Consider the following 67,657-nt stretch of genomic DNA (forward strand, 5'->3'; position numbering starts at 1 on the left):
ATTCCTCCTGTAGGATGCTCTAATCTTCGCCCACATGTTGACGTCCCGCTGGTTGTTCGCAACCAGCGGATCGTCGCAGACCGACAACCACGCCTTGGCCACGCCGGCGTACTCATCCTCTGTCCACTTCCTCCGCGTGGGAGTGTCGTGATCAGTCGTGATCAGCGGGTTGCGACGACTCGCCGACCACCTTGCCCTTCCCCTTGGCCTTCTTCTTCTTCGGCGCGGCCCGACCCGCTGGAACGGGAGTGTCTGACTCCCCGAGATAGATCCCCATCTCATGCAATGACAAAAGGTCATCGCCAGTGAGCTGCGTCTCCACTGGGGTCGACGTGTGAGACAAAGCCGTCAAAAAATTAAGAGAGGGACGATAGACCGTGTCCCCCCCGGTGGCCCCTGCATCCCGGGCTGCATCCCTCCCTGCCACATCATCCCCATCATCTGCTGCTGCATCTGGGGCACACCTCCCTGTTGGAACATATATACTAAAAAGCATTTTTCGAGTTTATTTTTGAATTTGATAAATTGCTTGTATATTGTAAACACTCTTCATTTAATGAGAATAATAAATGTTTTCTTCATACTGTGTATTTTACTTTAATGGGTTTTGACCACATTTAATTATATATTAAATTATATAATTAAAACGCCGGAAAGTAAAATCAGTCTAAGTCTTCTACATTGAAGGTTGGGTCGTGGAACAGGTCATCACAGTAGGTGGCCCAACCGGTACCTTGTAGAAGTAAAACTTTTTCACAACCTAGATAGGCTTTGGCTACCTATCGTGAAAGGTTGCAGTGTCCATCCGAAAGTCGTCTTTACCTTGAGAATGACTAGTGACACTGGTGTGGTATAGCATTGAATGGATCTAAAGTATAGACACGTCTTTGTTGCTATCTACTGTAAGACGGTGTCTTGGAGATTTAATATTTTCTAATCTTTGTAATAATATAGGACATACGTTATTTAATCATACGCTACTTTGACTTATCAATAGGTGCGGGTTTTTCGCAACCCAATATTTCTGATATCTTGGGTAGTAGTAATTAATAACTAGTATGGTGTCAGTTTTATTATTACATTGAATCGTGTGCCTGCGTGGTTTGACTATATCCCCAAGAGGTGTTCGAGAGAAGTTCTATTATTCGGAAACCCGGCCGGTTTGGATTTAATCCAAGAATAAATAGAAAAGGAAAAGTATATTTTGATATACATCTCGTACTAGACAAACTCTTGGAAATAAAAGATATTAATTAATTTTAAGACTATAGCAGACTACAAATTAATTAATGGATATAGAAAGTCTTAGACACGGGAAATAATATATTAAAGAGGTTAACGCGGATTGCTTGTGATCACGGATTGGATGAGCGGTCAATATTTCTTCTATAGTGGCACAAGAAATATTCCATTGGCCTTATATTAAATTATGGGTTATAATTTAATTAGTAAAGAAGGTCCAATGGGGGAGGCCCAATCCAAGCCCCATAGATCCCTAACCTAGCCCATCATAAATTCTATAAATAAGAATGTAAGGAGATGAGACAAATATGTTATCACAAACCCTAGCCTCCACACTTGGCTTTCTTGTCTTTTCCTTCAAGATTCTTATAATTTTTAAGAGATTCCTCCCACAAGGAATTTAGATCTATAGAGTTAAGGGTCATAGGTTAGAAGATCTTTGGTCTTGCATTCACAATCAAGTTTCAAGATCTACACGTGGAGAAGTAGCAAGCCACTTCGATTCTTTGGAGAATCATTGTTGTAAGTATTCAACAACATAATTTAAATTAAATTATGTGATTAATTGCGCAATTATATGTTTCTACATGTTCAAGCATGAAATTGAATCGACCCACATAATCACCTAAATAGATTCTTATGTGAATTTATTTGTTTTGCATTTTCCGCTGCGATTATCCCCAACACTCCCCACGCTGGCGATGACTGCCCGCCGCTCGCTTGCACCCCGCCCGGCATCCCCCACCGCATCCCCCCTGTTTCCCCCCCTGCATCCCCCCTGGCGCTCCAGTCATCATCCCCATCAACTGTTGCCAAGGGACTGGGCCCATTTGGCCCCATCCAGATCCCACGGGTACCGTGGGAGTATGAGAGCCGCTCGTCGCCGGACTGGAATCGTTGTTGTTGTCCATTCGCTCGATGTTGCTCTTGTTTTAAAAAAATTAAAAAAAAAATGAAAATTGGCGTTGGCCGATCGGCACGCCACAATGGCGACTAGCGCACGCAAATTGGCTAACCCACGCCGATTTTCTCGCCGATTCTCGACTGGCCGGTTGTAATGGTTCAGCTAGCCGACCGGCTAGCGACGCGAATCGGCTAGTCGGTCGGCTAGCCGCTATTGTGGATGCTCTGAGCAAGAACAGTGCCAAAAACTTAACAAGTAAACAAGATATGGAAAATAAATAAGGAGACAAACGCCTAACAGATATGACATATTCCATAAGTATTCACAATCTCAATCCCAAAACATCCTGCACATGAGGCGACATGCCAAAATGACCATAGGCACCATCCCATGCTAGTTTTTGTATTGCGTGAGTACTTTTGATATCGCTTAGTCTTGCACTCAAATTAGTTCAATTCAAAATCGAAGAATATTAAGAGTGCACATATGTGTATGAAAAATGCACCCACCAAAATTACTTTCACAAGTATATGAATTTATAAATAATAATTTATGAGAGCAAGAAAACAAAAATGAAAATATACTCCCTCCGTCCCCGATTAAGAGTCACACTTTTCCATTTTGGTTTGTCCTCAATTAAGAGTCACATTTCATTTTTTACCATAAATAGTAAGTAGGCCTCACATTCCACTAACTCAATTCACTCACATTTTATTATAAAACTAATATAAATAAATGGGTCTCACATTCCACTAACTCTTTCAATCAACTTTTCTTTATATTTCTTAAAATTCGTACCCGGTCAAAGTGTGACTCCTAATGAGGGACGGAGGGAGTACTACATTAGCACATCAACAGATCATTTTTCTGCCTATTATGAATCACATTTTAATTGTATATAATATTTCAACAATAAAGATGAAATACTATCTTGATCATTTATTGTTACTACTATAATTCTTTAGTAACAGTACACAATAAGACATTACATAGGTTATTTCAATGTAAAACAAAGCGGTTGAAAATAAGTGAAACTAAAGTTTTTTCCTTTTCTGTATAATAATGTCTCCAACACTCGATACTCATGCAATTAATGAGATGAACAAAACAAAATTCATTTCTTAATTACATTAATTAGCAGCAGACATAATAATAAACTACTCCCATTTATTTAATCGTACGGCTAATATTTGAAGTTGACGAAGAGAGACAGTTAACTGACATTTTCCTGATATAAAACTGAGCGCAAAAAGACAAAATTAATCTAAACAAAATTAATCTAACGCCCGTTAACCAGGGGACTAACGGCCGTCTCTTTGCACGGGCTCGGCGGCAGGCTTCCGTTACTCTTCCCCGACGCAACGAGGCGTTGCACGAACCCTCCGATCCTCCCGCCGTTAGTCACCGTTAGTAACTGCTTCCCGCCAAACGGCAGCGACTCCACCGCTCTCTCCGCCAGCACGTCCTCCGCCGTGATCGAGACGCCGTTAGCCTGCAAAAACATAACGCCGTTAGCACCGAAAACATAACGCCGTTACCGATTTAGGACTGAGATTTTTCACCTGAACTCTGACGTAATCGTTAGGGTTCCAGCAGAAGGCATTCCCCACCATCTGATCGACGGTTTCGGAAACGCCGTCGAGGACAATGCCGACGACGGCCGCGGTGGAGCAATCGCCGCTGCGGCTGAGCTTCACCGGAGAAGGACAGCTCAATTGGCCGTTGCCGATGGAGAGGACTAACAGATCGTCGACTCCGGTGACCGACGGGAAATCGCGCTTGTTGTGGAGGACGTGAGTGACGGCGGCGGCGGTAGGGTTGTTCATCACCAATCCGCCGTCGACCGCCAGGCAGGAGGTCCTTCCGTCGCGCGACGACAGCCTGTACGGCTTGAACATCGACGGCGTCGCCGACGTGGCGCGGATCACCTTCGCCAGCTCGAAATCGAAGCTCGGCGACTCCGAGGCGTCGGCGCGGGAGAAGACGAACGGCGCCGAGCTCTTCAGATCGAAGCACGGCACGAGGAGAGGCTTGCACGTGTCCTTCAGAGTCAGAACCTTACCGTCGGCGCGGCGGAACGCCGCCTCCAGCACGGTGTCCATGCTTCCACCGGAGAATCTCATCATCCGCCGGAATCCAGCCAGCTTCTTCGGTTTGAACAGCTTCGCCCGATTCGCGGTCAAAAACTTCACCGCGTCCCTCGCGGAGTAGATCGGACGGCCGGAACCGTCGTCGGCGACGAGCATCGCGGCGAGGAGAGCGCCGATTCCAGTGCCGACGACGATATCGAAGAAATCAGCGATCCGCGCGTTGAAATCGCCGGTTTTCTCGTGGATCTGGTCCTCGAGGTGGACGAGAGCGGCGCAGGCGACAATGCCGGTGGTTCCGCCGCCGTCGATGCTGAGCACACGCGTCTTCTTGGCCTCGCAGTGGTGCAGCCACTTCTGCTCCAGCTTGGAGAAGATCTCGAGCGTAACCTTGCTGAGCTCCATCACAGATTTGCAGAGCCGCTCCAATCAGAATGAAAAGCTGCGGCAGCAAATAATGAATGTCCTGGGTAAAATGGAGGCGATATGGATTGGTAGTGGTAGGAGTATATAGGGAGTAGAGTAGGGCAAAACTAGTGAGAGAAAATCCGTGAAAAAAGGAATAGATCACGCTTAACTACTGATCGCCATTAATGGAGGTGAGCTGAGCTAAGATGAGAAGTGTACTATTCCTCATAAATAATCGCACACACTCAGCGGGTTACTGCGCATTCCGATTTACTGTGAGGCTACTTGAGGGACTGATCGTGCTCGTGCCAATATAAATAGGGAGTACATACTCCTCCTTAATTTTATTGATAATATTATTAGTATTATTTTCTTATTATTGAAGAATGCGATGCTGGAGAGAGTAGTAGTACTACTCTACTTACGATGTGCTGCGCTGTATTTTATTTTTTGTTTTATTCAATTTATTGCACGCGTTTTCCCTTAATTTATTTAAACCTTTACTTAAATTTATTACTACTACTATATGATTACCATCAATTAATTACTCACACACATTAAACACCTATTTATCTCATTTGGAATTTGAATTGATACATGGTCATTGCATGAGTTTTAAAAAAATTCATTTATTGTATACTTTAAACTTGATCCCGTATCAAGTTAAAACATTGATGCATCATCGTTTCTTTAATACTCCCTCCGTATCACTTTAGGAGGTCCCGATTGAGTTCGACACGGATTTTAAGAAATGTAAAGGAAAGTTGGTGAAAAAAGATAGTGGAATGTAGGTGGAAAAATGTTACTGGAATGTGGGGCCCTAATACCATTAATAAAATATTCCAACCAAGACTCCTAAAATGAGACACCAAAAAATGGTAAATCGGAACTCCTAAAGTGGAACGGAGGAAGTATTATGCACTTCGACAATCCATACTACAAATCTGAAATCACATAACAATTTAATTTAATTTAATTTAATTTTTACATACATTTTTTTATTATCATCCAGTTTCATCGTTTAAAATACACTCTTTTAATATTTAATGAGAATATCTTTAAAAATCAATTCTTATAAAGAATTAAAAATAAAAATATTTTAAATTACGTTGTGAGCTAGCGTGCTGCAACACAAGGTCTGGATGCACCGGACCCTTGCCCAAGCATGGCCCGAGACATCACCCATTCACGGAATATCAGAGAGTTGAACTCGGTCAAAAAAAGTATTAGTAGTATTTTTTCTTTTATGGTGACCAAGAAATCATTGCCAATTAAGTCAATAATAAAAATAAAATTAATGTCACCTAAATGTCGGACTTCAATTTGCAATAATGTATATACTACAAATTTCAAATAGATTGAGATAAGAAAGAAGCTGAGAAAATTAGATGACCTATCCCAAAATGTTGCTTTATTTCAACATGTTTCCATTCGATTGCTTGTCGTTTATTTGATGCCTTTGCATCTCAAAGTTTGGTAGAAGTAAAGTCGAAAAACTTGAAAAAACAACAACCAAATTTGCCACCGAATGTAACCCCTCATGCAAAATTATGGTGAAATGCAATTGTAACACTTCGCAGTGTCTTCATACAAATAAGCGACAAAAATGTCAATCTTAATCGCCACTTTTATTTGCTGTTGTTTTTTATATGTCTTTCGGTTGCCATGTTTACTTGTGACGATAAAGCATATCTAACGATAAATATGTACTTCTGAATAAAATAGTTCATACGAATGATACACATATAAGATACTCACTGCTTAACATCTTAGTGAGACCGAACTAGTAAAATTAGGTGGCAATTCAAATAAAAAAGTATTCACATAATGCACAACTGCCACTAACCCTTTAAATATAACTACTCGACTATATATGACTACATAAAAGATCACATGAATAAGTGAATGTAACCACTCGTTCATAATGACTTCATTAGTGTGCTTGATGTACTATCCTTTTTAATTTTTTGCATATTTGATTATCAATCGTGCATTATTGTACCTATAAAAATCGACTACACCTTGTAAAATAAATTTAATCACATTCGCTCTTTAATTTTAATACAGGTTCACTTTAGTTGTTTTACAAATCAAATCGGATCAACTGATTTGGTCTTGATGAGGCATATTATTATGAAAATCACTTACCGTGAATCGAGGAAGGTTTGATCCATTTTCATAATAATGAAAGACTAGCATGGAATAAGGTTGCCCCACCTCGTGCCCAAATTTTGATTTGGTTTGTTTTACAAGGAAAACTCAACACCAAGGATAAACTTTTCAAATTTGGGGTTTCAAACGTTTTAGATGATCTGTGCATTTTTTGCAAGGAAGAGCGAGAGACTATCAATCACATCATGTTTGGGTGTAAGTACTCTAGCAGCCTATGGTATTTTTGCTGTAACCAATGGAATCTCGCCTTCAGCTTACCCAAAGACTTGATATTGTGCTTTCTCACTTGGATGGATGCATCTTTCTACAAGTTTGATAATAAGATGTGGTCCATTTTCTATGTGATTTCGTGGTTTATATAGTGGATTAGACACAAAGTGGTTTTCCAATATTTTGAACTAAATTGGAATGTTGAAAGAAGACTCATGTTGTGGAGAGGGCGGTGCCCGAACTAACCTTTCCTACTAGGAGAAATGTGTGACGAACTGGTCAAAGCTAGAAGATGGTCTAGAAGTTATAGAAGAATCAATACCACTTGCCAAATTTTACAAAGGTGAGCTCTTCATCTCACCTCTTTTGTCCTCTTTTGCTTACGGTTGGGATAGCTCTCGACTTTTGGCGGTGGTGTTGCTTTTGCCTCTTTGTTGCATTGTATGTTGGCAGGAGGTGTTTTGATCGAGGTTTTATCGTTCGTTTCTTTTGTGTTTCTGTTTTTTGGCTAGATGTTGGTTCTTGTTGTCCGTTTTTTGGCTGGATTGAAACTTTTATTGCTCACCGTCGTTGGTGGTTTGAGCCTTTTATTCAATAAATAAATAAAAACAATCTAGCAGCATTAACAATGACCTTAATTGCTTGAGTATTCCAGCTAGAACCTAAGAGTGAAGTAATTGATGATTCGATATATATTTTGAGTTCATATTTTTCAATTTGTTCATATGTTTAAACTATTAGATAATACTAGTATTTGTTTAAGATTCAAAGCTATACTTCTACAATGTATTTTTTTTGTTAATCATTCAATATTTTCTTTTACATAATATAAAATTAATTATATTACTGGTATTTCAGCTCTCGATTACTAAACTAATTTTTAAAACATAAGATATGTCATTTTTTTGGATTTGTAAGTAAAAGAATTGGCCCATTTTGTGGATGAGTGATACATGGTTCTTATCCACAAGTGTGAAAAAACAAATTACAAAGCTCCTAAAATAATCGGAAGCATTTCACTGAATCATTTCATCGAGCACTCTCATGGCGACGACGTTCTCGTCTGTATCTCACCTGCGCTCCGTCTTCTACGCCTCCATTGCGCCCAAAACTCGCCTCTCACTTCCAGGTCACGCTCCTCTTTCACTTCTTCCTCTTCGTTAACTTAACTCGCGGTGGTTAAGGTTGAATTTGGCTGCAGATTTTAAAAATGTGCGTTCATGGAGTGCCTCGGCGAATTACGTCGACGTTAAGCTTCACGCGGCGGCGAGGGCGGTTTCTGCGAAAGCGAAGAGGTAATAACTTGACTGCGTTTATTTTTTTCAGTTTTTTAATGGATGAAAATTTCATCAATGGTAGAATCGGAGTGAGGTGTGCAACTCTCGAGGAAATAGAAGAGGAGAAGTCATTGATTGAGGAAGATGCTGTAAGTTATTTTATGCAAGAGTTCGTGACCTAATTTTTTTAGTATCAAATCATTTTTGTTCGGCAATTAGCTAAGAATGCGGTTTCGTTATTTCTGTATCAGAGAGAAAGGATGGAGAAGGCTATTGATAATGTTAGGGCAAGTTTCAATTCGATTAGGACGGGAAGGGCAAATCCAGCTATACTGGACAAAGTTGAGGTAGAATTCGATGTGTTATTGATTGATACATAGCATGATATCCGCTATATGAAGCACATTTCGTGATTTCTTAGTTGATTTTTGTGCACAATCTAAAGTTTCTTGAGTACTTATTTGAAGATATAGCTGCTAGTTTTTGTCTTACTCAATATATCTAGTTCATGATAAGATCTAGCACTTTGGTGTGAATGTATATGTATATGTATATGTATATGTAATACTGCAATAACTTCATCAGAGTTTTGATAAGTGAGTGTTAAGAGATGATGCTTGATTTGAATGGTTGAATTATGTGTTGTGTTCTCGTTGAGTTGCCTTGCCTTGGAAATGACTGCATGTCATTTTTTCATTGCTTTTCCAGGTAGAGTATTATGGAACACCAGTTGTTTTGAAGAGCATAGCTCAGATAAGTACTCCAGATGCAAGTTCCATACTGGTGCAGCCCTATGACAAATCCAGGTACTTTCAGTTTAAAACAGAAATATGTAATTAGTCGTTTATGAATGATGTTTGAGGTGACTGGCTTAGGGACCGTGTTTAAATGCCAAGCAACATTTGAGCTTTTTTTAGTAGTACATTATTTGAATTTTTGAACAGTTTTGCTGTTGCTGGCGCAATAATGATGAATTCGAGTTTAGTTTTATAGTTTATGAAAATAATCTGATGTCAAGATATGAAGATTATCTTTGCCAAATTTGCTTGCTTTAACTGGCCGCATATGATACATCTCGTGCGTAATCTATGACATTTGGTTTGCCCTTCTGTTTTCAGCTTGAAATCTATAGAGAAAGCAATTGTCAATTCCGACCTTGGGATGACTCCAAACAATGACGGAGAAGTTATTAGGTTGTCTATGCCACAACTCACATCAGACAGGAGGAAGGTATTGTAATTGAGTTTTTGACCACTCGGAAAACTAAAGGGAGCTCGTTTCTGAACTTCCTTTTACTATGTGCTTACTTGTATGTTTTATCAGGTTGGTTTCTGGATCTGGAAGTGAATTTTCCTATCAAAGCCTCCTATGTCAATACAACTCATTTACGACCCTTTTCTCATTTAATATCTTTTCTGTTTTTGCAGGAGTTGTCAAAGGTTGTGGCTAAGCAAGCTGAAGAAGGCAAGGTATGCTATGGCGATATGCACAAATACCTTAACGCTAAGTCACTCCAATGGAAGCTGTCTATATAGTCACTTTAAGTCATCTTGGTTTGTAGGTTGCCATAAGGAATATCAGAAGAGATGCCATCAAATCTTATGAAAAGCTTGAGAAGGTCTTAAAAATCGTCTTGCATCTCTCTCTCTCATCCCTCCCTCCGTACCCTCATGATTTTGTAATCGGTAACATTCTTACAGGAGAAGAAGCTCTCAGAGGATAATGTGAAGGACCTATCTGCTGATTTGCAGGTACCTATTTAAGTTCATTTTTCGACTAATATTACTGTGAACTGCTAGAGACTCATCATTCATTGTCTTCACCCTGTTACATTGCTACACAACCCCGATTAAGCATTGTCGTATCTATAAAGAAACACAAATATTTGGGTATCTCTATCAACAAATTGTGCTGAAGAGAAGAGTTCTGATTATTGCTGCTCGCCTTTTATTTACCTTACAAATATTAAATTCCCCATTCTTATCTTTGCATCAAAGTATGTTATTGCAACCGGCTTCCTCAATTTCCGTTCACAACCTTTTTGACAATTTTCTGTATCCATTTGCAGAAAGTGACAGATGAGTACATGAAGAAGATCGAGTCCATTTTCAAACAGAAAGAGAAGGTATATGTCCTTGCATCATTTTTTTTTCAGTTCGTAAGTACGAAAATATGGAAATACAGATGAGTACTAGGAGGCCGGGAGCTGTCACCCGTTGCCACAGGGTAGAACGAAAATGCATTCTTATAATAACATCAATTCTCCCCTGTAAAATGAGGTTGCCATGCTCTTATAGACAGTCTAATACATGCTTTTACGCTATCAATTCGATCATTTCAACTCCATTACCGTTCTCGTCTTTTAGGAGCTGCTGCAAGTATGAGGGGCTCCCCGCAACGTGTAAATGAGATTCGCAGCTGTAACGAAATTTTGAGAAGCTCCTTTCACTTGGTTTTGGTAGCTAGAAAAATATGGTATATGCTGCCTGCCTCAATACTAGTTCCTATTAATAGAATTTCTTGAATTGTTTACATTTTTGTGTCAAGGCTTCTTATATTTAGTTGAGATATGTTCATTTTATTGATTTGTGTTGTGTGCTTATTTATCAAGTTTTTCAACTTGGTTGTGAAATACTCCCTCCGTCCCGGATAATTCGGGTCACTTTGACCGGGCACGGGTTTTAAGAATTGTAATGAAAAGTGGGTTGAAAAAGTTAGTGGATTGTGGGTCCTACCTTTATATATTAGTTTTATAATAAAATGTGTGTATGAATGAGTTAGTGGAATATGAGGTCCACTACCAAAAATGGTAAAAGTGAAATGAGACAAATTATGTGAGACGGACCGAAATAGAAAACTGAGACGAATTATCTGGGACGGAGGGAGTATGTGATTCCATTCCAGATTTGTATTGTTATCTTTTGATAGAGCTAAATTTGAATCTCGAAATCGGGTTCTAAATTTGGAAATTTTCAATAACTAATTTACCAAAACCAGACCACAAATTATTACCAGTAGTACTATACTATATAATAGGTATGTTGACCATGACGGCACAAATAAATATACTGATGGGGTGGGGTAGGTGAACACTCTTTTATTAAATTTGAAAATGAGATTTATGTATTTTACTTAATTTTTGGAGTAGAAAGATAGGACATATCAATAGATTTTGCAATGAAATCGATACCATAAACGGGAAACAGGTGGAACTAAATAATTCACACCTGTAGTCTTAAATATTGTGAACTTGAAAAATGTGAATTATACAACAATTTATATCTAAAAAAAGACAAAAAATAAAGACTTCTTTTTAATAGGGTAATTTTCTGATTTTATAACCAATCTATTAGTAGCTTATTTTTTATTCTGCAGCATGTTAAGGATTCAGTATTGAAAAGCTTTATCTTACTAATTGCCACGTTATCAAACGTCAACTAATATAACGTCACATTTTAAATATGATACACTAAATTGAATACTTTCATTTATTAAACTAAAGCTCATATTAAGAATGAATGAAATGAAAAAGAGAATTTTTTCTTTTTGAGAAATGAGCTAAAAGAGAGTATAAGAGCATCCTCATCCGTGCTCTTAGCTAAGAGCACGGAAGTGGATCTGGACCCATTTTTACTGCTTATCCTTAGCTAAGAGCACAACACCCATATCCGTACTCTTAGCTAAGAACAAGCTCAAGGGTCCCACCATTCTATTATTCAATTTAAATAAAAACATTTCAACAATATTAAAATGCATTAAAAATACCTGAAATACTATTACAAATTACAAAATAATTAAAAATTACATAATTAAAATCCTAAAAATTAAAAATTACATAATTAAAATCCTAAAAATTAAAAAGAGTTAAGGCCAAAATTGGTCCTAAACATATGACCATTTTACCTTTTTGGTCATAAACTTTATCTTTTGGATTTTTTGGTCCTGCACATATGAAAATTTGATCATTTTAGTCTTAAACTAACAGATCCGTCAAATATTTAACAGTCAACATGTTTAAGACTGATTTTGACCCATTTCAATTAGTTTAGAATTTTTTATTTTTTCTAAAATAATAAATTATTATTCTAAAAAGTAAATTAAAAAAAAAACTCTTTTTTTCTGATTCTTCTTCTTTCTCGTTCATCTTTGACCGAAGAACCCTAGTAGATCTGGGAGAAACGGGCTCCGGGAAGACGACGCGGATACCGCAATTTCTTAACGAGGCGGGACACACGCATGAAGAATGATCGGATGCACGCAGTTGCGGCGATTGGCGGCCATGAGCGTCGCCGCTCGAGTTGCTCGAGAGAAGGGGGTGAAGCTAGGGCACGAAGTCGGCTACTCGATTCGATTCGAAGACCGCACATTACTTGGTTGAAGCTTGGTGAAGGTTTGGCTTCTGGCGATGGCGAGTTATCAGACTTATGTCAAGTGCCAGATGAAGCAGCCGCAGCTGGACGCGCTCCGTCCCCTCTGGCGGGCTCGGGCTTATGTTTTTGAGTTAGGAAAAATTGATTGGATTGGAAATGTATATAATGTGCAGTGGAGTGGGGGTGATTCGAGGGTTGCATTCTCGGAGAATTCGTCACCGGTTTGGGAGAGGAAAGTGATGTTAATGAAGGAGGAAGGTGGAGAGGATGTTCTGACGTGTTGTCAGGAATGCAGATTGGAGTATGAGAAGCAGGCAATTCATCAGATATCGTTTTTGGATACAGAGCATTTGCCTTCTTGGCTCAAGCCACATGCTAATAAGGTGTGTTTGTTTTTTGTGATTTTGTGAGATGATGAATGTATTTATTGATTGAGGGATGTTTCTTGTTTTTTGTGTTGTATATAGGAGGATTTGGATCAGTTGAGGAGGAAGTACAATAGGCAGCGCCAGAATCTGCATCACAACCATCTTGTGGGAAGGAATAGCCATCACTAGCCATTACTTGGTTGTTGTTGTTACTACTGCTCCTCAAATTCATGCAACACAGGAGATTGAGGCGGCAAAGACGATTGTTAGAGAAAAGATTAGAAATTTAAGAGCAAAAGATTAGAGAGAGGCTCCGGATGTTATTTTTATTTCATTTTGTGTTTTAATATATTTGCGTTGTATTTTAAAATGATAATGTCTAATATAATAATTAAATATATAATTTGAGAGTTAATAATCATACTTAAAGATGGTAAATGGGTCAAAATTAGATTTAAACATGTTGACCGTTAAATATTTGACGGATCTGTTAGTTCATGACCAAAATGATCAAATTTTCATATGTGCAGGACCAAAAAATCCAAAAGATAAAGTTTAGGACCAAAAAGGTAAAATGGTCATATGTTTAGGACCAATTTTGGCCTTAAACTCAATTAAAAATTACACAATTAAAATCCTAAAAATTAAAAATTACACTACTCGTTGCCGAATTTCACCCAAATGTGATTGATTAGATCTTTTTGTAGCTCAGTGTGGGCTCTTGTATCGCGCATTGTGTGTCTTCTTTCCATCCTCTCGTTCACCGTCGTATGCACACCTCGGCGTGGGGGAGACCTCGCGGTTGAGCTTCCGGCTTCATCCTCGTCGTAAAAGTTAGCCGCCATCGGTCCTTCGTCAGCTATAATCATGTTGTGCAAGATAATACACGTGTACATGATGTCGGCGATATTCTTAACGTACCAAAGCCGAGAAGGGGACTTCACAATGTTGAATCGGCCTTGAAGGACACCAAAAGCTCTTTCGACGTCTTTCCGAGCAGACTCTTGACGCTGCGCAAAAAGAATCCGTCTTTGCTCTTGTGGATTGCTGAACGACTTCACAAAAGTCGACCACCTTGGGTAGATACCATCGGCGAGATAGTAACCCATGTGGTATGCATTTCCGTTGACGGTGAAGTCGATCGCCGGTGCTACACCATTCAAAACATCATCGAAGAGTGGTGAAAAATATAACACGTTCAAGTCATTGTTGGATCCGGCAACACCGAAATATGCATGCCAAATCCATAGGCGGTAGTCGGCGACCGCTTCAAGGATAAGCGTTGGGCCGCCACCTTTGTGGCCGCTTAAGTGTTGCCCCCTCCAAGCAGTCGGACAATTCTTCCACTTCCAATGCATGCAGTCAATGCTGCCTAGCATACCGGGAAAATCGTGGACTGTTTCGTGAAGACGAAGCAACCGTTGACAATCGTGGTGGTGGGTGCCCGAAGGAAATCCTCGCCGAAAGCAGAACGAACGCCGTCGCAAAAACTCTTGAGGCATAGGATTCCAGTTGACTCACCGACATGTAAATACTCGTCGAAGAGGTCAGCCGTTTGCCCAGTAGCAAGTTGTCGGATGGCACAAGTACACTTTTGCAACGCCGTGAGACTTTGCCAACCGGTTGCGTCTGCACCTTCTTGAAATATTCAACGCGGGTGGACAATGTGTTGACAATACGCATAAACAATCGTTTTGACATGCAAAAACGGCGCCGAAAGTAATCTTCTGGATACCGCGGCTGGTCGGAAAAATAGTCGGCAACGAGCCTTTCATGGGCTCCCTCTCGATCACGAGGGATGTAGCGACGTTTTGCTCTAGTTGGTTGAGGAGGAGGGACGGGGGTATTGGCGGCGACATAGGCTTCATAGGCGGCATGATATTGTTCATAAAATTCTTGTTCTTCGCGCTCCGCTTCCGCAATGAGATTGGTGAAATCCATTTTTGAATTTTTTAGAGAGAGTTTGGGTGAGAGAGGAAGATGTAGATGATTTAGTATGAAAAAGTATGAATGAGAGATAATTTGATGTGAAAAGTGGATGATGAATGTGTGTATTTATAGATGATTTTGGGATAAAAAAAAATAAAAATTCACAAAAATCCAAAAAAAACGTCTATAAACAATTCTATTTTTTTGGGAATCCAATTTTTTTTTTTTGGTATTATTTTGAATTATTTATGAAACTTTTTTTTAAAAAAATAAAAAACGAATTTGCCATATGGCTGCTCAGCAGCACGGACGGACGGACGCCAATTTCAAATTGCTGCAGATGCTCTAATAAATAAAATTATACATATGTTACCCTTTGATACTTATAATATGACCTTGTTTTAATCGACAAACAACAATATCACCTTAGTAAGTACATATCCGTCCGACTCAAGATGTGCACATATTTGAGTGACAGCAAAATTTTAGGAGAATATATTAGGTGGAGTAAGTAGAAAGAAAAATGTAATTGAATATTTTAATTAATAGAGAAAAGAAGAATTTATTTATAGATATAGAAAGTGAATCTCTTAAATAACATCAACTAAAAAGAAAATGTAAAAATAAAGTCATGTTAGCATCAAAATTGATATGATTGCAAAATTATTTATAATTTAATAACATAATAATTCGAAATTTAAAATTGATAGTAATATAAGAGGAATGTTAGCTGATGAAATACTAATAATAAATGAGCAACGTGGCAGTGTGAGGCTCGGGAGCAGCTTATTATTATAACCAGGGAAAGCGACAGTTGTGCCATGTTGGCACCGGCTGATCGTGGCCGTTAGATGAAGATTTGATCGGACGGCTATCCGATGTTAAGAGGGCAAGAGAGATATCGATGCCGTCCACACCGGCTCATGAGTAGGTTTCGCGTGAGTTAAAAATAACAACAAGAAGCTTCACATTAGAGAGAGAGAGGTTTTCAACGAATTCAGTTTCGTTTTTGTGTAAATCTCGGAGTGTGCTTGCAGTTTTCCGGAATTTCATTTCTTCTGATTCTGCTCATTCCGCCGGCGCCAATGGTGGAAATCCGGTGAATCGGAGGAGAGATTTTTGCAGTCAATGGAGAGGAACAGAGATACACGAAGAGCGACTGTCTCCGCAGCTAACGCTTTGCCGAGAAGACGGCAAAGGATCACTACTCTCAGAGATTCAATCGGTGAGAAAAAAAAATCTAAAAAATTCGATGATTATTTTTTGATTTTGGTTTTAATTTATGTGTTTTTGCCATCCTTGTTTTCCGAATTTTGCAGACAAGGATAGGCAGATGAAATCGCAGGAAACCGATCGAGAGGAGAAGGAGCTGGAACGAGAGTTTCGGAAGAGAAGAAGAATCGATAGGACTGCGGCGCAGCAGAGGAGCGAGAGTACGGACTCGAGTGAAGAGGAAGAGGAGATGAGGATTCATCAGCATAATCAAATCTCGTTGAATAATCGCCGAGGTCTCCGTGCACACCGCTCGTCGCCGGTTCTTATAGCTGCCGGAGACGCAATGTTGGGGGTTCCTGTTCCCCGGAGAGCTCGCTCTGGTAAATGTTTGGAATAAGTGGAATAATCATTGTCTTCTTCTTTTTTATGTTGTTGATTGTCTTTGTTAGTTTTAATTTTTATTTTGCATAGCTTCGGCGAAGAGATTGCAAGAGTTTTCCAATTCAGGCAGTGGCGGCTTTGGCGATGACTCTATGAAAAAGATGGTTAGTTTGGTTTTCGGATTTTTTTTCCTTCTTTTTTTTTAATATGCCTTTTGATGCGACGGCGAATTGACGTGGAAATTACTTCGCAGAAATATTCGGAGCGAAGAAATCCGATTTCGAATCCCAAGCAGAGTCAAGATGATATCGAGATTGAGGTTGCTGAAGCTCTGTTCGATCTGATGAAACAATCCCAATCCAAATCTTCGCAAAGGCAAGAAAGCGTTGATAGAGATAGATTAATTCCAGCTGGCGACGGTAAATTTTCTGTGATTTCTATTTAATTTATTCGAAAGTTTTGTTTCGTAACAGTAGAATTGGTGGAATACAGAGTTAAAGATATCAAAAGCTGATGGTGGCAAAGATGAGAATAACGCCTTTTCAGTTCGAAATGAGCCACCAATAAAAGCGAATGCTGGAGCAGATTTGGGTGACTCGTTGAAAGAGCTAAAGAGAGAAGGAAGGGCTGAGAAAGAGAGGTTTCCTGATGATGGTTTTGTGAATAAAGTTAAAGTGGGGTCTCCAAAAGAAAGCGAGTCGCCATCATCTGCTAAAGTAAATGCTTGTGAAATTCAGGATGCGACAGTTACAAAAGCGTGAGCATCCCTAATTTTTGCTTAATTATAGTGGACTAATACTTTATTTCAGCCGAGTTTCTCTCTCTCCTCCACCTCTTCTAACGGCATTTATGTTTCAGGCATTATGACGCAGTTATTGTGGAGACTAAGAAGGAAACTAAGCTGGAGATTGATTTGATGGTGAGTACCTTAATTGTAGTGGTCTCTGTTTTTTGGGCTTGTGATTCTCAAATTTTAATGGCATGTGTGGACTGAGCCTGCTGTTATGGATCAAGCTGTTCGAAAGGCAGTCTGATCTTTTTAACGTTTATAATCCGGGAAAGAACTTACTTTATGTGTATGTAAATTGACTGGAGTTTTGGTACTTGTAAATCCGATTTAGAAGAGTGAGGTTGCTGCAAAGGACGGTCGCTTGGCGGTTGCATCAGCAATGCAGGGAGAGAAGATTGAGATTGTTAATAGCGATCAACAATCAAATCTTGATGTTGAGAATCATACCCCTCAGCAGCAAGCTAGGAAGGAGAATAAAAATCAATGTAATTCATATTGAATTTGCAGTATTTAAGGTTTCAAGAATTTGAATGTGTAAAATTTACTTGTATATTACTATTGTTGCAGCACCAACTTCCTTGTTGCCTTTCCCTATTGGTATGAGTAGCTGGCCTGGTGTTCTTCCTCATCCAGGGTGTGTAACGTTGAATCTTGTTTCTTCCTTCTTTTTAATTGCTGCAGGCATTGCTGAATTGTTTTCATATGCAGATTTATGCTGCCTCTGCAAGCTATGCCTGTAAATGGAATCACGAAATCTTCATTGATAATGCAGGTACTTCACATGATGAATTTGAAAGCAGTGCTCATCTTGTTTACTTCAGTTTGATTATTTGACTGTCATAGTGGTTTTGAAAATGTGCAGCCCCCTCAATTTAAATTCTCCCAGTCTCGTCCAAAGAGATGCGCCATCCATCAATACCTTGCGCAAAGCATCCATTGCCACCAGGAGCTCGTCAAGAAGTCTCTATCAAATGGTCCCATAGCTTTGTGTGGAAGCAAGTCACCGAGCCTAAAATTTACATCACCAGCCCAACACTTCATCCCCGGAAGCCCATTTCTTGGAGAGTTTCAAGGAGGGCAGGATTTAGCAACTAGTTCTGTTGGAAATGGAAAAGATAAGAGCTCGGATGCTGCTGTAGCTTTAAATAGCACAAGCAGTAAGTCCTCACATCAAGCCTCCGCTTCTAGTTTCTTGGTAAAGCTTGTTCCCTGAATCCTTGTTTGTCATTTCGGGATCTTCATAACAATTAAAATGCTAAATTTAGTTTGTTTTCTTGATGATTGTAGCATGGCCACGGTTTTCTATTGCCGTTTGGTAACCATCAAACGACAATGATGGCACCAACTAATTCTTCTGGATCTCCTCAATCTGCAACCTCAGCTGCAAATACTACTATGCTGTCTAATTCAGCTGGGCGGCTTCCGGTCAACTTTCCCTTGCCTAATGCATCAACTTCTTCCCCATACATGGCCATACTACAGAACAATGGTTGCTCGATCCCTATTTCAACAAACATTTCAACGCCTCCCTTTAAAGGAGGATCCCATTCAATCCCCTTCTTTAACCCCTCTTTGTACCCTTCCCCGGCATTCAATCAGCAGCCTTTCACCACATCTCATCATGCTTCATCCCAATCAGCTTCTCAAAATTCAAACTTGTCATCACATAGACAACCCCAGTCCAGTGGTAAAACCAGTGAGAATAAACTCCCTACTTCTGTATCTGCAAATCTGCAGTCAGATAAGCCGGCCCAGCCCTCCTACTCGTCCATCATGTCTGATGCTACAATTAATTGGAAAAATGGTGCTTCGTTTGCTCCTAGCTTTGTATCTCACTCTGCAAAACCAAATAGTTCGCCACAACAGGGTTCCAAGAGTAGAGTTGCATATGATTTCTCTTTCGGTTCAAATGCTTCTGCAACCCCAGTGCCAGTGCTCAACTTCTCATCCACGGCGCAGAGCTCTGGTATGTTCCAGATGCCTCCTGACATGTCTCTGAGTGGTATGCAGATGTTACACCAGAAGAATTTCCAGACCTCCGAAGGGAAGTCCTTAGCCAGTGGTGGTCAGTCTCTTAACTCCTCAAGATCAGATCACTCAGAGATATCAGCCCTCTCCACCATGGGACCTCCCAAGTTTGATGCTCGAACTATGAATTTTCTTCCATCCTCCCTCGATGGCCGCCCACCATTTCCGACAACATCTGGTGTGCCTGTCCCAAATTTTCAGCAGCATCACAACATTCATGGATCTTTCCTTACTGGCGTACTCCCGAGCAGCAGTAGCCACGTGTCTCAAGGCCAAACTCACATAACTTTTGGTAATGGTTCATTTCAAGGACATCAGTTTGTGATGCCAAGAAATGCCTCTTCCGTGGCCTCACCACTACCATCCCAAGAGGCGGATGGCCAGAAGTCGGCGTCCCCTGCGTGCAGACGGAACGTTCCATCGATTCTAAGCACGTGTCCCAGCCAACTGCCGGAGCTCAAATACTGACAGTTTCTTCCACCCTGGTAAGATTCATTGCTTCAGCAATAATGTCATTATTAATCAGGAGGAGGAGGAAGAAGAGAGATTGGAATAAGTTTGGTTGAAAATTTTGGAGGGTTGCAACTTTGATAGTGTTTATTTATCAGTTGGCTCCCTACCCTACTAATCCAACACTGATGTGTTGTTTTTGTATAGACTAATATGTTATTACTACATATCATGAATGATAGCCATACATATAAAATTCAATTTTTTCAATGATTATTTTACTTGATTTTTGAATGGGAAAGTGTTGTCCAACTATAATTAGTGAAAAAAAGTGGTTTTGGTTCATTTTTTCCTTCTTGTAATATTAAACCCTAGACATTTTAGCTGTTGGTTAGTTAGTTAGTTGCTGTTTTGTTATTTGAGAGTTAAGTCGATGAGGTGGCAAAACATAAAACGTTGTTTTATGTTTGAAATTTTATCCCAAGTTGACTTGTCACTTATGGAATTTTTTTCATTATTATTTGGTTATGTTTTCTGTTTAGACCATCCAATGTTAACTACTCCAAGGAGTAGTATTTATTGAATATTTGGAGCATTAATTAAGATTTTTGATATGTACTCCTACTATATTTTTGTTTAATTCTTATTTTAATCATAAAAAGTGTATATATGCGTCGTATTAGTAACTAAGATTTCTGTATTCAATCAAAACTCACGTCGTCTGAGCTTAGGTATTTTTAGTGAATTAAGACAAAAGAAAATTATTTGGCAAAACTCATTTATGTGATTTAAGTGCATCATTAGCCCAACTGAATGGGCTTTTAGCTCTAAACTGGAAATAAGGGAAATATGGCCCATCAACTAAGTTTAGCCATTGAGCAATTAGATTTTGTTTAATTATTCCATCAATTTCTTCTATTTTTCACATTTTTTGTTGAAACGTTCAAACCTTAGCAATTTTATTGTACTAAAAAACTCAATAATGAATTGCTAAATAGGCCAAAAAAACAAAAAAAATACCCATTAATGTAGAATTTCGGCCAATAATCTTTTTTGTTATACGATTATTGTAAAAATAAAATTGTTGGTCAGTGGCAAGTATATACTCTGATGAGTGATGATGTATGGAATGAATGCAAATACATCAACAATAAGAAATTAAATTTTTTTGCAAGTCTTCACTCTTTCGTATCAAAGGGCATAGTGATATTTAATAAAATTCAGGAGAAGTAATAATGAATCGACCACACAATGAGTCATCGTCAGTTTCCATGCATATTGCATGTATAAAAAGTAGATTAAATACTCTATTATCATACAAAAATGATTCCAAACTCAACTTAGTACAAACAAAGATAAAGATGCCTCAAACTTGTAATATTACTACTCTTGAACAAAAAAAGATGCCTCAAACTAATATTCCTTGGACTCTTGTCACTATGATTACTAGTTATTTAATTAAAGTAGCATCAAATATTCGAAAATCCTTATTGGAAACATACAAATTGGTTTTAACTTACTACCACTACCATCATTTTTAATTATCATTTAGTCAGTTTAATATTCTTTTATACTCATCGGTTTTATCACATGTTGTGAATCAAAAATTGGTTTTTATTTCAATCTTTACCATATTTGTTGGAGATAGGATTTTCCACACAAGTTTTGATCATATCATGATATTTATAAAATTCTCCAACTAATGTTAATCATACATGAATTATTGTGGTAACACAATTAGGAGGAATTGAGAAAGTCATGTGATATAGTAGTAATGGAAGTTAGTTGGTGATTTTGGGCAAAGGAGTGGTCTCATTTTCATGAATTTGGATGATCCCATGCACCCATTCGCGGGAATCTCTTGGGAAGTCGTTTCTGTCTCTTTCCTTCCTGGCTTCCCATCTCTCTCCATTTAAACCCCTCCGTCTTCCCCTCTCTCTCTACAAATCCAACACACATTCTCACTCACCCATGTCTCTCTCTTCCAATCCCATCGCCTTCGCCTTCCGCCCCATCTCCGCCTCCTCTCGCTCCGGTGATCCTTATATTCCTTTCTCTCTACAACATTCTCCATGCTTCGCTTTGAAAATTCTAACACTCTGCCTACTATTTTGCAGCATATCTTCATCTCTTCACACAGCCTTCTTCACTACAATGCAATGCCATCTCCAAACCTCGTACACATGCTGTTTTTTTATTTCTCTCATAAATTCATAATCTTGTCTGAAAGTAAAATCTCTTTTTTTTCAAGCAGAATTCATAGATGCGATCCAGAGTGGTTTGCCAGTGATAAAGTGGCATGAGATTGTGGAAGATGACACAGAAAAAGATTCTTTAAAGGTGCTAAAAACAATCTACTAACTTTTCTTCTATTTTTGAAGAAGAAGATTATTTTTTTTTAATGGTTTTGTTTTGATTAGAAGGAGACATCGGATGAGATCGCGGAGCTGGCCGGGGCGGTCCGGTCGATGCTGCGGTCCATGGGAGACGGCGAGATCAGCGTCTCACCGTACGATACTGCGTGGGTGGCGCTCGTGGCCGCAGCTGACGAGGCGGCACCGCAGTTCCCGTCGAGCCTCGAGTGGATCTCGAGGAACCAGCTCGGCGACGGGTCTTGGGGGGACGGTCGAAGATTCTCGATCTTCGACCGGATCATCAACACGCTGGCGTGCGTGGTCGCGTTGAGATCTTGGGACGTAAATCCCGACAAAACAGAGAAAGGTTTATATTTTCTTTGTTATCTTATATAGTGGTTTCAGCTCTTTCTTAAAAAATTAGTAGTCTTATAATTTGTATATTACATAGTTTTAATTTAATGCACCATTAGTTAAGAAAAAGAATTAAATGGATAAAGAAGAGTGAAACAAAAAAATTTTGGTGGATAAAGTTTTCATTGGTGGGACATTATACTATTAGAAAAAATGAGACTAATTTTTATGGACCAAAAAGTACTCTATTTTGTTTCAATTGAGAACAGTATTTAATTTTTCTTTTACGCAGGGATTTTGTTTATTAAAAAGAATATTAAGAGACTGGAGGAGGAGAACATGGAGCATATGCCGATAGGTTTCGAGGTGGCGCTACCGTCGCTCATTGATAAAGCAAAAGAGCTCGGAATCGATATCCCTAGCGATACGAGAGGGTTGAGAGAGATCTATGCACGAAGAGAGATAAAGCTCAAAAAGTAAGTATTGATGTTATTTTTGTCGTCGTTGTTGTTGTGATGGATGACGCTGTGTAGTTTATGTAAAAAGACTTTTTTTTTTACTTTTTTTCTTTTTAATGGAAATAATAATAAATAATTGCAGGATACCAAAAGACATACTACACCAAATGCCCACAACCTTGCTTCATAGTCTGGAAGGAATGGAAGGCTTAAAGTGGGAAAAGCTATTGCAATTGCAAAGTGAAGATGGCTCTTTTCTCTTCTCTCCTTCTTCCACTGCTTTTGCTCTCCAACAAACCAAGGATCATAATTGCCTCAAATATTTGACCAACCACCTCAACAAATTTAATGGAGGAGGTATACTCAATTCCCCATCTCAACTAAAACTTAATGTAGCTATTAAAATAAAAGCAAATTATAAATCGTCGATAAAATCACAAAAATTGGTCAAATACTGATTAGTCCCACAACTTCAAAATTTGCATGGAAAAGTCATTAATTTGTTTGGTAAAATTGTATCTGATGTACTCCTAGTAGACAAGAAATCATACGAGTTAAGCAATGTCATTTATTTGTATACAGAAAATGTTTTTTAGTTTAAAAACATAAACAATATTTCCACTTATGCAACCAAATTCTTATGACCCTCAACCTGAATATAGAGTTTTGTGTGAGTGTGAATGAGAAACGTGTGGCTCCTCAATCTTTTCCGTGTCATTCCAAAAAAATTTCATCGTGGGACCATTTTTCTTGATTTATGCGTGTTATCATTGACGAGAGACATTTTGGATTAAAAATTGACCAAAATTTAATGATTTTTTGCGTGTCGAGCATTTCATGTGTATCTAATTTATACTTATGTGATTTATTTGAATGATTATTTAGTTCCAAATGTGTACCCTGTGGATTTGTTCGAGCATTTATGGGCAGTAGACAGATTGCAAAGACTTGGACTTTCACGTTATTTTCAGACAGAGATGGACGAATGTATCGCATATGTTCACAGGTACACCGTACAAGTAAATTAGATTTTTTTGGACCAAATAAAAAATAAAATTCTTGATTTTGAAAATATTATTGCAAAGATATTGGACGGAAAAAGGGATCTGCTGGGCGAGGAACTCGGAAGTTCAGGATATCGATGACACGGCTATGGCGTTCCGACTGCTGAGGTTGCATGGATACGAGGTTCCGGCCGGTAATAATACTAACACTTTTTCCGTTCGAGAATTAAAATCACATTTTACTATTAATGGATGTACGCAATGAAAAAGACTCATTTCAATTTTCTAGAACTGATAAGTGAGTTTTGCACTTTACTAAACTATTCAACTTATGATTCCGTTATAAAATTAATATAAAAAATAAGGATACACATGTCAATATTTTTACCGTAAATGGACGTGCGAGATCAAAATTACTCCATTTAACTTTTTTTGTTAGATGGTCATCACATTTCATTAAACCATTTTTATTACTAATATATTCTTTTTAATTATGAAACTAATACTCAAAAGTTAGGAACCACAAGGTTAATTCTAAACTATTCCATACACATTGTACTCTTCCCATTTTCTAAAAATAGAAATTCTTTTCTTTTTATCTCGTTTCTGAAAAATAGAAACTTTCAATTTTAGAAAATAGACCTGCAATCCATTAACACTAATTCCATTACTTTTTCTCTCTATTTCTCTTACTACATTACCCACGGTTTCTCTTATTCTCTTTTATTTTACCTACTTTGCATTAAAATCCATACAATTTCCAAAGTTTTAGTAGTATTTAAAAGTGGAAAATCCATAAATCTCATTTTTAAAAAACCATAAATGGATGTTCACAATTAAAATTTTTATTTTGCTTTTTAAAAGTAATTTAGATAGAAAGAAATATGCAGATGTGTTTGGACATTTCCGGAGTGGTGGCGAGTTCTTCTGCTTCAAGGGACAGTCGACGCAGGCGGTTACCGGAATGTTCAATCTTTACAGAGCGGCTCAGTTGATTTTCCCGGGAGAGAACATTCTAGAAGATGCAGCAGCTTTCTCTTCTAAATTCTTGCACCAAAAGAGAGCTGATAATGAGCTCTTGGATAAGTGGATCATCACCAAAGACCTTCCCGGCGAGGTCAGTCTGTGTGTGTACGAGATAGAGATGTTACTACTGAACTACTCACATACTCATATTTTTTACTAGACAATACGAGTTTTAATGTAAATTTATATGCAAAAATTGAAAAAAAGAGATAGGTGAATAAATAGGAGGTAGAAGAAAAAATGATGGACCGTAAAAAGTACTAAAATTTAATTAATTTTTTATGAACGGATTGAAATAGAAAGGAAAAGACAATTGATTATAGACGAAGAAAACATGAATTAATGTGGTAGAAAGAAAAGAGTAAAAAGAAAGTGAACTTTTCATTTGATAAGGAATGATAATGTTTCTTTATTTTGGGAAAAGTGGAAAAGCTTTTAGGTTTCCTTTCAACTATGTATAAAGACATAGTCACTTTGAAATTAAAGAGTAATCACATTATATAAGAATATGTAGTGAAAAGTTCAAGCTAGTTTAGTTAAGTGGAATCAAAAGTGAAAAATAATATATATTTCGTCTAGGATTAAATATCTTAATTTTAAGAAACGTAAGCGTGTGAAAAAAATAGTATAATATACGTTACTTATAATAAAATACGATTGAAATGAATTACTAAAATGTAGGATTCATTAACCAAAAATATTACAAGTGAAATATGACGTATAATAATGGTTATCCCAAAACGATAATATTGGACATTTAACTAACATAGGAAGTACAATATAATGTCTATATTTTTATATAGTTCCTCAAAAAGTAACGTTTAAAATATTACATAAAATCTCATGCCGAATAAGAAATGCTCCACTTAGAATAAAATGGAGGAAGTATATCTTAAAATGCCTTCGTCTTAAGGTTTTATCGTGTTTGTGTTCCCTTCAAATTTATATGATTCGTCTATATATCTATGACCTTTAAAACTTTTTTAATAGTAGGTAGTAACTTTTTTTACGTATTTTATTTAAAGATATCAAATGAATTGAGAATTAAAGTTTAATTAATCCCAAAAACATAGAGACCCTGTTAAATTTATCTTGTTGTTTATTTGCAACATTCAGATATGCCTTAGTGGCTAATATTTCTTATAGTATTATTTTGAAAAATTCATTTTTTAAAGAAAAATAAGTTTATGATAAAATTGTACAGGTGGGATATGCACTAAATGTTCCTTGGTATGCCAGCCTACCTAGAGTTGAAACAAGATTTTATCTTGAACAATATGGTGGTGAAGATGATGTTTGGATTGGCAAAACTTTATATAGGTACACTTTCTTTTAGTACATTCTTGTTTTGTTCTATCCATCGATAATTAAAGTTTATTAATTTTGGGGACGAGTTTTAAGAAATATGAATTCCATGTATATTATAGTGAATGAAATGCTTTGGTGAAAATGAGGTCTACTTAGTAAAAGTGAAATGAAACTCCTATTCATAAAAATACCAAAATGGAGAACTCCTGACGGAGGGAGTGTATACTTCCTCCATCCGTGATATGATGCCATATTTTACTCGGTGTGGATTTTAAGAAATGTTAAGAAAAATGAGTTGAAAGCGACAATGCAATTTAAGTTCACTTCTGTATGTTAATTTTATAATGGAATGTTTTGCAACCAGTTTTGATAGCATGTGATCTAGTGGCATGTTTTGGCGTTTTTGCATGCATGTGTTACGAGTGTATTGTTATAATGTTATTGTATATTAATATTGTTGGATTAGAAAATATGATCATACATACGTTGTTGTCTACAAAGATTAGGACAAATTTTCAGATCGGAATTTTTAGATTTCGGTAAAATATTTATAAATACTCCATTGTCATAATTTTAAAATGAAATCACTTAAATCTTTTTTTCAGGATGCCATATGTGAACAATAACATTTATCTCGAGCTAGCAAAATTGGACTATAATAATTGCCAGGCGTTACACCAACAAGAATGGAAAGACCTCCAAAAGTAAGACATATATAGTGTATACCTTAATTTCTCTTTTTTTTAAATAAATAAAAATTCTCCAAATCTTGACCAATAAATGCTAATTTGATTATTTTGGGGTCAGATGGTGCCGGAATTCGAATTTGGGTGTGTTCGGTTTGAGTGAAGGAAGCCTTATGCAAGCATACTACGTTGCTGCTGCGTCAGTTTTTGAGCCAGAAAAGTCACAAGAGCGCCTCGCTTGGGCCAAGACCGCGATTTTAATGCAAACTATCGCGTCACATTTCCACTCGACCGAGCAAAAGCGTGCCTTCATCGACGAATTCGAACGTGATAGCGTCCTCACGTATGCAAATGGAGTAAGGTAATCATAGTGACCCTAGTAACTCGAACTTCAGTCAACCGGTTCAAAAATTGATCGATTGACTTACTAAGTTATGCTTTATCGTTTTTAGATTATAAGAATTATTGGAAATTGAAATGGCCATTGGACAGGTACAAAACAAGACCAAATTTGGTGGGGACATTACTCAGAACCCTAAATCAACTTTCATTGGATATATTGTTGGCACAAGGCTGCAACATTCATCAACCATTGAAAAATGCAGTATGTCCAACATTCTCATTCATATCTAATTTCTCAATAACTATATATAGTTATTGTCCAATTTTTTTTTTTATTTTATTATATCGTTGTTCATGTTCCACGTTATCATAAACAAACATACTACATATATGTAGGTATTTAATACTCCTAATATTTACCCATACATTGACACAGAAAGGCAACCTGCAGAAGAATGAAGTCAGCTAACTTCAATTATCTGCACGTTCATAAAGTTCAAATATACATTTTCTCGATATTTTAAAAAATATCGACCTAAATAAATTATAAAATACTCCTCCGTCCCACGTAATTTGACCCAGTATTCTATATTGGGTTGTCCCATATAATTTTTCCCATTTTTGGTAGTGGACCTCATATTCCACTAACTCATTCTTACTCACGTTTTATTATAAAACTAATACTTAAAAATAGGACACACATCCCACTAACTTTTTCAACTCACTTTCTAATAAATTTCTTAAAATCCGTGCCAGGTCAAAGTGTCCCAAATTATGTGGGACGGAGGAAGTAATATATTAATTCCCCAAATATCGAGACTTTAATAACAATAAGAGTTTTAATGCAAAATTATAAATAGAAAAATTTTAAAAAAAACTAGTAGAAATAGTGTTACTAGATAATAGAATCCACATCATTATAGTAGTAGTATAATGTGATGATTTTTTAAAATAAAAATAGAAATTGACTAATTTGATAGACAGAACGAAATGGCAAAATAGTAATAATACCATTTTTTGAGAATGAAAGAAGTATAAAATTTTCTGACTCTACCACCATGCAGTGGCATAAGTGGATGAAGACTTGGGAAGGGAGAGGAGGTCGCGACGCCGAGCTATTGGTGCAAACACTAAACTTAAGTGGCCGGGTGCGGACTGAGTCAGAGGAGTTGCTATCGTTACACCCGAAATATGATTATCTGATGAAGGCCACTGTTAGTGTCTGCGATAAGCTTTGTCTGTTTCAGCATCAAAAGGTTTCAATTTTTTCTTCATCACGTTCTCTATCTCATTATTGAAAACGAGATATAACTATAAGTATCTTTGTGACGCGGATTTTCGTGTTGTTTTAGGACGGAAATGGGTGCATGGCTAGTGCCGGAGGGATTACAACTTTGGACATAGAATCGGCGATGCAAGAATTAGTGAAATTAGTTGTTACAAAATCCGCAGGTGATTTGGATTCACAAATTAAGCAAAACTTTTTTATTATTGCTAGAAGCTTTTATTATTCAGCTTATTGTAACATAGGAACTATTAATTTCCATATTTCGAAAGTACTCTTTGAAAGAGTACAATGATCATGTACATGTAAATCAATTAAATTTGCAACTATCTTATATTTAATTGACTGTGATCATAAATCAAGCAATATGGATTTAATTTCATGGAATGTGGACTATTTTGTGAAAATAAAAGACATTAAACAAAATCAGATGAAAATAGTATTTATTCAAATAAAACAGTAACGCATTTGAGAAAAATCTTGACTTTGTTTTTTCAACAGAGAAAATGATGAATAAATGGTTATAATGGTGGAATGATGTACTACACATTATCAATTTCAACAATATATAATCAGTTAACACAACTAGCTGATTTCAAACTACTTTATCATATCAATCACCAACTTTATCAATGGTTCTAGAAATTATCTCCAATTCAATAAACACTGGATAATAAACTAAAATGATGTAGTTCCAACAAACGACAATGAAAACGATAAGTGTATTGGAATGTCTTGAAATTCACAAGTGTACATTGTTATCGGGAGAATGTGAGAACATAATTGGTTAAATATACTCTCTGTCTGCGAATAGGAGTCCTGTATTTCCATTTTGGTTCGTCCGTGAATAGGAGTCCCGATTTCACTTTACTATAAATGCTATATAGGTCTCACATTCTACCAACTCATTTCACTCACATTTTATTTAAAACTAAATACTCTCCTAACTTTTTCTCAGCCACTTTTTTTAGTATTTCTTAATGTCCGGGCCGAATAAAAATGAGACTACTACTTGCGGACGGAGGGAGTATTAGTAATCGTAGTCGCATTGAAAATGTACATCTTTCATTTTTTTACATGTAGAAGTTCTATATGTGTCTTTTCATTTTTGTTCATGTTGACTACCAAATAAATGGTGTGATTGATATGGCAAATGAATTAGGTTTTAGTCATTGCATATTTGATGTCTATAACATCGTGAGAGAGTGCGTCATAAATATGTGTTTTGATTTTTAAATTAAAATTTTGATTATATAGTTTTGAAATATAAATAAAATAATACTCCAGGTTCTTAATTTGATTTTTGACAATTTTACACACATAATGATTGAATTCCCGAATTTTATTTATCGAAAAACTCTATTAATGTGGACTCCATATCCGACGTGGAAATGAAAATCTATATTACACGTCTGTATTTACTATTAAGTGGTCCAAAATGCAATGCAGAGCTTAGACATTGAAAAAAATAATTATAATCTTGTTACCTACCAAATTGCCAAAAATCTAAATTAGTGACATCTATTATTACAGAAAAGGGAAATAGTATTGATCTTTACACTGTGAATTACGTCACAACATTTTATGTGAAACTACTGAATTAAGATGAATTTCCACTATTTTCAATTTGCATATCACTATTTTAAATTTGCAAAAAAATGAAAAAGATGCCACAACTTTACCTAAAGATAATAGATATATACCTTAAAGTGGGAATATGAGAGGGGGCACTTATAAATGTCACTCCTTCCATTGCGAATAGGAGTTCCGTTTTTCCATTTCTGTCCGTCCGCGAATAGGAGTTTCGATTCATTTTTAATATTAATAGTAATAGGCACCAATTTCAACTAACTCATTCCACTCACATTTTATTTCAAAATTATAGATACAAGTGAGACTCATATACCACTATTTCACTAACTTTTTTCTAGTCACTTTTCTTAAAATTTTTGCCGAGAAGATTCATACTCCTATTCGCAGACGGATGGAGTAGTATTTAACATTGTTACAATAATATTTTATTTCTTAGATAAATGTTAGAACCCATGAAAGTGGTGAGCACTATAATACAAAGTTCAACCCAACTAAAAGAAACAAAAATTTATAATACTGATTACCAAAACAATGTTGATTAAACAAAGGGAAAGAAGGAAAACAACCGACAACACAATCACTAAGACCACACAAAAAAAGGACGATGTATCTATCTGAGTAATGATAAACAACCAAATTTTGTACAGCCAAAACAATATTATATTAGCTATTTTGATGTGTTAATTAAATATTAAAATAATAAATATAGTTAGTTAACAAATTAAAAATAATTTATTAATCTTTGGCCTCATTTTCAATTTTTTATTTTTATATTTGAATTATTTCTCTATTATTTTTTAAATTTGAATTAAAGTATGCATTAATTACATTTTATGGTTCAAAAAAAATTTAAAAATTATACACAAATACCGTAATATTATGCACGTTCCCTATACTATATGTATGTCTATACTTTTTAATTAAATGTATATATACATTACTTTTTCTCCCAAATAAACCAATTTTTGGTTGTACAAAATTTGGTTGCATAGACTTATTGTATCTATAAGATGAATGTCACATTTGTATCGTTAGGCAAGGGGAATTGATGAAATGATTTGGAGTGGAGAATGAGAGAGAGAATACCTAATTATCTCATACATGATTAGATTTGTGAAATGAAATGAAATGGATATATGTCTATGTCACAAATTGGAGATTGAAGGGACATTTACTTAATTGATGAAGAAAGGCTTAATGCACATATATATGGTTAATGAAGAAGAGAGCGTGGCCATTTGAGCACCAAACAAAAGAAAATGCGATCCCACCAAATTGAAATATCTCATGTTCTTTTTATAGAATGCATATTCATCACCATATCTTTCTCACATTTATGTAGTGCCACACCCCAACATCTCACCTTCACCTTTACTTATCCAAAATACATACATAGATAATAGATTTTGTGTAGGTCGAAGGTGTAAAACACCAACTATTTAGGTACAAAAGTGGTTCCCGTAATGCTATAATTTCAATTTGTGGTCAAATTTATAGCCACAACTAGGACATATTCTCCACCTTGGATCATGGGGCTTACAAAGGGTCAGATATACCAAAATGTTGGTATACCATATTTATTGTAATCGAAAATATTAAAATTTTTGATATTATAATTTTCGATAGAGTATGATATTGGCTAAAACATATCGGTACAATAACGGTATACATTTTTATATATTGTGGAATATTAAAATTTCTATGCATATCGTATTTTACAATATGTACTTTGTAGTACCGTATATATTGAATTTTTTTGATATAGTACCACATATCGATATAAACTAACAATACAATATACATTAAAATTTCACAACCATATGTTCAATGCTGTGAAACTTAACTTATAATGAAACTTGTTTTTTTCTAACATGTTCATTAATATTTATATAATGATAAAAACACATAACAATTTTTAAATATGATGAAGTTGGGTTTGTATAATGGATATAATTGGGCTTTTATTTCTTGGGCCAACACAGCCTGTCAACTGAGTATATATATCTACCTTAGCTGTTCCTCAATACTGATCCAATTTCATTTTCTCAACAGTAAACCTATTACAGTTCCATTTATTTATTTCTATAGTACTATTTTAGTAATATTCTATTGTTTTAAAAATAATATGCTAGTAAATATGTAGCCTAGCTAATTTAAATTAGGAAGCTTCTACAGTATTTTCCTTGTTATGTTCACAGTTGATAAAATGAAGCTTTTAGGTGTATTTCAATTTGCTTCTAAATTCCTAAATTTTTGTTGAATTATGATATTGCATATCATTTTAAAAGTAAGACTATTAAATTAGTAATAAGTTTTGATTTTGCATAGCAGTTAAGATTTAGATATGATGAATATCATGATTTAATGAGTTATTTATGTTACACTATTGGAGGTTAATTAAAACGGCATCTCATGCAAATATCATCGTTATTATACTAAATAAAAATAAATGAAAATCCACGTGTCTACTCAAACCCTTGACCGCACAAACTCAAAGGAAAAGGAAGCGGGAATCCTCACCGCCCTTCGAAATCGCCATGGATAGCCGCGACGCCAAGCTCAAGCGCCCCTGCTACCCCACCCACACCGAAAATCCGACCTCCTATTCCGATCATTTCGACGTTCTATTGGAGTCTCTCCTCCATTTCCGCGATTCCTCCGCGATCGCTCTCGACCTCGCCGTCGGTCGCATCGTCGACTCCTGCCCCCGCGATTCCGAGAAGCAACACGTCGTCGATCGCGCGCTCCGTCTCGGTTCCGCGCTCACTGAAGCGGCCAACCGATCCGCTAGGAGGCTGGCTTCCATGCACAACGCCGCCGTTTGGGCTCTTCCGTCCGATCTCACTATTAAGGTGATTTCTTACTTGAAGATCTAGGTAATAGGTACTAGTTTACAATTTTACTGGATTGCGATTAGTTACGCCGAGATCGTGGTGGATCGATCTTCTATTAGCTTTTGATCAATTGGCTGCTTTACTGTTTGCGTGAGCGTGAACATTATATCAGTGTAGATAATGTGTTGCGGACTCTATCTGTGCACAAGTTCACTTGAGCTAGTACTTAGTTACCTATTTTATGCATTGACCTGGAATTGTAGGTCTTTCTGCGATTAGTTACGCCGAGATTGGTGGATCGATCTTCTATTAGCTTTTGATCAATTGAGCTGCATTACTGTTTCCGCAAGGGTCAACATTCTAGCAATGTAAATAATTTGTTGTGGATCGCACAAGTTCTCTTGAGTTAGTGACCAATTTTCTGAATTGAGCTCAATTTTAGGATTCCTGCGCGGATGGTGTACATAGAGTTTATCATATAAGAAGTTTCTATCACTTAGGTTTTTTAAAAATGATTATGTAGTTAAAATAAGTGGAGGATTTATGATTCATGATGTTCGCATTTACTCTTTGTTCAGGTATTTTCGTTGCTCGATACACAGAGTGTGTGTCATGCTGCTGCTACATGCTCCTTCTTCAATAAGTGTGCTGCTGATCCATTGTGCTATGCCAATATTAACTTAACCACGACTGTTCCAAGGGTCAATAATGTAGTAGTTTCCACAATGATTCAACGAGCGGGGAAAGTACTGCGGTAAGGCTATGACCATTTGTTTTTCTTAGATGAGCTCCTGGGAGAACTGTTTTCTGTGTCTGCTGTATCTTAGAATGTCTGGATATGTGTTGTATTTCTTTTTTACTTCAGTTAGTGTGTGGGCTGAGATTATGCGTCCTGATCGATTCAGTAGTGCATTTAGTTTAGTTTTCCAGTACAAGAATTGGTATCTATCTGCTTTCAAGTTTGGTAATAAATGACAATACGGATTCGAGAATCATCAGCGCTATGCTTCTTTTAAGCTTTTTTTGTGATGCTTTATCTGGAAATGGCTGGTCATTGTGAAATGCTTGAATATTTGCATATCCTCATAACCTACATCTATGTGAAAGGGGTATCTGCAGATGTTTAATACGCGTGTTCACAATGCTGCGCCGTGAACTTTGATCATCTTACCATTTGTAGGTCCCTTAAGCTTGGGATTGTCCCTCGCCCACCTGTTGCATCACTAGGTTCGTCACAAGCACTCGTTTATTCTATGAGAAATTCATCAGATACATCGGAATTTTCATGGAATGATAAAAGGCCGAGACAGGGAAAGGAGACATTTATACTTACTAGGTCTTGCTTGGCACCATTGATCAGTGATGGTGGTGCTCCAGGGTAACATTTGTTGCTTTATATTTCTAGTATTTCATAAAGGGTCTTTCCATATACTGTTTTACTTATCTTCCCGTCTTCAATTTTTCAGGGCTCTTCTGAAAAAGTTACACCTTTATAACATAGAAAGAATGGACAATTCAGCATTGGGAGCTGCTATATCCGCTTGCCCTTCTTTGCTTGATCTAGAAATTGTTGGCCTGTGAGTATCAATTTCTATTAGTTGCTTAAATTGTAATTCTGAGTTGGTTTCTACGTTTTATTGTATTGTTATCTCTCGATGCACATATTCAGAGAGACATACCTATTGGTGAATGAAATATTATGGAGTAGTATATTTGTACAGATATGTTGCATTAAGGATGAAACCCAAAAGTTAATTTTCCCATATGGGTAACAGTTGTTCTGACATGAGTATACATCTTCTTTGCAGACATGTGGAGCTGCGGCATACCCTGGAGTCTGTGAGTAGATCCTGTCCCCTAATAGGACGTCTATATTTTGAATCATCGAAAACAGGTGCATAATTGTCCAGACTTCAGCCACGTTTTGCAGGTCAAAAGATATTTTGCTCATGTGTTTTTACCTTTCAGGTAGAGATGACAGCTTAAAATTAGCAACATGCAATGACATAGTCAACAATTGCCCATATTTATCCTCGTTAGCACTTCGAGGGTTTAAATTGCATGACCCTAAAGTCCGTGTTCTTGTCAAGGTATGCTTCCATTTCCTTTCATTCACCTTTTTGTATTCTCCCACTCGTCTTGAATATGGTTGTTATGGTTATACTTTGTCCATGCAGGGATTGCGTAATTTGAATTTTGTTGACTTTACAATGTCCTATGCCATCACTGGTGAATTTCTTAGGTAAGTGTAGTTGCCTTGGATATTGAAGGACTTTTTTCCCTTTGTCCTCTTCATACACATGTCATCATTCATGTTTTTTACTTTCTGCTTGTAGAAACCTAGGTGGCAGTGGAGGTGGAAGCTTACTGGAAGTTTTGATTTTACGGGATTGTATGCATTTGAGAGAAGTAAGAATTGAGTATTTTTAGTAAATATGACAATAGTAGTATTTTACAAAATTGATTATTATATAGTTTTCTAAATTTGAGCTGTATCATTCAGGCAGAAGTTTCCAGGTTGCTTTCGGCGATTATTGCAGGACGTTTCAAGTTTCTTAAGCACCTTGTCAGAATCCAATCTCACCGATGTCATAAATCTTAATATTTTCCATTTTTTCTTGTGTCTTAAGTAATTAATTCTCATTGCCTGTTGATAGGATGTATCCAATCGAGAGGGGCTTGCATCTGATGATGACTGGTACCAGAGATGTTACACCCCAAGGTACATGCTGATATATGTTGCTGCTGCAACTTTGATTTTTATCTTCGAACCACAGTGACGCAACAATTATGCAGTTTCATGTCTTTACGCGAGCTATTGGAAGAAAGGCCCAGTCTAAGGGTGCTTGCAGATTTTCCTGCCATGGGAAGGTAACTAATACTCTGTTCTTTTTACATCTGAACTTCGTATAGTAGATGTTTTTCCACTAGTTTACTCAAATACGAAGTCCCGTTTCTCAAGCTCAGTTTTGTGGAAGAGCCAATGACCAGCAGTGATGTCAACAACGATACCAACTCACCCTCTGGGGAGTATGCATTCACTACCTCATCGGAGAGCAGTTATAATAGCGACCACAGTAGTGGCAACGAGGACTACCCTAATGCCGGGTTTCCAATCCATGATGAGAGTTCAGATGAGGTGGATGATTTATAGAGAGAGAGATGTCAGCATCTCGGTCCAGTGGAACCGCCTGTATAACTGGTACAATCTCCACATCAACTCATCAGGTCACGAGATGAAACTGTTGCATAAATTAATCCACATGCTGTTGCTGCTTTTTCAATTTAATGAAACTATGTTTCTGGTCATGAAAAATTCTAATTCGTAAACTTCATTGCAAGCTATCAGGTGTCCTGACTCCTGTCGATACTCCTACACGCAATGCAAATTCAGTGCGATCCTTATTGCATTAACATGAGGATTTTCATTCTCCGAGCATTGTTGACAGTAGCAATTCAGCGGCTGCTGCATTGATTGTGATTTTTTGTATAGGTCACTGGCTGGCGTATACACACTCACATTCCTGTTTACGAGGACCTGCAGATTGTCGAAAGTCTCGATAGTTTGCTCATGTTTCAAGCTTTGTTTTTCATTTGAACATGCAGAAACGATCATAAGAGTTATTTTATTAAGTTCTCCTATTTATTATCTGGATCTCTATGTTTTTTGTTTTGGGTAAGAAATTGAAGATTCCCTGATTAATTATGTGAACAAGAAAAGTGGCCCCATGTCAAGTTACAATGTTTATAACTCTATCATATTTTACTTGTTCAATCAAGTTACAATGTTTATAACTCTTTCATTAAAAAAAAAAAAACTTTAATATGATTGATAACACCACCAATATATATAGAGCCAAGATATTTAAAGACTGTAGCATTTCATATATTGGTGATGTGAATCCTAAGTTATGTTTCATTGTTAACCATAACATTTTTTAGCGTTTGTAATAGTTCGTCAGTGGCAAACCCTATACATAATTTTGGGATAAGAGGATCCATTCGATAAAAATGGTTTGTTGTCTGAAGTGATCGAACAAATAAAAGAGAAATGATTAATAGGTAATTTTGTAAATTCAAAATGAAAGTTTTTTTAAAATCTAAAACAACATGATTTCACGTCTTCTTCTTAAAAAATTTGTAGATCAAAGGGAGGGAGCATGATGTTTATAGCACCAGAAGGAAAAATTAGGCCTCCAAGTAATCTGGGGGCCCTAAATTTTCCATTGATTCACATATGAAGAAGCTATCTTGTTCACATAATTAATAAGGGAATCTTCAATTTCTTACCCCCACAACCCCACTTCTCTTGTTTTGCTGCTTTCTGAAATTATTAAGAATCAATTGTATTTTTTTCTTGGATAAAATATCATGTAACTTGGGATAAGTCGTTGTCATGTGTTTTCATGTTTGTGAAGAGCATGTGATTTTTAATAAATTGCAATGGTCTTGTCAAAATAAAACCTACAGGAAATCTCAATATTCAAATATACTGTATGACATTAAGCAGCATCAATAATCTAGAAAAACCATCAAATAAAAGTATGTCACTGAAAGCATGTGTTAGACACAACACACAAACTTTCTATAAGATGTTGCAAATGAAAAGGAACGTACGTATTGTTGAAGAGTGTCAATTACCTAATATGTGACAATTACCTAACATGATTTGACTGTCACCAAACATTTCAAATATGAATTAAACATGTGATAATTGATTTGACTGTCACCAAACTTTTTTCACATGTGCTCTTCTTATGCTATCTTGTTCACATGTGCTCTTCTTATCCTAGTTTTAGAGATGAATAACTCTATAAGGTGTTGCCTCCAACCGGAATCAAGCCACCACCAACATTCTCACTCTCCATTGTATGACTAAAACAACAATGCGCTCCGTCGCCGCTCTGCCTCTCATCATCATCTTGCTCCTCGCCCTCTACTCTGATGCAGTTTCAATATAGAAATCGGACAAAAACCTGCGGTGTCAGAATGATTTGAAATTCGCACGGTACATGCGAAACGTGATTTGACTGTCACCAAACTTTTCACATGGTGAATTCACATGTGCTCTTCTTATGATATCTTGTTCACATGTGCTCTTCTTATCCTAGTTTTAGAGATGAATAACTCTATAAAAAGGTGTTGCCTCCAACCGAAATCAAGCCACCACCAACTTTCTCATTCTCCTTTGTATGACTAAAACAACAATGTGCTCCGCCTCCGCTCTGCCTCTCATCATCATCTTGCTCCTCGCCCTCTACTCTGAAGCAGTTTCAATGTAGAAATCGAGCAAAAACCTACGGTGTCAGAATGATTTGAAATTCGCACAGTACATGCGAAATGCGATTTGAGATCGAACTCAATTACCTAACATGTGACAATTACCTAACATGTGATAATTGATTTGACTATCACAAAACTTTTCACACGTGCTCTTCTTATTCACATGTGTTCTTCTCCCCCTAAATTCAAAATTCACACACAAAACACCACATCCACACCAAATTTCACACACCCATCACTAATTCTCCATAAATTGAAGTGTTTGGACCGATTAATTTGAGCAATTTTGGAGGATGTTCGACCTAGCCAAATTCAAGAGGTGGAAATCGTTTTGTGTAAAATTTAAGCTTAAAAGGTATGTTCTTCTACTTGAACTTCCTCTATTGTTATATTGGAGTCTTCACCAATTTTTCTCTCGATTATATGATGCTTGTGATTTTTTAACACATTTGTAGGTTTATTCCCTTTACATGTTGCCTAGACTAATTGGTAAATGAGTTGTTTTTTATAGCCGACCCCCATGCGACAGTTCCTTTCTTTCAATTTCACACTAAAACATGTGAGCTAAAAAATTTGTGGCTGAAATTTTATTTACTATTTACTTCTTTTTTTGTACAGAAAGACAATTTTTTGTAATGGATACATATAGTATTTAGCTTACTGGTGCAAAATATTAGAAACAAATTATAAAGTTTAAGCAATTAATTTTTTTTTCGTGGAACTCTAGAAATAAATATCGAATTAAACTCAGTTCTAAGAATTTATTGCGTCTAAATTTGGTAGTGCGAAAGCCCAAAACGAAATTTCTTTGCTTGCGTGACTTGCCCTATTAATTAATGACCCATTAATATCTTAATATTAATTAGTTTCAAATAAAAATTTAATGTTAAATTGTTTATTAGTATCTATATATCAAGTTCTACTCCCAAATTATTAGTGTTCTTACAGGCTTACACGATAATATTTAAAATATCAGATAAACTATAATGTGATTACATTTTACAAGAAAATAATAATAGTAATAATAATAAATAATAGTGGGTGTGAATAAAAAGGGACGACGTGAAGATTTCTGTCTACTCAAAACTTTGCTCACTAGAGGCATCCAAAGAAATATGATGTATTTCAGTTTGCTCACTTTGCTCACATGTGCTCATATTGAGCAATTACCTAACGTGATAATTGATTTGACTGTCACCAAACTCTTCACATGTGTGTGTTCTTCTTATTCACATGTGTGTGCTCTGATGAATAACTCTATAAAAAGGTGTTGCCTCCAACCGGAATCAAGCCACCACCAACATTCTCACTCTCCTTTGTATGACTGAAACAACAATGCACTCCCGCCGCTCTGCCTCTCATCATCAGCTTGCTCCTCGCCCTCTACTCTGATGCACTTTCAACGTAGAAATTGGGCAAAAATCTGCGGTGTCAGAATGATTTGAAATTCGCACAGTACATGCGAAACGCAATTTTGGATCGAACTCAATCTTGTTTCTTGATTACTTTTTCGTCCAGTCGTGTTTCTCTATACGTTTTGCATCATACTCCATTGCATCTACCAATGTAATCTCTCTTATATTTATCTTTTTCTCCACTGGTTCAAGCATTTTATCTCACAGTGTATTCTTATGCTGTGAACGCCGGTAGAAGCCGCCGGAGAAAACCCATTTATCTTTTTCTCCACTGGTTCAAGCATTTCTTCTACTTAAACTTCCTCCATTGTGGTGACAGACAAACTGTATGACATTAAGCAACATCAATAATCTAAAATAAACCATCAAATAAAAGTATGTCACTGAAAGCATGTGAATTACCTAACATGATTTGACTGTCACCAAATTTTCAAATGTGAATTAAACATGTGATAATTGATTACAACCAAACTTTCCCTTCTTTCTGTGTGCTCAAAACTTTGGTCACTAGAACCCGATTCCACATTAATTATCAAGTGAAAGAATAGTCAGCAAAAATATGATTCCAACTTTTCCTTTGATAATTGAATCACATAGAGATGATAAGGTAGTATGTGTTTTTAAATTACAAAGAGAGATGATAAGAAAGTATGTGTTGTTGAATCACATAAAGATGAAAAGGTAGTATGTATTGTTGAATCACGTAAAGATGATTTGGAATATTTGTTCTTGAAGCACAGAGAGAGATGATATACACCTTAATTTGACTCTACTGACTTCGTCTTTTGCTTATAAACAATGCAACTGAAACTCAAACTTAAAATGTGATGTGGAATTGATAATTGATAAATTGGAATATATTTGAGAATATGCTAAAAAACAATAGGAATGAGAGTGAACGTCGGTGTATAGCACACGAACAATATGACAAGTCCTACATATGAAGTGAAAAGTTTCATGAATAAACTAAAAGACACTAGAAAGAGTGGATTTTAAGAATTTGCTATTTGAGCAAAGCTTAACATAGGCGCTACTCATACTAAAAAAATACATTTTTTTTTCCGACGTTTATCTCATAAGAACTCCAAAAATTAAACATGTTTAACATGAAGCAATTCTTTGGGACGAGTGACCCCCTAGAAAGTTTCTCATGAGCATGTAATACAAAACATGGTAAAAGAACTAGTGTTATAATGTGAAGACAAATCAAAGAGTTTGGTTGTTACACATATTGTTAGGTTAACTCGTTTATTCACTTGTTGCACAAATACTCAACCCGGTCCCCTTATGTAACACATTTTCCATTTCAGGAAGTCTCACTTAAAATGCCACATTTTCTTAAAATGAAATACCACTCTCTACTTCGTATCCTCTCTTACTTTATTATCTTTTGCATTTAACACACAAAACCGATTTAACTAAAATTTATATCAGAATAAAAGTACTCCACTTATATGGGACAAGTGTACTAGTATAATTTTTTGAGGTCAAATAGTCCATCAATAATTTATTAAACTAAAATTACTATAAATATCAAATTATAATACCGCACTAGACCGGGGAGTGTTATATTGCTAACTCAATACTTAATTGCTAAGTACAATTAAATAATAACCATTAGATATTCAAATTAAGGGCGTAAATCATTAGCCCTCGGAACGTCAATGTGACCAACAAAAAACATCAATAAGGGTATTAAGGTCAATTTACAACAAATTAATTGTAACTAACTTTTGAAAAATATTTCATAACTTTAAAACGCATATATTTTCTCGATTTATATTATTTTTTCGCACAACATATATCAAATTAAAGATAATTTCATAAGAGGATTTTAACGAGATCTCACTTGCATATATTCCGATGTCAAATTTTGAAAGAAAAAAAAAATTTAATTTTTTCGTACAACAACAAATGTCAATATGATATATAAAATATGTCAATATAAGTTATGTGCTAACATTCTCAAAGCATTGTGTCGACATTTTCAAAGCATTTGTGTTGATATTTTCAAAACATTATATTGACATTTTCATCCAAAACCCTAATTTGATAGTTTTTTTTTTATCTTTTTCGATTTGATTAATAAAAATAAAAATTACACGTGGCAAATTATAGACCACAAATTTTATAAAATTCAATAATCTTATAGTTAATGATTTGTTAAGTCCCGAATTAGACCAGTATATTTAGTATTCCTTTTAGCATTAGGTTAGCAATGCAAAAAGTTTATGACTTAAAATTGGGCTACGTCTAAAGCCCATGATAAAATATTTACAAAAACATTTATCCCATCAAGATTTAGGCCCAATTGAGGCCAGAAGCAATAAATATGAACTACGAAACCCTAGGGTTAAAGCTCTCGCCTTCATTCAACGCACAGCAGCGGCATTCGGCGATCTGCTTGAACCACACCGTAATCTCTCGAATTCTCTGTTGCTCAGATTTTCCTTTTAGTATTGCATTGTTAAATTCGTTGGAAATCAAATCGAGGTGAACTAGGTTAATAATTCCTCTCTGTTACAGCAAAATGGCGGACAAGGCAGTTACTATCAGGACCAGGAAGTTCATGACCAACCGTCTCCTCTCCAGGAAACAATTTGTATGTATTGCCAAATTTTGTTATAATTGATTTTCGCAGTTTAGCTCACTGTTTTGAAACTCTGTTTTCTGTTTGTGATTGTGCTGTAGATCATTGATGTATTGCATCCAGGAAGGGCCAATGTTTCTAAGGTTTGTTCTCGTTTAATATATATGTTTTGTTATGTTATTGAATTGTTCTGTTTTGTTTTTACTTTTCTTTTTCGATTGATTATATGACCTTTTAACGGAAATGATCTGCTTGTGTCAAAATTAGAGGTCAATTCCTATGTTGTTTCAATTCTAGGTCGCAGTTATGTATTGAAATTGAATTACATATAGTGCTAATGCTTTGAAGTTGCTTAGGTAGTTTCTGAGCAAGTTTATGAGATTTGTTAACTGAGTGTTTATGCCATTTGATATGTTTTTCTTTGATAGTATAAATGTGATTTCATTTACTTTTCCCCAAATATTTTTTGTATTCACTTAGTTCAATATGTAATTGCTTTAGGCCGAGTTGAAGGAGAAGTTAGCAAGGATGTACGATGTTAAGGACACGAATGCCATCTTTGTATTCAAGTTCAGGACCCACTTTGGTGGTGGCAAATCTACTGGTTTTGGCCTGATCTATGATTCTGTTGAGAATGCTAAGAAATTCGAGCCTAAGTACAGGCTAATCAGGGTAACAACCTCACTTTATTTGTATGTCTAGTTTAAACTGTTGTCAAGCATTTTCTTCATGTATGAATATGCTCAGTGTGACTGATTACACAACAATCTTGGCCATAATTTGCCACCATTGTTATGATCAGATTATCTGAATAACCTCTACACTCATGAACATACACTAGTTATTTTCCTTATTCGGATACATGTTTATGTGTGGAATTTTTTTCTTGCAGAATGGTCTTGACACCAAGATTGAGAAGTCAAGGAAGCAGATGAAGGAAAGGAAGAACAGAGCAAAGAAAATCCGTGGTGTCAAGAAGGTGTGATATTGTTTCCCTTCAACTAAATTGTTGTACCTTTTCGTGTGCTAATTGTGCTGTAATTTTTTTGCAGACCAAAGCTGGAGATGCCGCCAAGGCTGGCAAGAAGAAATAAATTTTTGATAATTCACTTTTTTGGATTTGGAGTCGTCACGATTTTCTTATTTTGTTTTATCTTAATGTTAATTTAGCTACTGCTTTAATGTTAAACTGGCACAATATTTTTGGATTGTTACCAACTCTCAAACTCTATATCATCAGAGTATTTTCTTTTGCAAACATTTTTAACGATGTTGTCTATCATAATTGTGATTATACCTTCGAAACATTGCCAAAATACATATTTTTGTATACTCTCTCCAAGTAATGCATCGTTTTCAAATTTTCCAAAGAAAAGAGTTTTTGTTTTTTAGTCTCTTATATTTGCATAGATTCTGTAAGAACTAATCTCGGTAGACCTCTCATAATTCAGTGTAATCAAAATCCTAGTTTTATGAAATATAGTAGGAAATAATTTATGATTTATACGAACTCATGTTTTAAAATTTTAAAATACATGAATGTTTTTATTTTCTAAAATTTGGCATAATTAAATTCCATCGACCGGTTTCGATTTTATGGAATGAATCGGGATTTGAATTTTCGTAGGGAACTCTTTGACATAACCTTTCTAATGGTACAATCTATTTTAGGATTAAATTGGAAAATTTAGAGTAACTTAAGATTACTTTAAAACTCTAATACAGTAGCTAATTTAAATTAATTTGATATAAATTAGTTTAAAATTGAAGTTATAATTTGAATTTGAATAGAAGAAAAGAAAGTGGTGTTCACTAATTAGTAGGCTAAGGGCAATTATTTGGAGTATAATGGTGTGTTAGGAGTAGCATTAATTAACTTAACTAAAAACACAACATAACAATGAAGCTTGTTAGGTGGTTATAAATAGAAAAATTGGGCACAACGCCGGCAGCGGCAGCCATGTCCAGCACCCAGCCACCGGCGGCGATCCGCCCCTACCGCCTTCGTAAAATACTCTCCAACCACACTCTTGCCGTTTCCTGCGTCAAATTCTCCAACGACGGCTCTCTATTCGCCTCCGCCTCCCTCGATCAAACCCTAATCGTCTACTCCACCCAAACCCTAACCCAAATCTCCCACCTAATCGGCCACTCCGACGGCGTCAGCGACCTCTCCTGGTCCTCCGACTCCACCTACATCTGCTCCGCCTCCGACGACCGCACCCTCCGCATCTGGCTCGTCCGCACCGCCGAGTGCGTCAAAATCCTCCGCGGCCACACGGATCGGGTTTTCTGCGTCAATTTCAACACGCAGTCCAATCTCCTCGTCTCCGGGGGCTTCGACGACACCGTTAGGGTTTGGGACGTCAAGACGGGGAAGGCGGTGCACGTGATCCGTGCGCACACGATGCCTGTCACGTCCGCCAGTTTCAACAGAGACGGCAATTTGATCGTTTCCGGGAGCCACGACGGCTCGTGTAAGGTTTGGGATGCGGAGACTGGGGCCTGGGTGAAGACGCTGATTGATGTCACGGTGCCGGCGGTGTCGTTTGCCAAGTTTTCGCCCAATGGCAAGTTTGTCCTTGTTGCAACGCTTGATGATAATCTTGTAAGTTTTTTTGCAATCTCGATGTTGATTCATGGAATTGAAAGTATTAGGCTCTGCGTTATCTATTGTGTTTGATATGAGATGAAGAGATCATTGACGAATCGAGCTTCCAAATTTTGAAATTTTTGCAAAGCTTAATTGTTGATTTGTGTATGGATTTGGAAGTATTACGATTTGCATTATCAATTGTGTTAGATGTGAGTTGAAGAGATGATTGACAAATCGTGCTTCCAAAATTTGCCTCTTTGTTACATGATTTGAAGTTAAAAGAGGGGATATGTATTAGCTTTTTTACTGTATCAAATCTGCTTATGTGTAGGCAGATAGCATTTACAGTTTGCCTATTTATGCATATTAGAGTTTGATGTATGCTTAGAATGAGAGAAATGGTGAAAATATATTGAGCTTTTATATATGGAGTTGGAAGTATTAGGCTTTGTATTATCAGCTGTGTTAGATGTGAGTTGAGGAGATCATTGACGAATCGTGCTTCCGAATTTGCTTTTGTTACAGGATTTGAACTTAACAGAGGGGAAATGATTTTGCTTTTTTCTGTATCAAATTTGCTTGTATGGAGGCGGATAGCATTTACAGTTTGCCTATTTATGCATATTAGACTATGATGTACGCTTAGAATGAGAGAAATTGTGAAAATTTTGGGTCTTTAGTGAATACAACGACCATAGTTTGTATAGGTTGATAGCATTTTGGTGGGTATAATTGGATTAATCGTTGTAAGCCTGTAAGAGTTTATGTCAAGTGGTAAAGCAGTTTAGTTCTAACATATGAATGTTCTTGATTGCAGAAGTTATGGAACCACGCGGCTGGGAAGAGCATAAAGTTATATACAGGCCACACGAACAGAGTCTACTGCATAACTCCAACATTTTCTGTCAGCAGCGACAGCGAAAAGTTAATTGTCAGTGGGTCCGAGGATAAGTGTGTATACTTATGGAATTTACAGGGGAAAATGCTTCAGAAACTCGAAGGCCATACAGATACTGTTATTTCTGTAGCATGTCACCCCACAGTGAATATGATTATATCTGCGGGACTTGAGAAGGACAAGACAGTGAGGGTCTGGGTTCAGCAATAATATGTACCGAGACATAGTTAGCAAGCACTAGCAGGTTAGTGGTTTTTCTCCTAGAGGATCAATTTTCTATTCCCTTGGATGGTGCTTATGCTCAATAGGAGAGTAGAATTATTGTTGGGTGATTTCTTAATATGTCTGAGCATTTGAATCTCCTTCCATGTTTATGCTCTGCATTTGTTTTGAAACTGGTTTAAATTTGAATTGTACTGTGCCAGTGTTTTCCATCAAATAATGCTTCTTTTCTTTGCCTGGATGTCGGTTTAGCCTTTGAGGTTACATCATTAGCTTCAATGTGATACTATCTCTATTAGTGCCACAAAACATGTTTTTGTGGTGTTTGATGATTCTGAATTTTCCATTGATAAAACAACGTGATAGAAAGAAATTGCTACGGTGCTTTCGTTAATAGCATTTTCATTAATTTCGTCAAAAGAGCATGCAAGGGTGCTTTCGAATATTCTTGTCTAGTAAATGTTGATATTGCCTGCCATCATAATTAGATTATCATTTAACTTGATGTTTTGTTTAATTATAGAAGAAGTAATAGGAGTATGAATTACTGCTAATATATTTCGAATCCAGGCAGAAAGAGGAAAAACTAAGCAACGTAGGATGCATTTTGTACGCTCTTGGATTTTATTATATTCTTCCTCTATATCTATTATCCAACTGTGTTATCTGAGAATGAAATCTCAGCAATTTCTGTGACCTGAGTGATATGAAATTCTTTATCTTGGACAGTGGAAGCCTCGAGATTTCTTCAAATCATGGAGCTCTGTCAAACTGGGATTGAAGGAGCTGATTCCACCACTTATACTGTCTGGAGCTATATGGTGACAAGTGACAACCCTTCGGACTAGACTATAATAACGTCGTGAAGCTGATGAAGTTGCACCGTGCTGTTTTTAAGAAGATTGGCGGGCAAGCATTGACTGTGAGAGTCGAAACATGAAATAGCTGCAGTTGCTTTGTAATGTAGAGTGGAAATTGTTACTGCTAATTTAAAACTCTGTTTGAAACCTTTTTCTTAGCTTTTTACTTTGTTTATAGTACTATATAAGGAAACAAATAATTCCGATTTCCTCATGAAAATATTTAATTTTTTTTTTCCCTCTACTGTACTTAAAATAACGTGACATTCGGACTAGACTATAATAACATTGCGAAGTGGTGAAGTTGCACCGTGTACTACGCCACTCAACCTTTCTTGTTTTTGACTCGAGACTCTTGTATGACATGGCCAAGCATCGATTCAGTGTGTGCAAATATGTATATTGCTCATTGTCGAAGATTCTCCTCGGATCAGTTACTGATCGTCCCCTTAGTAAGCTATTGCCTCACCAACTAGCTGATCGGATGCAAGCCCCTCCTCGAAGGGGATTCTATCAACGTGTTCCGAACTAGGATAGAATGATTGAAAGGAAGGGGGAGTGTTTCTTTGCTTATATAGATGAGTTGAAAGAGAAGTATTCAAATCAACAAAATGCCATGTTTTGCTCAGGTACTATCATGCTATAAAGGGAAAAACAAATGGTATATCTTCATATTAGTAATGATATCATAATGTACAAAAACCCCACACATAACAAAAAACCAAACACCAAAACTAAACTCAATACTATGCTACACTATTCACTCTTCCAAGCACACAACACAAGTGAAAAACCAAGACTATGTGAAGTTGTGTCTTTCCATCTTTGCCAATCCTCCGACAATGGCAGCGCCCCCATCTGCGCCTGCGTCCTAAACAAGAAGATAGCGCTGCCAGCGACGCTATCGAAGAGCCAGCCATGGACATCCCAAAACACCTCCACACAAACTCCATCCACACAGATAGCCTGGTTTCCCCTGAACTTCCATTGAAGGTGAGTCACTTGCAACACTGCCTTCCTATCCACAAACACAGTCAAACACTTCCCGAATCTCTCATTCGGATCAAACTCGATTCTCATATCATGCAAGCGCCCCTTGGCACAAAACTGCGCCTTCGAATGGTACAGCCTCTTCCCAAAAATGTGTTCTTTTCTAGCAAGAAAACTGGCCTTTGATGCAAATGGTGATGGATGGTGATCAATCTTGCTGTAGGCTTCACTCTTCAAATCTCCAAGAAGTAGGGAGAGTTCTTGGTTTAGTGCTATGGCTAGGTAGAACCCCTCTAAGGGCTCGGGGCTCGACCCGAACTTGGCTGAGGATAAGTCCCAGTAGATGTCTACCTTTGTGGAGTCCACCACCATTTTCTTGGACCCTTTTCTCTTGGAGAAGAGCCATGGCCTGATGTCCACTCTCCCTAGGCTGTCGTTGGCCGAGCTCTCGACCGCGATGCTCAGAGCCTGTGCCATGAGATTCTTGATCCATGTGACTGTGATGAAGCCAGAGAAGGAGTGGGAGTGGTGGTGGTAGATGCATGAGACAAGATTTTGAGCTCTGGCTGTGGTTGTGGTGGTTGTTGAGGGTGATGAGTCTGCAACTTGAACTCCATTTTCACCAAAGCAAGATGGGAAATCCTTCATCATACCATGTGATTGAAGCCCTCTTGATCCTGGCTATTTATGAGAGGGGGAAATGATGAATCTTGAAATAATAAAAATCAAATCTTTGCTATAGATAGATGAGATCAATTATTTGATTTGATTGATCTTGCAAATAATCTTATCTCTTGAGAGATTAAGGAGAAAAGGAGAATCAAACCTACAAGATGAGATGTGTTTCAAGAAGCATCAAACCATGTGTGATTCTTGAGTTGATTTGGCATGATAGAAGAAAAAGATTGGATTTTTATCTGTTGATTCTTGCAAGATCAAAAGAGGAGAGGAAGATTCAGCTTAATGTGATCTTTGCTGTATTTATATGTGTCACTTTTATAGAAGATATTTCAATTTTTTCAATTTTGGATAAAATCAAATAATGGTGATGGATAAAATAAGACAAAAATTCATTACAAGATATAATTAAGGAAGAAACAGCATAATCCTTAGCACTGGCATGCCAGTGAATCATAACTTGAATCTTTTACCACAAGCCAAGATTCAATCTTTTTTAATAAGTTGGTCGCAATGTTACATTAGTATTTATAGCCAAGATTCAATTTCTTTTATAAAAAATTTGAGTAGTGATATAGAGACATAATGTCTCCATGCCATAATGCCCCTACGTCACTTTGCCATACATTTATTTAAATATTGACTAATATACCCTTATAGGTATTTTGGAAAGATATATCTTAGTTATGATTGTTAAATTAAAGCATGATTATTATGCACATATTTATTGCATTCATGATTTTAATTAAAGTACTTAAAGACTTAATTAGAGTATTTGTAGTAATAATTAGAATATTTTTGTACATAGTACTATTTAATTTTATGAATTAATACTTATGTGATTTGAAAAATATAAAATTAAAAATGATTGTTCTTATAAATAAAATTTACTAGTTTATTAAGAAGATTTATAAATCTTGTGAATAAAAGTTATTAATATTATTTTAACTAATAAAAGTTTTATTAATAAAATTTATTATCTTAATAAATAAAATATATTGTTATTTATAAGAAAAGTTATTATTTTTTAAAGGATCGATAATGGTTTTGTATTAAACATGTGATGACTCAAACCATTTAATCTTTTGGATAGATCGGGAGCTTGTTACTTACTCAACCGGACATCATCATCGAACCAGGAGTAATATTTTTGGGGATAAAATTTACATTTATTATGAAAAAAGGTCATAGTATTTAATATATAAAATTTATTACTCTAATATAGTTCAGTTGCAGCCAAGAGCTATTTTTTTTTGGATAAAGTTATTTAATTTTGCTATTTTACAAGAGTTATTATAATTTTGAAAAATATCCATTTTAATTAATATTATTAATAAAATCGTTATTGTAACAAATAAAAGTTTATAGTTCTAGTAAAATAAAATTATTGCTCCAATAAATAAAAGTTATTATTCTTATGAGTAAAATTTATTATACTAGTGAATAAAAGTTAAGGTTTTTGCGAATAAATGTTACTCCTAAATAAAAGTTATTATTTTGTAAATAATGGTTATATTCTTATGGATAAATAATTTTGATCTAATGAATAAAAAGTTAGTACAATATTAATTTTGTGAATAAAAGATGTCAATGAAAGTTACATTTTTGCTAAAAACGTTCTTTTATTGTGAATAAAGTTGGTGTTTTAATAAAAAAAGGTTATTCGTTCAAACTAATAAAAATAATACAATTCTTGTAAAATAAATTTTATGTGAATAAAAATTACTACTATTTTTTTGAATAAAGATTATTAGTTTCATGTATAAAATTTTATTGTAATAAAAAAATTCATTGATCTTGAGCATAAAAAATATTTTTCTTGCTAAAATGTTATTTTTGTAATTTAAAATTACTGTTATTCAGAATAAACTATTTTGAATAAAATAATTATTTTTAAATATAAAAATTACAAATGTATATAAATAAAAGTTTAGTTTCTTATAGTAGATAATAATTTTATCATAACACATAAAAGTTATTGTTTTTATAAATAAATTAAATTTGTACGAATAGTTCAATATAAATTTGAATTACCCTGATTTATCAAGTAATAAGAAATTAAAAATGTTTATGGTATATAAAACTTGACAGAAGAATCAAATTTTTTCGTAAATGGTATATATAGTGTAAAACTAGAGAAAACTAAGAACTGTATTTTTTTATTAAATTATTAATTTATTTAAACTAAAATTTATGAAGATTAGTTTGATCACCATTATTTATTTTCTAAATGATGGTAGTACATCATTAAATTATTCGTGAACTACATATACAATAAATATATAAATACAATGATATTATAATATTTTATTTAAATATATATATATATATATATATATATATCCATAAATAAATGCAGTATAATCAAAAACAAAATTAAAAATGTCAATCATAAATAATGTGGATCTCATGAAAGCAAATTACTCACATACATAACTCCAAAATTTAAGCTATATCCTTAAATAGATCTAATTAATATGCACAATTAATGTAAAGGGTAATATAGTAAACATACAAAACATAAATTTAAATAAAAATATAAAATAATCTAAAATGACTATTTTAACCTCATTATAGCATTATGGCTTGGAGACATTAGGTCTCTAAAACATTTTCCAAAAAATTTATGGGTTGGTCGAAATGTTTACATTAATATTTATGAACCGAACTAAGGGTTATTAAGAAGTGCAAATCCACCTAGAAAGTAGGTTTAATTTAATAAAGTTCTAACCATGTCCCATTTCTATCACCTAACATATTTTAACTATATAATACAATGATAAGAAATTGGAAAATTAATTGTAGTATGTGAAGGAGGTAGGGGTCCTCTTTTTAAGTTTATATATTGAGAAGATTTTTTTAATATTTTCTATTAGAAAATTAGGGGGGGTTTATGAAAGATATAGACGCCTAAAAGAATAGGTTAGGGGTCTATTTTGACACTAAAGTAAGTTGGAAAATGATGTTCCAGAAATGGTACATCCAACTATAACCTAAAAAATAGATTAGGATCCAAAATGCACTGTATTTTATTTCATTCATTTTGGCAAAATTTGAATAGATATGACAATTCACATCATTAATTAATTTTATCAACTGTCCCACCAATTTGGGTGATATCCCTCTCTTACAGCTTCAATGTTGCAACATATAGTATTGTCACATTCTAAGTAGATTTATATATTTATTGGGACATATGGAAAGAAGTGACATACGAACTTAAGAAAATAAATAGTTAAAGTGCCGATTAAATATTACTACAACATTTTACACATTTTGCAAATTTAAGATGATTTTTGAAACATCTTAATATCACCATTTTTCATATATAAATAGTAAAGCATATTTTCGATGTGTTTTTAGATTATTAATGAGTAGACTTGTCATAAAAAATATCGAGGTCCATGTGTAGTCACACTTTCAGCTCAATAAATAAAATTTCGTGGGTAATTGACAATTCATAACCATGGAATATTTTCCTTTATTGATAGTCTTTAGAATAACTCCCAAGGTGAAGATCCTAACATAGTATAATGAATGGAATTATTCAGATTTCGAAAATAAAGACCAAAAAATAAAATATTAATTGGATGGAAATGAATATGCATCATTTGAAATGAGGAGAATACGTTGTTGATGTTTTTGTGCCTCAACTTTCTTGTACCTAAATTCATGGTACAACCCGACAACAACACATTTCATTTCCAATTAAGAGATCTTAATAAATTTTCCACAAACAAATGTGACTATATTAAAAACCCTTCATTCCTAAGCATTACTAATTGCTCCTTTTACATAATGATGATGACAAGAACTTGATGACTTCTCAAATCAAAATATTCGAATTCACTCCAAAATATTCAAACCAAAATAGGGAGTACTATTATAGTTTTCTCTTTTTTTCTGAGTTTTTTTTAAAAAATAAACTCCTATATGAAGGAGGAAAATGGCAAAGAGAGCTCGAACTCGACACTTCATACAATAATGTCTAAGCTCTTTGCAGCTAGGACAAAGGCTCTGAGTTGAAGAGCATTTTGTGTGATTGTGTCCCAACATTTATAGTCCCAAGTTCCTTTAACGTATTGGTCCATTATATTGTGTTGATGCCATATCAATACAATGTAGTTACGTAGAGATTGAATGACGAAATATAAAAAATGATACTTTAAAAAAAATTATATGGAATAATAAATAAAAACTCCAAAATGAAAGGACATTGTACCTAATCATTGCCCTTAACAGCTAGAATGATGAAGAATGGGGTAATTAGCTTGCCTCAGCATCCAACAATTTCCAAATGAAATTAAATATAGAAGATTGGCAACATGTATTTTCAAGCCTACCACCTCACATGTCCTTAATGAGTAGCCAAGTATTCATTAAGACATTAACATGCCATGTGCTATTTATTTCTGTAGCCTTCCTTGAAAGATACTCTTCTTTGGTACCATACAATTTTGGAAATGCGCAACTCTATAATACTCCTTTTAGAACTAGAAATGTATCAAGGCCTATGTAGTTGGCTTTATGAGTAGTATATTAGGGGTATGTTCGGTATTTATATGTCGATGGGATAAAGGTATTTATCGTTACTCCGTCTGTTATTTGGTATGCGAGTTAAATTACCTGTTGATTCGTGTTATCTTTACATAACACGAATACAGAGTATTGTACCAAATACATACTTAACACAGCCATGCCTTCTTATTCACATAAAACCATATCATTTATTAACTAATATGGCAATTCTCAACTTGACAACCAAAATGGGACCTAAAATGATAATGCTTGTAAAATAAATACACATTAAATAATTTTGCAAGTCACTATCATGTCCATCACCATGATATGATAAATCTCAATCCTATATTGCACAAATAGTAAATCCACATCTCACGATAATACTCTATGTTTTGCTAATATTTTATCAATAAATATAAATAAAATTATTACTATCAAATAAGTGGTGGATGTACTATCTTTTATTCTTATATTCCTATGCAAGAAACATAGTCGGTCAAGCCAGAAATTGGCAAGACTAAACAGTCATCAAGCAAACAGCTACGAATCAAAAGAAGCCTCCAACCAAAACCACCAAAAACGAGAAATCCAACCAATATATGTAATCACCAAATCAAGCAAAAATGAGTGCAAATATATGCATTCCACCCTCTCTAACATTCAACACAACATCATTCACACATTCAAAATTAATTGTCAACAACCATGCTGTAAAAGATGCAAAACAAGCAAAATACTTATGAGATTTGGCTACTGATCTTCAAAAAGTTAAGTCGCCTCAGATTTCAGAATGGCAAAAAAGGATAACATGAATATTTAGAGCAACTCTGAAAGTCTGTCGATTCTCTTAGCATAAAATCTACCACAGCCGTAAGCACAATATAAAGCCTAAAAACACCACAGAACACAATCACCAGTGACAGACAATGGAACAAATTACAGACATGTGTAAGTAAAAAACTAGGCATGAAAATCAGGACTCGTCGAATATATGCATAAGTTAGAGGTTCCACCAAGTGACTAATGAAACACTATATTAGGGACAACATCTATATATACTCAAGCTACTGAGACCAAATAATTCTCCAACGAAAACTTATTCATTCAATGCAGCAGGCAGGTGTTGGAGACTAAACCTTATCTGGTTCGAGACCAATAACATGTTCAATATAGATAGGCAATCGCAAGATTGAAGGCCGAAGACATTCTAATATGAGCATAATCAAGAGACTTCAACCAGATTTCTGCATAATATTTGCTATTAAACATTCCAAACACAAGAAAGTATACGAATACAATGCATAAGTCAAATATAAATGCCAATCAAAAGGGTAAACGCCAGATACTGACATTGTAATAATAGTAGACAGAATCAATCTTCATCAACCTCGGCAACCTTTCCACCAAAGGGATCGTGCGAAGGACCAGTGTCCTGACCAATATGGCGCTGCACCAACCGCTGTAGATCAGCCATAACCTTCTGCTCGCGCTTGGCCTTCTCCTCGTAGTTAAACATTGCAAGGGCTCGTTTGTCCTCAGCACTGTACACCTGGTTTTCTTTCCTGATACGAATGGCATTCATCCTCTGGTGTCTACTACCACTCATCACATATCCCAGCGTCTCAAACTTGGAAATTTCGTCAGCAGAAAGCCCCACTTCTCCTCTACGAGGGATACGTTTCCCTTGCTGAACATACTGAGCAATGGCATCACCTTCACCGGGCCTAAGCGCGCCACCATAGCTAATGTGCCCTTCAGCCCTCGGCAGAGGCATTGGTCCAACCACTTCATCCTCATCTTCCAAGTTCTGTTTCTTCCGTGACTCGATCATTTCCTTAAACTTAAGTATCTCCTCATTAACATCATCGTCAACTATGACCTCATTAGCCTTCTTCTCCGTTAAGTCCTCCGCATCAGCTTCCACATCAGGAGCACCCTCACTCGAATGCGAAATCTCAATATCCGCATCTTTCTTCTTCTTGCTTCCTTTCGAGGATGATCTCCGACTGCGCTTCTTCAACTTCACATCTTCACTCATATCAGAATCCTCGTCTCCGCTCTCGCTCTCACTCTCACTTGTTTTGGCTTTCTTCCTACTGCTTCTCTTTCTCCTGTGACTTCTCTTACTGCTTTTTCTTCTCCCACTCTTTCTTCTCCTCCTTCTCCGCTCTTCCTCAGAATCATCCGAGCTCGATTCTTCCTCAGACTCGCTTCCACTCTCGGGTAACGATGGCGATCTCTTGCTTTTCTTCCTAGATACACGTTTCCTACCCTTCCTCGACCTAGAATCATCGGATTCGGATGCGGATTCGCTTCCACTCTCAGATAATGATGGCGATCTCCTGCTTTTCTTCCTAGAGACAGATTTCCTACCCTTCCTCGACCTAGAATCATCGGATTCAGATGCAGAATCATCTGACTCAGATTGAATCTCTCTCGATTTTTTAACTTCCGCTTTCAATTGTTTCTCCTCTTCACCTCCAAAATCCTCTTCCGGATCTGCATCCGAATTTTCATCTGGTCCCCTAGGGGGGCTAGGAGTGCAATTCCAAATACAATTTTTCAGCGATTTTCTCAATTTTTGACGCTTCAGCCGGCGATACTCTTCGTAAGGGAGGCCTTTCAATTCCTCATCAGAATCAGATTCAACATGCTGTTCGTTTCTATTATCTCGATCTAGATAAGATGTTTTCCTATTATCATAGTTATAATTCCTTCTATCTCTGGTGCCTTCGATACTAGGGTAAGAGTAATCCGGAGAAGGACGACGATACCTGTTATGACCGTTTCCGGTGGGGCTCCGACTCCGGCTGAAACGACGGCCGCGGCTCGGAGCTTGCCTGTGGCTAGGGCTAGGGCTGTGGCTGTAACTTCGATCGCGGCGCCTATGGCTGGGGCTAGGGCTGCGGCTGTAGCTTTGATTGCGCCGAGAATAGCTGCGGGAGTCCGGTGAATATCCACCATTGCGGCGGTGGCGATCGGGAATTTCTACGGCGGAGGAAATTCTTCCCATTGCGGATTTCAGAATGAGATACGGAATTGGGGTTTTTTCTTAGGGATTTGAGGGTTTTGAGATATTTTGAATTACTAAATTATTTTATATTTTTCTAAATAGGAAAAGAAAGGAGGAGAAATTAAAATACGTATAAAAAACTGAAAAACTTACAGAAAAAAGCGTAGCGGCGAAAAAGAGAGAACAAGATATGAAAGTTAAATTGTATTTAATATTTAGTTAGTGGGCTGGGCTATATTAAGTTAATACATATTTTTAGTTAAATTAATATTAGTCATACTCATACTACTACACGTGTAATTGGAGAAAAGTTAAATTAATATTAGTCATACTACTACACGTACATAATTTTTAATATTAAGGATGTTTATTTTATTTTAAAAATTGACAGAATCATTTGTAGTATAAGTACTAATTTTATGCTAATGCCTAATAAATGTTACTTATATTATTTAATCTAATTTAAGTTATTGATAAAGTATAATTAGGTTAGTGTGTAATTAAGATAAATTATATAGATATGACTGAAAAATATAAAAAATAAGTAATTGGGGAATATTTTTTTAGGTTGGCGTTTAGTGTAAATGATTGAAGTAAAATCAATATTTAGTGTAATATTTATACTAAAATAGGTTTGAGTTTAGTGTAATGATTGTTGATGCTTTTATTCCTATATTAATATTCACCAATATATATTGAAAAAAATGAAAATGAAGTGAAAAAATAACTGAATATATTCATATAAGTTTTAAAAATAAAGCGTGATATATTTTTAAAAAAAATAAACAAGAGAGAAAAGAATGACATCATTTTTGTTTGATATTAAAAAAATGATGGAAGTACTTGTACAGGATCAGAATATATGAGGAGGTGCGTACAAGAACAAATAAAAAGAAAAATTACTATAGATTTATTACACTTGCAAGCGGAGGAGGGTCTCAACACATGAGAAAAGAAAGTGTATTCAATCGTGTCCTCCACAATAAGGGTAAGACGCCTTAAATAAGAGCAGCAGGCGGACTCCAAGCAATTCTTCGAATTAGTTTATAGATTTCAAACCATTCTTCAATTTGGTTGAGAGGTGACTCATCCCATTCTTCTTACCTTTCTGAAAAGGTGAATAGTTATGTTGCGACAAAGACTGACAAGATTCTTCCCCATATTTCATTGTTGTCATAATGAGTGTGAGGACCTGTCTTCTTTTTTTCGCACTTTCAATTAAAAGCAAACAAAAACGAATATTGTGATTTTCTTCTTATGTTTCTTTCAAGTCGAGCTTCTTCCTAGAAAATAAACTCTTCTTCGAGTTCGATCACATATTCTACTAGTTTATATACACTTTATAACCTTGGCCCTATGTTTGATTAAATATTTATTCTCAAAGTTGATCATGCTTATATAAAACTTGGCCCATTTGTATATTTTTTGTATTTTGGGCCTATGCTCCTACACTGATAGTACTATCTTTTACACGAATATATTTCCAATTTTTATTTGAATTTAGAATAAAGGAAAAAACAAAAATTTTCTAGATTAGACAACCTGGAAAATTAATTTTCGGAAAACAGCTCAATTTTAGGCTTATTGACAAAACATATTGAGCGTGGATGGAATATGAATAATCTTGTATTGGATGGGAAATAATTTCTGCCTTTTTTTCTTCTCCAAAATTTCCACTGGTTTCTTTTTTCCTTATTTTAGCTAAGGTTTAAACTCATTGCGTAGTTTCTCTTTGGTGCACTTAGATGAATTATCTATCGAGTCAATTATTGACATACGAAACAATTAAATTCACATATCGATTTAAAGAAATAACTGAGTTCACCGTATTTTATTGTAACTACTAACTAGTCCACTTATCACCAATTAGTTTTGAACTAAAACCTTATATTTTTTCATCATTAATACATCTTTTAATTAGTTAAAATCCAGTCTAATAAATTCATGCATGCCTATATCCAGCCTAAAATTATCTTATTGAATAATGAAAGACAAACAACATCTTGCTTTAAGAAGAACCCGTTCTTGAAGTAATTACAAGTGGCAATTTTCATCCAAAACTTAATATTTTAAGTTAATTAGGCCATCTTTACTTGGGTCTTGGAGCACCATCACTCATAACTACCTCCTAATCCACACTCCACTTAATTAAAATGTCAACAAGAAGATAACTACAAATAGGTCTTAGGAAATTAAAAAAAAGAAAAGAAAAAAAAGAAGAAGAAGGTCTTCAGCAAACAAATCAAGAATTACTCAATTCATGAAGTATAATGATATGGCCTCTCAAATCAAGGCAAAGAAAGTGTCTCTTGACTTAAGAAAAAGATTAAAAAGATGGGCATGATTACAATTTACACTAATCAAGCTAGGCAATAGAGTATCAAATTTGTCAATTGACTACAAATTTAATAAAACTTTACCACCACAATTAGAGAATAAATAATATCTGTTGTTGTGATAGGGACATCACACCAAGACTAAAAAAGATTTATTAGAGAAAAAGGATAGTAGTATGATTTTATTACAACATTCTTGGCTGCAACATTAGTGGAAAAAAGTAGATTTAATGGAACAGTGGTGACGTCCAAATTTAATTTTAATCTCATGGGGAAACCCACAGTCTTAAACTAAACCCCCTTCTATTTTTCCTTCCAAACTTTGAAACAAAAGTGGAGAAGAAAAAGGGTCTCTCCTCTCCTTATAGTGATGGCATGGTTTCATTCTCTTCTTTCCCCGTTGAAGAAATTCTGGGGTAGATTCCGGGAAACCCGAAGAACGCGTAAGTTTACTTAAAAAATATTATTTTCTTCCTCTTATATACATTGTGTTGTTATGTTCGGATTTATAATGTTTTTTTTTGTTTCTTGGTTGATGGGTATATTCTAAACTGCTTCTGTACTTGTAACAAATTAAATATAGAAAAGTGTGTTTGTTGTTTTAGGGCGTGGGATATATGTATTGTACGAGGATGTGAAGTCGTGTTCGTGCGAAGACGTGCACGCGCTGTGGACGCTGCTGGTTGATTCGGATGCAAACTTTACTTAGATATTCAAATGCTTAATAGTATTACTTGTTAATTTTTTCTACATTGTAGTTAGTTTGTTTGATTTTAGTGATGTTACTGGTGTACAGAAATAAGTTGCTATAACACCAATTTCATATTTTTATTTAACATATGCATATTTTTGTTGGTTAGTTGGCTGGATTTTATTAAACTGATATTGACAGAGATACAATACGTGGTGAATTTTTAGAATCAATTATTGAAGATTTGGTTATAGTTGTCATTTGTCAAATTTCACATGCATATGCGCACATTATATAGCTTCCATTTAAAATATTATGGTAGTTAAATCAAATTGATTACATGTAAAAAACTTTAATTAATTGCTACACCTTAAATAAAAAAAGACTATTTGTATCATGGATTGAAGATGTTGTGCCTAAGTAATTTTTCGAAACATACACAATAAGAAAATGGTTCGTATCAACTTTATTTCAAAAAAATGATTTTCGGTTCGAAACTAATAGGAATATTTAGGTTAGTCAAATTATTTTTTTCACTTAACACGCAAAATCAATTAAACCAATACTACGTAAAATCTTGTAGTACTCCATAATTGATTGAGGTTAAATAATATCCATGAATAATATTTAAACTAAAATGACTATAAAAATGAAATTATACAACTGTATTTACTATTCCTTTTACCATTAGGTTACCATTTACCAATGCAAAAATAGTATGAACAACAAAGTTAAAATTGGGCTAAATCTAAAGCCCATAATGAGATATTAAAAAAAATACTCCATCAAGATTTGGGCCCAATTGAGGCCAGAAGCAATAGATATGAACTACAAAACCCTAGGGTTAAAGCTCTCGCCTTCATTCAACGCAGAAACGCCTCGCTAGCAGGGAACGACGCATCTCAGCTTCAACCATACCGTAATCTCTCGAATTCTCTGTCGCTCACATTTTTCCGTTTAGTATTGCGTTGTTAAATACGTAGATAGTCTTCTCCATTCAGTTTGAAATCAAATCGAGGTGAATTAGGTTAATATTTCCTCTTTGTTACAGCAAAATGGCGGACAAGGCAGTTACTATCAGGACCAGGAAGTTCATGACCAACCGTCTCCTCTCCAGGAAGCAATTTGTCTGTATTGCCAATTTTAGCTCCGTTTTTGCCTTTTTTTTTGGTAATTGACTCGTCGCAGTTTCGCTCACTGTGTTTTGAATTTCTGTTTTCTGTTTCTGATTGTAGATCATTGATGTCTTGCATCCAGGAAGGGCCAATGTTTCTAAGGTGTGTTCTGCTTTAATTTATTCTTTTCTGTTTTTTACTTTTCAATTGATCATATGACCTTTTTGGCATAATTGATTCACCTGTAGCAAAGTTATAATTTACAATTCTCTGTTCTTACCAATGTTTTAATCAATAGTGCAATGTTCTTCCCATCCACTGAAATTAGGATTAAACTATTGGGGCTGTGAAGTAAAATATTTATACGCACTAATATTGTGATATTGCCCATAAAGTTACTTTGGTAGTGTTTGATCAAATCTATGAGCTTGGGTAACCTAATAAGTATGTATGCCATTTATTTCTGTTTGCTGTGTTTTTCCTTTTTGCTGACAAATAATTGATAGTATGAATATGATACCATTTACCTTTTCATCCCCTTTTCCCCAAATATTTTTTGTTCACTTAGTTCTCTATTTCATTATTGCCTTAGGCTGAGTTGAAGGAGAAGTTGGCAAGGATGTACGAGGTTAAGGACACAAATGCCATCTTTGTATTCAAGTTCAGGACCCACTTTGGTGGTGGAAAATCTACTGGTTTTGGCTTGATATATGATTCTGTTGAGAATGCTAAGAAATTCGAGCCTAAGTACAGGCTAATCAGGGTAACAGCCTCGCTTTATTCACTTTATTTGTATGTCTAGTTCAAACTGTTGTTACATTTTGTCAAGCATTTTATTCATGTATGATATGTTCTTAATACTCCGTATCGACTGATTAGACAATGACACATTGGCCAGATGTTCAGTTAATACTCAATCTGTTGCTGCTCCCATCATTGCTCACCATTATGAACAGATTATCTGAATAACCTCTATGGTTGTGAAGTTCACACTACTTGCTGTTTTCATTATTCGGATACATGTTTACATGTGGACATTTTTGTTTGCAGAATGGTCTTGACACCAAGATTGAGAAATCAAGGAAGCAGATGAAGGAAAGGAAGAATAGGGCAAAGAAAATCCGTGGTGTTAAGAAGGTGGGGTATTTTATCCCTTCAACTAAATTGCTGTACCTTTTCGTGTGCTAATTGTGCTGTATTTTTTTTGCAGACCAAAGCCGGAGATGCTGCTAAGGCTGGCAAGAAGAAATAAGTGTATTTCACTTTTTTTCTTCTGGAGTTGTGACAGTATATTTTTGTTTTGTCGTAGAGTTAATTTAGCTACTCGTTTAATGTGTTAAACCGGCACAATATTTTTGGATTGCTACTTAAAGTCTCCAACTCTTGCTTTATCAATATCATCAGAGTATTTTCTTTACACATAATCGTATGTTGCAAACAGTTATTAATGATATTTGTCTATCAAAATTATGAAAGATTGCTAAAGTTCAATGTTTTTTGGTATACTCTGTCGACATATTTCATGGATTTTAAATTTGCATAAAGAGTTTGTTTTTTTTTTATTTTCTCTTATTTGTTGGAGGCTCTCATAATAACCAATCTAGGGCTGGGGAATTATACCGAAATACTGGACTTATCGTACCGAAAAAATATCAAAAATACCGTTTTTTCGGTATACCCGATAGAGATCGGTATGATAACGGTATTAAATTTCCCATTCCGTTGTATACCGCGGTATACTGAAGATTCGGTATGCCGGTATATACCGGTATACCGAAGATTCGGTATATACCGATGCTTCGGTATACCGTGGTATACCGGTACACGGATTGATATATATAATATATAAATATATATTTATAGGGATGTATTCACATCCTTACACTAAATATTACTTAAACATAAAACTAATAACATCCACACGATTTTGTTCATCCAATGGTTAACAATAAAGCCAGATGGAATTAAAATATTAATTTAAAAATTACAAAAGGGTATGAAAGGAAGTCAAAAAAATAGGCAGTTATGCGTTTCCCAAAAATCACGCTTCAATATTAATTCTGCAAATTTCCTTTCCACAATTAAGAAATAATAATTCACTGTGAATATTTGGTTGCGTCGTTCTGAGAAGGATTTCATTGTTGTCGTCTCCCAAACAATTCGAACAACTCTCGAACTCTGCAGAAATATCAACCAATTGATTAACTATTTTCTGTCATATCATCCTGTGTTATTCAACGATGGAAGAAGGTATGTATTTATTCATAGTATATGATTCTTGTTGTATTCAAAGTATTCGAACAGTATTGAACAATTCAAGATATGTTGGGAGTAGAAATTTTTTTTTGTATTCAATCAATTCGAACAATTCAAACTTCTTCAAAGTTGAACTATTTTTATGTATTTAATCAACTAAACTATGTGAGTAGACCATAATTCTCTGTTTTTGTTCTGTACCTTTCATTGTTGTTTGATATTTCATGTTAATTTACAAATTTGCAGCGAGAAGTGTGAAATTAATGATGGAATATAATATTATGAAGTACATGGGTACTGTAAATAATGTACGCTTAATGTCTAGTAGAGGTGCTTAAACGGTTCTCCGGTTCTCGGTTAACCGGAATCGGAACCGGAACCGACCGGTTAATTGAGGAACCGGAACCGGAAAATCCGGTTCCGGTTCCGGTACCGGTTCCAACTTTTTAAATAACACCGGTTCCGGTTCGGAACCGGAACCGACCGGTTCCTAACCGGGAACCGGATTATAATTCAATTTTATTTTTTTTAATTTAATATGCTAAAAAATCTAATTTATTGAATTAATTTTGAATTAAAGTAAAATAGTTTGAAACATTGAGTAATTTTTAGATTTAAATGTTTAATCTGTGATACTTTGAATCTATAATTATTTTCCTAATCCATTTTTTATGAACTAACTACAATGAGTAGAACATCATAAGTTTGTTTTTAGTTTTCAAAAGAACTTATACAAATACAATATCATTTCATATGATATATTTATTACAAATTTATGTAACAATTCATTTAACATACAATTTTAACATATTTGTGAATAATTTATTAAGTGTTCCAGTATAAACCAAATAGTCACAACAATATCAATTAGTATTGGAAATTCCAATGAATACTATATTTAGCCAAAAAAGGGAAAATGAAATTCAATTTTAAAACTCATTTTTTTTAAAAAAATTGCTAAAGTTTAGAACTCCTATTTTTGTATTAGTAAAAAATTGCTAACATAAAATAGTCCGACCCGACCTACTACACTTGGCATCACTCTTATCCATATATGAATATTATTGTATTGTTGGTTTGTATTTTGTGTATTTATTTTAATTTTTAGGTATTATTTGTTATAATTCTAGATGTTGGATTATTATTTTTTTAGTATTGAACTATTTAAAATTATAAATAAATTCGGATTAAAATTACACATCGGTTCCGGTTCGGAACCGGAATCGACCGGTTCTTAACCGGCCGGTTCCAAATCGGAACCGATCGGTTCCGGTTCCGGTTCCGGTTTTTGAATTTATGAAAATTTAAAACCGGTTAACCGGTCAACCGGTCCGGTTAGAACCGGAACCGGCCGAATATTAATTCTGCAAATTTCCTTTCCACAATTAATAAATAATAATTCACTGTGAATATTTGGTTGCGTCGTTCTGAGAAGGATTTCATCGTTGTCGTCTCCCAAACAATTCGAACAACTCTCGAACTCTGCAGAAATATCAACCAATTGATTAACTATTTTCTGTCATATCATCCTGTGTTATTCAACGATGGAAGAAGATATGTATTTATTCATAGTATATGATTCTTGTTGTATTCAAAGTATTCGAACAGTATTGAACAATTCAAGATATGTTGGGCGTAGAAATTTTTTTTTTATTCAATCAATTCGAACAATTCAAACTTCTTCAAAGTTGAACTATTTTTATGTATTTAATCAACTAAACTATGTGAGTAGACCATAATTCTCTGTTTTTGTTCTGTACCTTTCATTGTTGTTTGATATTTCATGTTAATTTACAAATTTGCAGCGAGAAGTGTGAAATTAATGATGGAATATAATATTATGAAGTACATGGGTACTGTAAATAATGTACGCTTAATGTCTAGTAATGTACGTGTTTCAGGGAATAATGTTTAGGCTAAGTAGAACTAAATAATGTACGTCAAGTGACCTTTAATGTATATGCGTAGTACTAAATGATGTACATATGTAAGTATTTAATGTTTGGCGAGAGTTGAATCCATATCCTCTGGGTTTAGCAATCCATGTGGCTAGGTTGTACTACCGACTCACAAACAAAACCATCATCAATGTCAGAGAGTTAGAATCATTCTCATTGGGCTTAGTAATCCATGGGGCGAGAGCATATTTCCAACTCATGCATAAAATTTCGCTTTCTAATGTGTGTTGGATTTTATACAGAAAATAATGTACGAATATAGTCTTATAATATACATGCATAACAGGGAATAATGTACAAAAGTAATTGTATAATGTATACTGTTTTGGATTATGTTGGTGACAATTATATTTGTTTTTTGTGTACAGATGCTACTCTCATGATCTCTCAGAGGGAAGATGCTATAAAGGAGGCGAGGAGACCACTACGAAAGTGTAGGACATGTTGTGCTATGTGCCATCATGATTTGAGATCCATGTCCAAAAAAACATACGGAGATGGGCAAGGAGAAGCGCAAGGGGAAAAAAAATCTTGATATATTTTGTTTATTTTTCCAAACATATTGTTTCTAACAGACTGCTTTGACATCTACATTATTTACTACTGAATGATTACATTATTAATGAGTTTTCGTAAAATATTCACTAGTGAATGACTACATTATTTATGTATTTTATGTACATTATTCTACATTATTTATGAGGTTTCGCACATTATTTACAAGTGAATCACTACATTAGCTATGACGTGTATGTACCTATTCCAATTATTCTATTACAATGGTACATTACTATGTAATGATGCGTTACATTATTGTCCCCTGTATATACATTACCAACATACTTAATAAATAATGTATGCGTTTTTATACAATTAATGTACTATTTATACAATAAATAAGGTACAATTGTATACTACACACAATGCTATCATTAATTAATGTAAAAAAGTCAAATTGTACATTAAAACATGTAAATTATTAACAATGAAAATATGAATATTATAAACAATGTAAACGCTTTGACATGGCAACACGCCCAACCTCTCTATCTGCAGTCATTTCCTCCAGAAATTGGTGTATAAATGAAAGGAGAATGTCTTCATCAAAGTCATCATCGAAGCCAGGCATTGTCCACTTTGATTCTAATAAGATAAGCCTACATTTATTAGTCTAGATGTAAATTGAATGACTAATAACACAACATATAAATGTAGAATAAAAATCGCACAGATCAAAATAATAGATGTAATATGATACTGCAAATTAGAAGCCTTGATGTACACATAAAACTGAATAATGTATCAATGCATAACTAATTAATGTACACATTAAATCCTTACACAGGTACATCACTTACTATTAAACATGTACATTAAATGTCAACTCAAAAAATGTATTAATGTAACATACCATACTAAAACACATAATAATGCAGCATAGTAGTAGATAATAATTTAAAAAATCCGCCTAAATAATGTATCACAACCTAATGTAAACAGATAATGTACCCTCATAAAGAACTTTAAAAAGTGAATTAATCTCACAGATCATACTAAAATACAAAATAATGTAGCACATTAGTCGAAAATAATGTAAACATTTGCCTACATAATGTATCACAGCCTGACGAAAGCAGATAATGTACCATTATGAAGCGTATAATGTACCCTTCGCAATTTCACATAAATACACAATTATGCACTGCACTGCTTAACTTACACTATCAAGAAACAATTTTGACAGAAAAGCTATTTAAGCGCAAAACTTAGTAGTTACCCATGTAGATTTATCAAGCAAATACTTGAATTAATGAAGAACTAAAACCTAAACACATAAACCTAAATTACACTATATACACAAAATCGCACCTTACATTCTGTGAAAAAAATTAATTCAACAAAAATCCAAAAATCGATATCAATCACTAAACTAGTAACTATAAAATAAACTAATACTAGTAGAACAACTAAAAACACGTAGCAAAAACTTCAATTAATGAAAAAAGTAATGAATCGCGACCAAAAATGTTACCCACTCATCGCTTTTTTATCGTAATTGTTACCTGATTTAGGGCATATGATAAAAACGACTACTTCTGTTTGCGACTACACAACAAAAGTGACCATCGAATGATGACAAAAAGACAAAAGTTTGCTTTAGTTCGATTTGTAGTCATGTTTGCTGCTTCAGTCAGTGTTTGTTTTGCTCTCTGGATAAAAAAACGCCGCGGTTAGGATTTGGGAAGAGAGGGAAGTGAGAGAGACGTGATTGATGAAAGAGAGTGGAATGAGGAAGAGAGATTGATATGTGAATTGTCGCTCAATCTATCTCGCTTAATTATCGGACTTGCAGTTTTGAAACTGCCACACATTATTGTGTGATACCGAATTTGCCCCAGTAATGTATCCGAAAATAGGATTAATGTACCAAACTGATTTTAAATCTCCACCATCCGAAACTATCATCCAATGGATGATATTAGTGCTGTGTTTAAGACTAAGAGGGTGTAAGGACCCTAATGCACCCCTATATGTTATATTTAAACTAAATTTTAAAAAATAAGAATTTTTATTATACAAAAATAAAAGAATCAAAATTGGGAACCCTATTTTTTTAAGTAGTCTAAAACTAGATTTTTTTTTAATATTTTGGATATAATAGATTTTTTCACGGTATAATGGTATAACGGTATGCCGTACCGCAAAACACGGTATAACGGTATATCGGAATGCCATATCGTAGTTCGGTATACCGAAATGCGGTACGGTATATCGATAACACGGTATGGTAACGGTATGGAAAACTACCATACCGAATTTCCGGTATACCGAAACTTACGGCACGGTATCGGTATGGTTTTTGTCAGACCGTAACTTTCGGTACGGTATACGGTATGACACTCCCGGTACGGTATACCGTACCGAACCACCCCTAAACCAATCTTGCCCAATGGATCATAATGAGAACTCTCATAATTCCTTGTTTGAATTTCAGTGTTATCAAAATACTAGTTTTATTAAGTTATTCTCGATATAGTACTCCCTCCGTCCCAGATTAATAGTCACTTTTTGTCATAAAAGTCCGTCCCAGTTTAAAAGTCACATTTAGAATTTTCTATATTTGGTCATACAATTTTATCTCATTCTTCATCAAAATTAC

The 67,657-nt window shown here is 35.4% G+C and overlaps 11 protein-coding genes and 1 long non-coding RNA gene across 23 annotated transcripts; 9 read left to right on the plus strand and 3 right to left on the minus strand.

Annotated features, from left to right (window-relative positions):
- Positions 1-3,245: 3,245 nt before the first annotated feature.
- LOC125218465 (probable inactive patatin-like protein 9) lies at positions 3,246-4,931 on the minus strand. Its single transcript, XM_048120134.1, has 2 exons — positions 3,709-4,931; positions 3,246-3,638 (listed from the first exon to the last, which is right to left on the minus strand). Exons 1-2 carry the CDS (start codon positions 4,636-4,638, stop codon positions 3,426-3,428), a joined length of 1,143 nt encoding a protein of 380 aa, XP_047976091.1. The 5' UTR covers positions 4,639-4,931; the 3' UTR covers positions 3,246-3,425.
- A 3,059-nt stretch (positions 4,932-7,990) lies between these two features.
- LOC125218163 (ribosome-recycling factor, chloroplastic-like) lies at positions 7,991-10,881 on the plus strand. Of its 2 annotated transcripts, XM_048119780.1 has the most exons (11): positions 7,993-8,152; positions 8,225-8,318; positions 8,383-8,449; positions 8,552-8,647; positions 9,009-9,106; positions 9,419-9,530; positions 9,728-9,769; positions 9,862-9,918; positions 10,001-10,051; positions 10,369-10,425; positions 10,667-10,881. In XM_048119780.1, the coding sequence occupies exons 1-11, from the start codon at positions 8,068-8,070 to the stop codon at positions 10,682-10,684; spliced, it is 777 nt and encodes a 258-aa protein (XP_047975737.1). In that variant the 5' UTR covers positions 7,993-8,067; the 3' UTR covers positions 10,685-10,881. The 2 variants fall into 2 exon arrangements, 1 of the variants encoding a protein (XP_047975737.1); XR_007175890.1 differs by lacking the exon at positions 10,667-10,881 and having other exon boundaries at positions 7,991-8,152; positions 9,846-9,918; positions 10,369-10,415.
- Positions 10,882-12,403: 1,522 nt separating this feature from the next.
- Positions 12,404-13,402, plus strand: LOC125185322 (protein SMAX1-LIKE 4-like). Its single transcript, XM_048081846.1, has 2 exons — positions 12,404-13,053; positions 13,138-13,402. Exons 1-2 carry the CDS (start codon positions 12,706-12,708, stop codon positions 13,225-13,227), a joined length of 438 nt encoding a protein of 145 aa, XP_047937803.1. The 5' UTR covers positions 12,404-12,705; the 3' UTR covers positions 13,228-13,402.
- Positions 13,403-15,934: 2,532 nt separating this feature from the next.
- LOC125222821 (protein TIME FOR COFFEE-like) lies at positions 15,935-20,101 on the plus strand. Of its 3 annotated transcripts, XM_048125652.1 has the most exons (12): positions 15,935-16,192; positions 16,287-16,562; positions 16,654-16,727; positions 16,817-16,982; positions 17,056-17,068; positions 17,129-17,320; positions 17,422-17,482; positions 17,685-17,838; positions 17,921-17,987; positions 18,062-18,125; positions 18,216-18,548; positions 18,641-20,101. In XM_048125652.1, the coding sequence occupies exons 1-12, from the start codon at positions 16,096-16,098 to the stop codon at positions 19,847-19,849; spliced, it is 2,706 nt and encodes a 901-aa protein (XP_047981609.1). In that variant the 5' UTR covers positions 15,935-16,095; the 3' UTR covers positions 19,850-20,101. The 3 variants fall into 3 exon arrangements, with proteins under 3 accessions (XP_047981609.1, XP_047981608.1, XP_047981610.1); XM_048125651.1 differs by having other exon boundaries at positions 15,936-16,192; positions 17,056-17,320; XM_048125653.1 differs by lacking the exon at positions 15,935-16,192 and having other exon boundaries at positions 16,486-16,562; positions 16,632-16,727; positions 17,056-17,320.
- Positions 20,102-21,713: 1,612 nt separating this feature from the next.
- LOC125219486 (ent-copalyl diphosphate synthase, chloroplastic-like) lies at positions 21,714-28,989 on the plus strand. 2 transcript variants are annotated; one of them, XM_048121469.1, is made up of 15 exons: positions 21,714-21,866; positions 21,949-22,008; positions 22,086-22,171; positions 22,252-22,552; positions 22,832-23,015; positions 23,140-23,354; positions 23,883-24,003; positions 24,083-24,195; positions 24,892-25,118; positions 26,232-26,347; positions 26,941-27,039; positions 27,143-27,382; positions 27,514-27,625; positions 28,428-28,619; positions 28,716-28,989. In XM_048121469.1, exons 1-15 carry the CDS (start codon positions 21,803-21,805, stop codon positions 28,941-28,943), a joined length of 2,358 nt encoding a protein of 785 aa, XP_047977426.1. In that variant the 5' UTR covers positions 21,714-21,802; the 3' UTR covers positions 28,944-28,989. The 2 variants fall into 2 exon arrangements, with proteins under 2 accessions (XP_047977426.1, XP_047977427.1); XM_048121470.1 differs by having other exon boundaries at positions 22,255-22,552.
- A 3,711-nt stretch (positions 28,990-32,700) lies between these two features.
- On the plus strand, positions 32,701-36,730 carry LOC125219511 (F-box protein SKIP17-like). 5 transcript variants are annotated; one of them, XR_007176150.1, is made up of 13 exons: positions 32,706-33,093; positions 33,654-33,829; positions 34,256-34,453; positions 34,542-34,652; positions 34,884-34,969; positions 35,044-35,165; positions 35,253-35,317; positions 35,412-35,484; positions 35,579-35,641; positions 35,733-35,797; positions 35,872-35,946; positions 36,043-36,303; positions 36,425-36,730. XR_007176150.1 is itself a non-coding variant. In XM_048121504.1 (13 exons), the coding sequence occupies exons 1-12, from the start codon at positions 32,779-32,781 to the stop codon at positions 36,227-36,229; spliced, it is 1,536 nt and encodes a 511-aa protein (XP_047977461.1). In that variant the 5' UTR covers positions 32,706-32,778; the 3' UTR covers positions 36,230-36,277; positions 36,418-36,730. The 5 variants fall into 5 exon arrangements, 4 of the variants coding, with proteins under 4 accessions (XP_047977463.1, XP_047977461.1, XP_047977462.1 ...); XM_048121504.1 differs by having other exon boundaries at positions 36,043-36,277; positions 36,418-36,730; XM_048121505.1 differs by having other exon boundaries at positions 36,043-36,277; positions 36,569-36,730.
- Positions 36,731-38,576: 1,846 nt separating this feature from the next.
- Positions 38,577-39,977, plus strand: LOC125218417. The gene is made up of 2 exons (XR_007175955.1): positions 38,577-38,713; positions 39,626-39,977. It is a non-coding gene; the product is annotated as an uncharacterized LOC125218417 (long non-coding RNA).
- Positions 39,978-42,073: 2,096 nt separating this feature from the next.
- On the plus strand, positions 42,074-43,630 carry LOC125221539 (40S ribosomal protein S24-1-like). The gene is made up of 6 exons (XM_048123657.1): positions 42,074-42,189; positions 42,300-42,375; positions 42,465-42,506; positions 42,865-43,035; positions 43,256-43,342; positions 43,416-43,630. The coding sequence occupies exons 2-6, from the start codon at positions 42,304-42,306 to the stop codon at positions 43,455-43,457; spliced, it is 414 nt and encodes a 137-aa protein (XP_047979614.1). The 5' UTR covers positions 42,074-42,189; positions 42,300-42,303; the 3' UTR covers positions 43,458-43,630.
- Positions 43,631-44,245: 615 nt separating this feature from the next.
- Positions 44,246-47,177, plus strand: LOC125221536 (COMPASS-like H3K4 histone methylase component WDR5B). The gene is made up of 3 exons (XM_048123651.1): positions 44,246-44,971; positions 45,777-46,101; positions 46,809-47,177. Exons 1-2 carry the CDS (start codon positions 44,324-44,326, stop codon positions 46,065-46,067), a joined length of 939 nt encoding a protein of 312 aa, XP_047979608.1. The 5' UTR covers positions 44,246-44,323; the 3' UTR covers positions 46,068-46,101; positions 46,809-47,177.
- Positions 47,178-47,582: 405 nt separating this feature from the next.
- On the minus strand, positions 47,583-48,910 carry LOC125221538. 4 transcript variants are annotated; one of them, XM_048123655.1, is made up of 2 exons: positions 48,760-48,910; positions 47,583-48,606 (listed from the first exon to the last, which is right to left on the minus strand). In XM_048123655.1, exon 2 carries the CDS (start codon positions 48,578-48,580, stop codon positions 47,696-47,698), a length of 885 nt encoding a protein of 294 aa, XP_047979612.1. In that variant the 5' UTR covers positions 48,581-48,606; positions 48,760-48,910; the 3' UTR covers positions 47,583-47,695. The 4 variants fall into 4 exon arrangements, with proteins under 4 accessions (XP_047979612.1, XP_047979611.1, XP_047979610.1 ...); XM_048123654.1 differs by having other exon boundaries at positions 48,756-48,910; XM_048123653.1 differs by having other exon boundaries at positions 47,583-48,610; positions 48,756-48,910.
- Positions 48,911-54,356: 5,446 nt separating this feature from the next.
- LOC125221535 (NF-kappa-B-activating protein-like) lies at positions 54,357-56,196 on the minus strand. The gene has a single exon (XM_048123650.1). The coding sequence runs from the start codon at positions 56,139-56,141 to the stop codon at positions 54,501-54,503; it is 1,641 nt and encodes a 546-aa protein (XP_047979607.1). The 5' UTR covers positions 56,142-56,196; the 3' UTR covers positions 54,357-54,500.
- Positions 56,197-59,968: 3,772 nt separating this feature from the next.
- LOC125221540 (40S ribosomal protein S24-1) lies at positions 59,969-61,702 on the plus strand. The gene is made up of 6 exons (XM_048123658.1): positions 59,969-60,087; positions 60,220-60,295; positions 60,404-60,445; positions 60,876-61,046; positions 61,334-61,420; positions 61,494-61,702. Exons 2-6 carry the CDS (start codon positions 60,224-60,226, stop codon positions 61,533-61,535), a joined length of 414 nt encoding a protein of 137 aa, XP_047979615.1. The 5' UTR covers positions 59,969-60,087; positions 60,220-60,223; the 3' UTR covers positions 61,536-61,702.
- Positions 61,703-67,657: the final 5,955 nt, after the last annotated feature.

This window comes from Salvia hispanica, chromosome 4, assembly GCF_023119035.1.
Source record: "Salvia hispanica cultivar TCC Black 2014 chromosome 4, UniMelb_Shisp_WGS_1.0, whole genome shotgun sequence".
NCBI lineage: Eukaryota > Viridiplantae > Streptophyta > Magnoliopsida > Lamiales > Lamiaceae > Salvia > Salvia hispanica.

Bases quoted from the DNA above. Each gene is read 5' to 3' on its own strand.
- LOC125218465 (XM_048120134.1), bottom strand. From the start codon at position 4,638: ATGGAGCTCAGCAAGGTTACGCTCGAGATCTTCTCCAAGCTGGAGCAG. The intron at 3,639-3,708 runs GTGAAAAATCTC...ATGTTTTTGCAG, and splicing joins ACGATTACGTCAGAGTTCAG to GCTAACGGCGTCTCGATCAC.
- LOC125218163 (XM_048119780.1), top strand. From the start codon at position 8,068: ATGGCGACGACGTTCTCGTCTGTATCTCACCTGCGCTCCGTCTTCTAC. The intron at 8,450-8,551 runs GTAAGTTATTTT...TTTCTGTATCAG, and splicing joins CATTGATTGAGGAAGATGCT to AGAGAAAGGATGGAGAAGGC. The intron at 8,648-9,008 runs GTAGAATTCGAT...TTGCTTTTCCAG, and splicing joins CTATACTGGACAAAGTTGAG to GTAGAGTATTATGGAACACC.
- LOC125185322 (XM_048081846.1), top strand. From the start codon at position 12,706: ATGGCGAGTTATCAGACTTATGTCAAGTGCCAGATGAAGCAGCCGCAG. The intron at 13,054-13,137 runs GTGTGTTTGTTT...TGTTGTATATAG, and splicing joins TCAAGCCACATGCTAATAAG to GAGGATTTGGATCAGTTGAG.
- LOC125222821 (XM_048125651.1), top strand. From the start codon at position 16,096: ATGGAGAGGAACAGAGATACACGAAGAGCGACTGTCTCCGCAGCTAAC. The intron at 16,563-16,653 runs GTAAATGTTTGG...TATTTTGCATAG, and splicing joins TCCCCGGAGAGCTCGCTCTG to CTTCGGCGAAGAGATTGCAA. The intron at 17,988-18,061 runs GTGTGTAACGTT...TTTCATATGCAG, and splicing joins GGTGTTCTTCCTCATCCAGG to ATTTATGCTGCCTCTGCAAG.
- LOC125219486 (XM_048121469.1), top strand. From the start codon at position 21,803: ATGTCTCTCTCTTCCAATCCCATCGCCTTCGCCTTCCGCCCCATCTCC. The intron at 25,119-26,231 runs GTCAGTCTGTGT...AAAATTGTACAG, and splicing joins CCAAAGACCTTCCCGGCGAG to GTGGGATATGCACTAAATGT. The intron at 27,383-27,513 runs GTAATCATAGTG...GCCATTGGACAG, and splicing joins ACGTATGCAAATGGAGTAAG to GTACAAAACAAGACCAAATT.
- LOC125219511 (XM_048121504.1), top strand. From the start codon at position 32,779: ATGGATAGCCGCGACGCCAAGCTCAAGCGCCCCTGCTACCCCACCCAC. The intron at 34,970-35,043 runs GTGCATAATTGT...TTTACCTTTCAG, and splicing joins TTTTGAATCATCGAAAACAG to GTAGAGATGACAGCTTAAAA. The intron at 35,642-35,732 runs GTCAGAATCCAA...GCCTGTTGATAG, and splicing joins TCAAGTTTCTTAAGCACCTT to GATGTATCCAATCGAGAGGG.
- LOC125221539 (XM_048123657.1), top strand. From the start codon at position 42,304: ATGGCGGACAAGGCAGTTACTATCAGGACCAGGAAGTTCATGACCAAC. The intron at 42,507-42,864 runs GTTTGTTCTCGT...TAATTGCTTTAG, and splicing joins GAAGGGCCAATGTTTCTAAG to GCCGAGTTGAAGGAGAAGTT. The intron at 43,343-43,415 runs GTGTGATATTGT...ATTTTTTTGCAG, and splicing joins AAATCCGTGGTGTCAAGAAG to ACCAAAGCTGGAGATGCCGC.
- LOC125221536 (XM_048123651.1), top strand. From the start codon at position 44,324: ATGTCCAGCACCCAGCCACCGGCGGCGATCCGCCCCTACCGCCTTCGT. The intron at 44,972-45,776 runs GTAAGTTTTTTT...TCTTGATTGCAG, and splicing joins CAACGCTTGATGATAATCTT to AAGTTATGGAACCACGCGGC.
- LOC125221538 (XM_048123655.1), bottom strand. From the start codon at position 48,580: ATGATGAAGGATTTCCCATCTTGCTTTGGTGAAAATGGAGTTCAAGTT.
- LOC125221535 (XM_048123650.1), bottom strand. From the start codon at position 56,141: ATGGGAAGAATTTCCTCCGCCGTAGAAATTCCCGATCGCCACCGCCGC.
- LOC125221540 (XM_048123658.1), top strand. From the start codon at position 60,224: ATGGCGGACAAGGCAGTTACTATCAGGACCAGGAAGTTCATGACCAAC. The intron at 61,047-61,333 runs GTAACAGCCTCG...TTTTGTTTGCAG, and splicing joins CTAAGTACAGGCTAATCAGG to AATGGTCTTGACACCAAGAT. The intron at 61,421-61,493 runs GTGGGGTATTTT...TTTTTTTTGCAG, and splicing joins AAATCCGTGGTGTTAAGAAG to ACCAAAGCCGGAGATGCTGC.